We start from the raw sequence: 72,089 nt of genomic DNA on the forward strand, positions 1-72,089 counted from the left end.
CTGGCCGGGTCATACCAAAGACTGTAAAAATGGTATCCAATGCCTCCCTGCTTGGCACTCAGCATCAATGGGTTGGATTGGGGGGTCAAATCAACTAATCAAATGATTCCAGAGTGCGCCATGACTACCGCTCACCGCTCCTTGGCCTGCTGGCTCACCGCTCCAAGAGATGCGTCAAATGCGGGGAACACTCAGGGAGGACACAAATCGCTCGCTACGGCCCAATGGCCGCTCTCAAACCCCCCGGCAGTTTCAGTTGGCAGTCTGTGCCCCCACGCTCGCCTAGTGGGGCCCTCGCCATGTCTGGCCACTCATCAATGTGTCTCTCGTCCGAGGACTGCAGCCCCCCGGAAGAGGTCCCAGAAGGAACCCATCTCTGAGGCCCCTCTGCCTGGACGGGGCCACCTTATCATATATATATTACTAGAATTTCGCGCCCGCTTCCCGGGCACTCTAATCCCAGTTACTTCGCCACGCACTCCGCGGCAGAAGTGCCCTGTTTGCATGAATGAAACTGTATGTAATCACGCCTGTGTGTGTGTGTGTGTGTGTCTGTGTGTGTGTGTGTGTGTGTGTGTGTGGCGTGGCGACAGAGAGAGAGAGAGAGAGAGATGACATGATACTGACTGTGATATGACACGATATGACATTATCATAATATTATACTGACACTTATGACCTTATTGTAAAAGCCTGGCTCCTCTCACCAAATTTGTCCTATTATTTTTGCATTGTAGGAATTGCTTAGACATCAGGTCTCGGAAATTATGACAGGGTGTCACATTCTCTCCAGTAAGCACCCCTGGATGTGGACTACCTGGAATTTGCATGTGCACAGGAAATAGTTTTCATTGATAATGTGTCACAGCATGTTCCGGTGTCCCAGGAGGTTAGAGAGACATTAACACAATTGTGCGCACTGCAGTTCAGACCATGAGAGAGTATCAACAACATCCTCCAACACCAGTCCAACTTGAAATACAGTGGGGAACTGGACGACCAAGGATCTCAATAATGAATGAGCATCCAACTCATCTACTGGAACTTGGACTGCCATAAATCCCATAGTCTGAAGACTTCAGACTATGGGATTCATGGTAAGTCTCCCATTGGCTTAGAGGCAGCCTAGCAATGAGGCAGCCAATCACCTTTTTGAGACATTTTTACCTTGTGCTGGTTTCACTCCCGCTTTGGGGTCGTCCCTATGTTCCCTCAGCCCTATGTTCCCTCAGCCCTATGTTGTCCCATTCCAAAACAGACCCTATGTTCCCTCAGCCCTATGTTGTCCCATTCCAAAACAGACCCTATTCCCTCAGCCCTATGTTCCCTCAATCCGATAAGTGTAATAAATGTAATAGTGTAATAAGTATAATAGTGTAATAAGTATAATAGTGTATAGTGTAATACAGACAGCATTTTTTTCCCAATGAAATTGGCTGACAGCTTGTCTCGTCTCGTCATAATAATAGGTTCATAATAATTACTAAAATGAATTAACTTATAATTATATCGGTCGGCCTCATGGTGGCGCTATAACAGCCCACTTTACGTTTTGGCTTATAACTCTTGAACCATATCTTGTGTACGGTTGCAAGTTGGTCATCCGTCAACTTTTTGCAAGATTCTATAACCTGGACGTGGCAGAGCTTGCTATGACTCACGTAGTCCTGGGTGTCGCCTCTAGACGAGGCAGGTCACGTACATAGACTTTTAGGTTGGGGTAACGTATGTGAGTTGACCCTGGTATACCTATAGGGCATAGGGCATACCCTGGAGCATTTAGGTGGACCAGGACTGTCAGCTCAGTTAGCCCTTGGAGCATATAAGGGCAAGAGGGCACTTACTGTGTCATGGCGCAAAAGGCCCCATTCATAGTCGAATGAAACTGTGTGCCTGAGGCACCCAGGGGTCCCCGGAAGGGCCTCTGCTGTGTTTATATGCTGGTAGAATATAAAGCAGCAGCATCAAATATTTGCAAGAAAAACTAAATAGGTCAAAATGGGCAGATTGTTTTACAGCCCAAAACACGCCTTCATTGAGTTGAGTGACAGCTGACATGACAAGCCTCTGTTACGGCACTCCTTATATTAGGACCCCAGAGAACCAATGGGGTAGAAGACTCCTTATATTAGGACCCCAGAGAACCAATGGGGTAGAACAAACGTTCCGTCCTCACTGCATGTTACACTTTGCTAGTGCAATTAATTCACAGTATAAAATGTAAACCTTCATAAAACTAAATAATTAAATAATTAAACAGACTCTTAGGTTAGGTTTAGGTGTGCTTCCCCGTGGGAGGTTAGGGTGTGGGTTTGAGATGGTTAACATCGGTAGACTGTAAACAACTTGACTGCGTGTACTGTACGTGCATTTGATTTATGAGTTCTCTTGGCACAGTACCATGGGTGTGTACGCATAACAAAACCATGATGCTTCTATGCAACGATTGGTATGAAAAACATCAAGTGTCGGCTATGTGGTTGACACGCACTGTGAGAAGATGAGTTCAGATATGTACCAGTGCCACTGTCTGCTATTTTGTTTAAAGCTGCATTACACCTCAAGCAGACTGAAATTATGAACCCTTTTGGGTGTTATTTTGTCCATAAAGTGATGCTATTCTTGTGTGATCCTCAAAACAGGATTTGATATATTCAGACTAAAATTATTAATATTGCCACCACCACCAATAACCATGATAATACAGCAGCTATCTGCACCCGGGGAAATCACTTTGCCAGCTTGTGAATGTGATGGACATTTCCATTAATATTTTATTTTTGCCACGGACATGCAAAACAAGTGATCAATGATATTACGAGAACACAAATGTATAGCCTATAGTACTAATTGAATCTTGACGTGTCATAGTGTCTACTCTATTCCACTGCGCTACACATTTTAAAATAAGTCATTTATCAAAACTTATTTTTGGGGAAAAGCCGATCTACAAGCTCACAACACATTACAGCATGTTGTGACCTTGTAGATCAGCAATTGTCCTTTCTTCTTAGCAGAGGTGGGACAAAGTCCCTATGTTGCAAGTCCAAGTCGAGTCTCAAGTCTTAGCTCTCAAGTCAAGTCAAGTCTCAAGTCTTTGGCATTCAAGTCCCAAGCAAGTCCAAGTCCTGAACTTTTTGTTTCGAGTCCCAACCAAGTCCTAAGCATTTTGTTTCAAGTCCCAACCAAGTCCTTACCTTTTGTTTCGAGTCCCAAACAAGTCCTAAGCATTTTGTTTCAAGTCCCAACCAAGTCCTTACCTTTTGTTTCGAGTCCCAAACAAGTCCCACCAAGACATAATACTAATTAATGATATGTAAAGATTTACATAAATCATGAGCATTTTCCACAATTCCACAACGATACTGTACTTTTCAATTTCCTCCGTGAGGACAGGGTTTAAAGCACCACTCTGTACAATGGGGTGGTTGTAGTTTGTCTCTCTGCTCTTCTATTGAGCCATTTAGATCATGTCAAAGGTCATGTCTCACCGAGACACAGGATCTGACACAAATTCAATGTTTCCCCTGAGCAAGCAGGCTATTATTATTACAATGGTAAAATGTAATTACTCTCACTGAAACCGTGTTCAAATACAGGGTAGAAGAGGAATGTTACATAATGCCTCGATCCACTTTTTCCACTACCGATACCGATCTAAAATCATCAAAACCGATCCGATTACCGATACCGATCCGATACCGATCCTCCGATATCGATCCGATCCAGCACATATTAAGTCGCTCTATGCTTTCCCAAATCTGTCAGATAGCACACTTTTTTTTTAGTCAACAAACAAGTTCCACATGAGTAGGTTGAGAATAACTGACCATTTATTTTTACCAACTTGAGCCTATACTTCAAAAGTGTTCTAGTGACAAATTTATTTTATTGTATTTTATGCCTTTTTTATCCATACGATTTATTATTATTATGCACATTGATCAGGTTTTTGTGTTAATACATTTATCAATAGCATAGGTAGGCTATACACATTAATTCTGAATATAGGTTTTGAAACTCATTTGCCCCAATACAGCAGCTGTGTTTTTTATGGATCTATCAATGATCATCATTTAAATTTTAAGGACCCAGCAATTTGTATCCCTGGGACCCCAAATTATATATTTTGTATTTGTTTATATTGTAAAATCAATGTCAATTTAGAGTGTACAAATGGAACCTATCATTTGGCTGGGAGTGGGGACCCCTGATCCCCAAACCGTGCACTGTCTACACAGCACACTGTCTGTCCGTGACAATGTAACTAGTGACGCCCGTTTATTTAAGCATTGGTTAGCACTTAAGCAGTTATTAGCATCATAGCATGGTCTGTCACATAAGTATTGACAAACAGCGGTCATATTTGTCAAGCAAAACTGTTGGGGACTGTGGGGAGATATAATTTTAAGAACATGAGCATGTCGTCATGCTCAGCTCAGCTGTCAGCATGTTGCGCTGTTCCGTCTCTCTCGTCTAAGATGTTGACGCTAATCAATGCTAAAGATTAGCTTTGCCACTGTGAAGTGTGACTGTCTGCGGCTGCCAATGCCTCTGTAGGACACTGCTGGAGGAATAATGTCCTGGAGTGGAGTACTGGAATGGACTGGAGTGGAGTGCTTGCAGTGCTTTTCGCTGTAGTCCGATCCGATCCAGATCACGTTTTTTGGCTGATATCGACCAGATATCCGATCCGCGGCATCACTTTATAACAAACCATTTTACATGTCATACAAAAGATAATCAGATGCTGTAAGGTATTAAGTGACTTGAAAATGTTCAAGTCAAGAGGGCTCAAGTCAAGTCAAGTCTCAAGTCCTTGGCGTTCAAGTCAAGTCAAGTCTCAAGTCTTTGGCATTCAAGTCCCAAGCAAGTCCAAGTCTATTTTTGATTTGATCAAGCAAGTCTAAAGTCATCAAAATCGGGACTCGAGTCCAAGTCGAGTCTCGAGTCTCGAGTCCAAGTCCCCACCTCTGCTTCTTAGCCTATAATGACAGGCCCAAAATTGGGATTTCAGGGTAAAAATAGCTATATAGTCACCCAACTTACCCAGAAAGACTGGGAAGTTATCCACTGTATACTGGCAGGTGGCCGTCCAGACAGGCATTATATGTGGCATAATGCATGGTCCAAGTATATTCCATGTTTGGGATTTCAATAAATGGGTCTTCCGTCTTATACAGTAAGTAGGCTACAGTTGCAGTCCGAGAAAGGGACACTTAGCTGCAAAGGTGAATGGGTGCGCAGTATACTTAATATTAGGTTATTGCAGATGGCCTTTCAGAGGACAGTGTTACTTGGGGACATGAGGAGACAGGATGTTCTACAAGCTAAACTAGTTTTGTGTTTGTCAACGTAGCTTAAATAGTTGGTGTCAGTTCATTAAGGTGTGTACTCTAGGTTGATGAGACAACTATGCAATGGAAACATACCTGAGATTCAAAACAGATAATTAAGTACTGTTTAACACTAGCCAGTCTGAAAAAAAATCACTACTACTCAGTCGCTGAACGGTCAGAGGGAATGTGTTCTTGGTGCGATTTGATTGGCCACTCTCTCCCCCACGTCCAGCTGGAGACGTTCAAGCCGGCTGCATCCCATTTCCAACGAATTAAATCATATATGTTTGGCTGGTTAATTAACTTGGAATTTGTTTACTATTTTGAGAAGATAATATGATCTAATATTATCCATGATGAGGGCAGAGGGATGTTATTATTGAATGCTCGGTTTCAATGGAGCGAGAAGCTAGCTAGCCTAGTTAGCTAGCTGTCTGTGTCGTGTGTTGTTAACAATGGGACATTGTCTACTCTGAACTGCTGAGATGTTGTCATTTTTAAACACATGTTTTCACTCCTAAAATGTATAAAACTAATAATACATATTTTGCCCGGTTAGTGCTATATTGCAACATAGCCATGGAAGAGTGTCACGTTGCTGCTTTTTTTCCTTCTTCCACCCTGCAAAGATCACTTGTCTTTTCTCGTGTGTTATCGATGTAATTAATATTATGTGACCCCACGCCATGTACAGACTGCTTGACTAGGCATGTAAACATGACATAATTGTATTAATGTTTAAGTGTAATGATGTTATTGACCGGATTGTCCGTAGTAACAGACCCCCATTCCTCCAGCCGTTAGCTTACATTTGCTAATATTATAAGCTAACCGCATTACTAAAGCCAAACGTATTGCAGTAAATGCGGCATGTCCGCAGTAAATTACTTATACAAGTGAGTCGCGTTATATTTACCTAAATTACAAGCCAAAGTACATTCCAAATAAACAATTATTAGCCACGTTATGTTGTTATATCAGTTTAATTAATAAAAAACATTTGCTATGCTGTGTGTATTTCTTTGTCCCAACTTGCAAGTACATCAACCACGTGACCGGGCTGTTTTCTGCCCCCTCAATATCCCAACCGAAATATTTGATAAGATGGCTCTCCGCATCATAAGTGCATAATACTTGTTTATTTGGAGTGAACATGACAATGACGAGTAAATAAATATTAACACGACTCCCGTCGATACGTTATTTAGCCTGGACATTTCCGAATTTAGCTGAAAACGGGCTTAGTAGCCTACTATTATATTTCATTGATTGTGCCAAAGAAAGAATCGCGTCAGGTCAAACCGGCCATGCACACCATTGCTCACGAAAGCGACACCCTTGCAAGCAGCCTAGTTCACATACATGAAGAAATACGACATTAGAGTTATATATTGTCATTTTTATATAGAGGGGGAAACATTATAGGCTACACGTGTTATCGATATAATCGATGTAATTAATATATTTGATTGATCCAAATAATCGCCTAGTTAGCTAGCTGTATGTGTGTTGCGTGTTCTTTTTTTTCCTCCACCCCTCTTTTCTTTAAATCATAACTCGCTCATTTTTTGCTCATTTAAAAAAATTCAAAATACCATGTAAACTACGGAATTCGGTCTTTCATTTGGTATATAGATCGGTTGTGTAGGCCCTCTCTACGAAACGATATCATGTGAAAAGGAAATGTCGGGGAATCGGGTTATAAAAGACTGTAAAGACACCATTATCAAGCAGCAAAAAGGCGAGTAGGCCTATGGGGGAGAAAGGGGGACGTCGGTCCATTGTGCCGATAATAGCAAGACAGAGTAAGAGATATATGCCTAAAATCATATTTACAAAACGTTTCAAATGGGAAAAAAAACAGAGATGATTTCAATCGAATATTTAGACAAAGTCATGCAAGGGGAACTTTCTCTGGACTCCATGGGCTAAGAAAATAAACTTTTAAATCTCAAAACCGGTCAGAATGACCGCTCCGACGTCGTAGTGTTAAGGAATGTTTCACTGTTCACTGTTTCACTGTGTTGTTGTGGAGCATTTGCTATAACAAAGTAGATAGACTAGACCCCATGCAGTAGTGTCATTGCTGTAACTTGGTATGTGTTCTGTTGCTGCAGGGTGAACTGCTGTATGGGTAGCATTATAGTATAATCGATGCCTTACAGCCCCCCCCCCCCCCCTGTCTGTTTTGGAATGAGGGAACTAGGGATGTTGAAAAAAGTTGAAAATCGACTCGATTATCGACTCATGCCTCCCGCGACTCAAAACGTATGAGTCGAACAATCGTTTTTATTTGTATTTTATGGTGTGTGTGCGTGTGTGTGGTGGGGGGTGGTATCTTAGCAACACTGAATGATCTGTCCCATTGGTCGTGTGCTCGTATCATGAGCCAATGGCTGCAGCTCTGAGCTTCCCAGACCCAGGTTCACATCTCATCTACACTACACATGCCGTAAAGTAAACTGACAGCCACAGGGCTGCTACCATATTAGCAGCAGTGAGCGCTCTTCTCTTCTCGTGAAGAAAGCAGGACAGAGTTGTCAAATAAATCCCGCCGTCATTACTTGCGCAAGCAGAGCGCGCAAGTAATAATTTTGCTTGGTCTCTTCAAAGTGACAGCCAGTTTTTTTTCAACCACATTACATCATCGCATACATATACACACCATGTACTCTGGTCCCAGCTCTCAACGATGACGTAATGTGGTATCTGGTGGGACCAGATTACACAGATGACCATTTATCTTACGTCATCACTGAGAGCTAGTCATACATATACACACCATGCACTCTGGTCCCAGCTCTCAACGATGACGTAATGTGGTAACTGGTGGGACCAGATTACACAGATGACTATTTATCTTACGTCATCACTGAGAGCTAGTCATACATATACACACCATGTACTCTGGTCCCAGCTCTCAACGATGACGTAATGTGGTATCTGGTCCCAGCAAACCAGGCACAGACTTGCATACATAAAAACGATTGAAAAAAACTTGGCTGTCACTTTTTGGAACCAAGTAACCACAGTATACTGCTAATCAAATTACAACTACATACTCTGTATGTAGTTGTAATGTGATTTGTAATTTGTAAATCTGTGCCTGGTCTGCTGGGACCGGATTACACAGATGACCATTTCTCTTACGTCATCACTGAGATCTAGTCATACATATACACACCATGCACTCTGGTCCCAGCTCTCAACGATGACGTAATGTGGTAACTGGTGGGACCAGATTACACAGATGACTATTTATCTTACGTCATCACTGAGAGCTAGTCATACATATACACACCATGTACTCTGGTCCCAGCTCTCAACGATGACGTAATGTGGTATCTGGTCCCAGCAAACCAGGCACAGACTTGCATACATAAAAACGATTGAAAAAAACTTGGCTGTCACTTTTTGGAACCAAGTAACCACAGTATACTGCTAATCAAATTACAACTACATACTCTGTATGTAGTTGTAATGTGATTTGTAATTTGTAAATCTGTGCCTGGTCTGCTGGGACCGGATTACACAGATGACCATTTCTCTTACGTCATCACTGAGATCTAGTCATACATATACACACCATGCACTCTGGTCCCAGCTCTCAACGATGACGTAATGTGTAATCTGGTCCCAGCAAACCAGGCACAGATTTGCATACACATAAAAACGGTTGAAAAAGACGGCTGTCACTTTTTGGCACCAAGTAACCACAGTATACTGCTAATCAAATTACAACTACATACTCTATATAGTATAATGTATACGTATGTCTAGTCATTAGTCATTGCTGGGACGGTGCATACGCATCGGAAAGGCTGGGACGGTGCATAGGGCGCAAAGTAACCACAGTATACCACTAATCAACTTACAAATGACATATACATAGAGGCAGAAACTGAGATTTGACAGTTTGTAGCGGTCGAAAGTACTTGCGCGCTCTGCTTGCACACTAGTAGGCCATATGGCCTACTAGTGTGCAACAAGCAAGTATGCACTCGGCAGAGTGCAGTTCTAGTTCATACTGTATTTATTCTCCGACCCGACATTAAAATACGGAACAACGTGTGTCCCGTATCAGTTCATTAAGGGGCTCGTGACTACTAGCCGATAGCGCCGCTGCTCCTTCAGTTTTCGTTGTTCGTTGTTATAATATTTTTTATTATTGGGATTTGATCATTGATGCAAATTCTAAACATATGGATGCAGCTGCAGAAGTTGTGTTGCTTAAAGGAATGCATAGTTGCGTTCTCCTCAACTGCTGCGCAGCAACAACAAAAATATAAAAATTAGGGAAAAAAAGGAAAAAAGTCGTTCGACACGTCGATTTTAGGCCTCGATTCGTCGATTGGCCACATATGAGTCGTTTGGCATCCCTAGAGGGAACATAGGGCTGAGGGAACATATAGGGCTGAGGGAACATAGGGCTGAGGGAACATATAGGGCTGAGGGAACATAGGGCTGAGGGAACTTGGGTACGGTCCCACATCATCAACTCTGACACAGATTTACAAATTATATTTTATGATAAATGCGCCTGCAAGTATAAATTATTTTTTTTACAAATTGTCATATATTTGTAAAAATGTATTTAAATGCCAACTTACAAGTTACACGTTTTTTTGTGGATAGGACAATACATTTGTGAAAATTATCATAAAAAAGCGTGACGTTTGTCTCAAAATGATTCAACAGGAGAAAGGAATGCCAAATGCAGATTTACAATTCACACACAGAATTGAGGATTTACAAATGGTATTTTAGGATAAACGCACACACAAATCTATATATTTTTTGTAAAAATACGAAATACATTTGTAAATCGTGGACAAATATTTGCAAATCATAGAAAAACATTTGCAAATCTTGTAAACACATTTGTAAATCTTGGAAACACATTTGTAAATCATGGAACATTTGTAAAAACTTTTGAGACAAATTACTCCCCATAGGAATGTGGAGTCCGATGGACCAGTGGAAACTCATGGAGCACAGATGGATTAAAAAATGACTAACTGTAACACGCACTGGTCTAAATGAAAGAAGTTGATTTTTATCCCTTTTCTGTTCATTTATCTGTAAAATAAATACATGGTATCCAGGCCTTGATGTGAACTTTTACTCCTGTATGGTTTTAGGTTGTTTTATTAATGTCCCTTTTTATATCCATTTTACCATTGGGTTTTAGAGTATGGTCTCGGACCATGGTTAGTCTAACTTGGACTCAGGGGAGTGGACGCCTCTGCCTTGCATAGTCACCAGTGAATAGGCAGTTTGCCCTTCACTGGTAACCCCATTTTTGAATTATTTTTTTAATATATGAAGGTATTGTGGGCAGGGATTTTTACAAAAAAGCCCCCCTTTTAAGATACATACACACATACATACATTTCAGAAGTTTTAGCAGTTTTTAGGACCCACTTTTAGGCCAGTGCACCAGAACCAAGCTCTTGCCTTTTTTTAAAACCCTACCCATTTTAACCAAATGCATACATACATACATACATACATACAGACCCTTGCCCCAGAAATGCTATCCTCTGAAGAAGCTGCAAGACCGCGAAACGTCAGGACCTTTTAGCTTTTAGAATAGACCCTTTTTATTTGTTTCTTTGCTTTTAAGTCTTGGTTGCACCTTTTAAACAATACATTTGGTTTTTAATACAATTTCTATGGGGGGCCCAACCCTGGTCACAACTAGGGATGCTCCGATCACGTTTTTGGGGGCCGATCCCGATCACCGATCGATTCCGATCCCGATCTTTTTAAATATTTTTTGTAATTTTTTTGTTTTTTGTTTTAACTTATCTGGCAACCCGCGCCCCACGGTCATTTTCCGCTAACCTGAGCGGGGCTCCCTAGCCTGCTGGAGGGGCTCCCATCATCCCATGCACCCTCGAGAGAAAAAAAAGGAAAATAAATGCAGCCTTGAGCCTACCAAATATGTTGTGGTCTTGTGGAGCTGCTTGATCACCTCCTCCTCCTTTCCCCAAATTGCCAATCCCAATAAATCCAAAAGTAGCCTAGTGTGAATACTTCCACAGCCTAATTACTAAAGGAATCAGTCTTATCCGAAATATGTCAATCTTTGTCAACTCAACACGTGTTGACAACGCATTGTAAACAGAAACAGAAGCTGTACTGTCACACCAAAAGTGGTGACCTATAGAATCCTGTAGCCTACATTAGAAACATCACGCAATCCTCACCCCTACACAGCTGCAGTGACGGATTAACCCCTCTCAAGGCCCTGGCGCTTCACCAAATCTAAAGGCCCTACAGATTCAGCCAATTGATTATTAATTAATTAACATGCATGCGTTTAGCGCATATCCACTACTGCCTGTGCTGCCCGCTGACACACAAGGCACTGCCTTTTCAGTCTCTGCTAAACTATGATTTAAGGACTAGGAGATTACTTTATGGTTATTAATACAGTCATTAACAAGAAACATGCATGGCAATGATGAGATGGGTTAGAAACGATGCTGTTTCATGTATTTTCTTATAGCCTACGCCCTACTGTATTCAACAGCCAAACAGCTGATTGATGGACCACGCATATCATACCTTCCTGAAAAATTAGCTATTGAGGTCCTGTGGGTGCAAACGTCACTGAAAACTTTCATAATAGCAATTAAATTAATTTACTCACGAGTGCTGAAATCGTGAAATGGAGGATGTAAGAACACACTTTTGTTGCATTAGAGCAGGGTAAATATGAAGTTTTGCGCCACGGTCTTGTGTTTATATTCCTTGTACATAGGTTGTATGTTGTCGTAACAACACACGTTGTGTGTCTGAGTGAGGGAGGAAGCGACGCGCGGGAGGCGGACTATTTTCCGACACCCTTCTAGCCGACGGGGCAAAGGTCCGACAATGTCGGACCTTTGCTCCGTCGGCTAGAAGGCTGTCGCCAACAGTCAGACATGACATTAGACAGACAGAAGTTCACCCCAATGGTAGACGCGACAATAGTCCGACACTGCGCGCGTGCACGTGTGTCGGAAAATTGCCTCGTCGACTCAAAGGGTTGTCGGAAAAGGGCCGCCTCCCACATGGGGGTAGGGTTGCGAGTGGGAGAGAGAAAGAGAGGGGGGGGGGGGGTGAGAGAGAGGGGGGGTGGGGGTGTGAGAGAGCCGGCCGTGGGAGGGAGGGACGGGGGTCCTTTTTTAATACTTTTTTTTATTTTCGGTTTACAGTTTATTTAATACTAGTGACACCCATCCATAGAAAAAACTAGTCCTCTCGTAGTCTAGCGGTTTGTGTTCAGGGCAATGAGTTTTTGTTGCATGTCATAGCAGGTTCAAATCTCGGTTAAAGCAAACACGTATTTGTTATCCTTCCTTATATAGTGGGTGGAGATTATTGACGCTTTGATTTACGTTTTTATTTACATTAATCTGACAGCAACGGGGTTTTTTTACGTTTTTATTTACATTAATCTGACAGCAACGGGTTTTTTATTAATATTATAAACTCAAACTAAGTATTCATTTCCTATAGACCACATAAGGTAGACTGTTTAAGTTAAGTATTTACCATTACCCTAGCTACCCTAAACGGTTTCTATATAGTTGTCTGAAAAAGTAAGACGTCAGAGAGAGACATCACATGACAGTGCTGGCCTGCTTCAATGAATCACATAGGCTACTTACAATTTTTTATTTAAAAACAAACAAAATTTTAAAGTACTAGCAACAAAATAAGGTGCAATAAAAAAAAAGGTGCATAAGGTTCAATGAAAAAAACAGGAAAAAAAGGACAAAAAGTAAGTACTAAAAAGTGTTTAAGGTATGTTCGTATGTACAATAACAAATAAGGTGCAATAAAAAAATAAGGTGCATAAGGTTCAATAAAAAAACAGGTAAAAAAGGACAAAAAGTAAGTACTAAAAAGTATTTAAGGTATGTTCGTATGTACAATAACAAATAAGGTGCAACAAAATTACAAAAAAATAAAAAATACATCTTGTGTCATAAAAACGTAATAAAAAATATCAAATAAAAATAAATGACACATTAAAAAAAAAAGCAGGATGTTGTCTTCCTGGAGCAGCATCCCTGCATGAGCTGGATGAGCCGATGAGTCACCTGTAAAGTAACAATAAACACAATTAAAATTTGGAGTCAGTTCTCATTACTCATATGGAAGACACTGAATTCAGACCGTTTAATTTATTTATTTTTCTTTCCTCACCTCATGTAAAAGTCTGGATTACGTGACGCACTGCATTCCAGTATTCCGTTCCGTTGAGACGTCCATTTGCGTAGTCTCGTTTGAGGCGTTTAATGCGTCTCTCAAGTTTTCTCCATTTCAAGCGTCTCAGGGGCCCCGGCTCCCCGCGGCGTGCGGCGCGTGCATGGGCCTCTGTCTGGCTCTGTTCGTCCTTCAAATAGGTGAGGAATACCCAGATGTTAGGATGTCTGCGCTGAAGGGTAAGATTCCACCTGTGGTGAAATGCTGAAGTTGATAAAAAAAGTAGATTAGAACGGGTGACATCTCAGTGATAGCGAGTTTCTGTAATTGTGTTATTTAAAAATGAAATAGAAAACAATTATTACATTCAACGCTGTTGTTTGTGCGGTTGGAGATGTCACGTTCGTAGACATTCCATAACGGAATGGGAAACTGACACCCGTCTCGGATGTAATTGCGGTTCACATACAGGATGAACCTCTGTAGGCTAGGAAATCTCCGGGTGAGACGGGCGGTCGACCTAGAATCAGACAGTCCTGCAAAGGCGTCTGCCACGACGTCTGGTGGTAGGTACCTGTAATGATTAACAGAAAGACATTAATTACAATTTAACTTAATGGAAAACAAGGACAAGGATTTGTTTAGAGCAGTAAATGAAAACAGATCTTTAGCGTAATATTATGTAGCCTAAAAAGTTGATATAAAAACATACCCAATGGCCATTATCTTCCTAATGCATTTCCTCAGGGAGTCGACGTCCCGATATCTCGCCACGAGACCCAAAGCTTGAACCCGTCTCCAGAGCGACTGTGTGAAGTGGAAGTAGCAGGCACTTTGCGCTGTACGTGGAAGCTCTGTTTCCAAAGCCCGGAGCATTGAGACCTCGAAGTCCAAAACGACTCTTCTCGGACGCCAGCGTTGGCCAGTTAATTCCAAAACCTTGCCCTTCACATGGCTGAGAATCGCCCGGTAGACGCCCACCGTTTTGCTGGTTGTTAGACAAAGCACAAATGGTAGAACCCTGTCTTCTCTGTACCTACATGAATAAAAAAGTCACAATTAAATAATGTATGCCTACACTAATTCATCTCTCTGTAAGGTTTTCTTTTTATAAAACACACAAACATCAGGGACACAGACGGATGGTTGTAAGCAACAATTTGGATAACATTTGAACACTAATAATTACCTTCCGTGAATGGTCAGAAACTGGAGGTATGGTGCTGGACAGGATTTAAAAGTGCCATCAACGTAAATCTCTGGGCATCTGGGAAAGTAAAATAGAAATTAATGTCAAATTAACATCAAATAGTGTCATAGCAAAATTAAGATATAGGTTAATATAGTTAATTTAATTACCGGCTCAGTTGTCGGTAGTTTTCGTCAGTTGCAAAAATGACAAACTCCCAGTCAGGGTCGAGTAAAGACAAAAAACGATTGCCGTTCCACGTCGAGGCCCAGGGCCCAGCGATGTTCACATCTGCAACCACGGCAGGAATTTCGGGTAAAAGGCCGCGTCTCATTCGTCTCAAATGCGTTGATACGATGTGGAACTCTGGCAGGGCTACTCGTGGCCGGACCCGTCTCGCTGCCGTGACCGCTTCATCATAAACACGACGTACAGGTTTCGTGGGGTCTGCGCGAACCAAGGCCTCAAGTTCACCACGAAAAACCAAGTCGTTAATGACGTCATCTTCTGCATCGTGGTTGTGCTGGGGCGGTTGTGCCAACACATTTATAACAACATTGGCTGCATTCACGTCAAAAAAGCCAGTCTGGATAAAAACGTTGCAAGTCTTTCGTGCACAGCGCCAAAAGATTTTCTGTCCCCTCTGTTTGTTCCTCTGATACCTGAAGCCGTCAAGAACCAGTATGCGTCCGCCTCTTGCTCCATCTTGCATATACGCCATGGTTGAAAAAAGTTTTTAAAGTAAATCAGATCTACAGGCGGCTATATATGGGGCTGATGAGTGGGTTCAGGGCGTATCCATTCTTTTGTTTTATTTGTCACGCCTGTAAGCTGTTCTATAGGATAGGTGATCGGTGGGGGGGGGGGGTGGGGGGGGGTCAGATAGTAATTTGCAAAGATTGTCCATTTTATATGACAAGTTCAATTCACATTAATAACGTCTTATTATTATAAAGGGGAATTGCAATGTCTATAATTAAATGCAAATGTATTTCTGTCCAAAAATTATAAAAATCTATTGAAAAATCGAGGATTTACTGTATACAGTGTTAATTCCTGGCGCATTTTTGGAGCACCCGCCCACAGCAGGACACACAATATAATACGAAAAATGTTGAGATATAACTTGTGCTATAATCAATCAGCCAAATCTCAACCGTTCCAAATGGTATACTCTAATGACATTTATATTTTCCATTTTTCATGGGTGTATAAGTCATGCCGCAAGAGAATTGTGTTCATGTAACAGTTATGATGTAAGCGCTGCACACACACACACACACACACACACACACACTATGTCGCTATAAATCACGCAGACTCAAGACAGGTCAGACAAAGATAAAGAAGGGAATACTTTATAGGCCTCTATTAGGACTCTATAATGATATACATTAGACTCTATAATGATATACATTAGGCTTCTATTAGTGACGAAAGATGTGTGTGTGAATGAATGACTGAATTAATACATTTTTATTTTCGTGTCTTGTCGTTAAGACCCATCCCTTACGGGATTATAAAACACCAACAACATAAATAAACAATATCACGTTCACTTCCCACACAGAAGTTACACAAAGTATTTGATCAAAACAGAAATAAGCATTATCATAAGATAAAATAAAATACATCACATATAAGTTTTCTTTGTCCGTATGTCCCAAGCTTTCTCTATATATTCTGCTAATGCCAATATCTTTTGTTCGAAAATCCATCTCATTCGCTCTGCATCACTTAACCTCATCAGATCTATATTTTTTACATCTGTTAAATAACTTTTGGGCAATAGAAAATAAAATGGAACTCATTCTCAATATCACAGTGTGTGTGTGTGTGTGTGTGTGTGTGTGTGTGTGTGTGTGTGTGTGTGGGGGTGTGGGTGGGGGTGTGTGTGTGTGTGTGTGGGGGGGTGGGTGGGGGTGTGGGGGGGTGCTCTAAAGAGCGCTAATAGTTTGTTGTGTGTGTGTGTGTGGGGGGGGGGGGGTGTGGGGGGTGCTCTAAAGAGCGCTAATCGTTTGTTGTGGGGGGGGTGTGTGTGTGTGCGTGTGTGTGTGTGTGTGTGTGTGTGTGTGTGTGTGTGGGTGTGTGTGGGTGTGTGCCATGCTCTAAAGAGGCGCGTTGTGGGGTGTAGTCGGAAGCGCTAAGCCCGTACATATAGGAAATAAATACTTAGTTTGAGTTTATAATATTAATAAAGTTTGGCTCTTGCATATATGATTATAGGACATTATAAACAGTCTACCTTATAACCAGTATACAACCAGTCTATAGGAAATTAATACTTAGTTTGAGTTTATAATATTAAGGAAGGATATTAAACAAATACGTGTTTGCTTTAACCGAGATTTGAACCTGCTAAGACATGCAACAAAAACTCATTGCCCTGAACACAAACCGCTAGACTACGAGAGGACTAGTTTTTTCTATGGATGGGTGTCACTAGTATTAAATAAACTGTAAACCGAAAATAAAAAAAAATATTAAAAAAGGACCCCCCCCCCCTCCCTCCCACGGCCGGCTCTCTCACACCCCCACCCCCCCTCTCTCTCACCCCCCCCCCCTCTCTTTCTCTCTCCCACTCGCAACCCTACCCCCATGTGGGAGGCGGCCCTTTTCCGACAACGCTTTGAGTCGACGAGGCAATTTTCCGACACACGTGCACGCGCGCAGTGTCGGACTATTGTCGTGTCTACCATTGGGGTGAACTTCTGTCTGTCTAATGTCATGTCTGACTGTTGGCGACAGCCTTCTAGCCGACGGAGCAAAGGTCCGACATTGTCGGACCTTTGCTCCGTCGGCTAAAAGGCTGTCGGAAAAAAGACCTGGACCCGCGACGCGCAGCCGTCGGGAACCACCCCAAACCGACTGCCCCCCCGCCCTCCCGAAAACCGTGAAATGCACAGGCTCATCTTACTGGCTGTCTGCACCATGCACATTTCTAAGAAAGTTGTATCAGGGCAAACTACTTGTCTAACAATTTGGATTATAGTTAGCACTTAGCTCCCTTTGCTGCTGGTCAATGAGAAAAAAGGTAACGACTGGACTGGAGCTGAGGAGCTCTCTCCCTTTCTCTCCGTCTCCCTCCCTCGCTGGGGTGAAGACGTGCGTGCTCTTTCTCTCTCTCTCTCTTTTCTCTCTCTCTCCCCCCTCCCTCCCTGGGGTGTAGGGGGGGGGGGGGATTCGTTGCGCTGCCAGTGCTACACTTCTCCATTAAGCGGTGCAGAACCGAGAAAGTGACACATTATTTTTGGATGTAAACGGCGCAGCTTTTTGCTTTGGAGATCGGTTTCGCGGATCGGTGGATTTTGCACGGCCGATCCGATCCGATCGATCGGTGATCGGCACCGATCGATCGGCCACCGATTGATCGGAGCATCCCTAGTCACAACTGCATGCGTAGTTGAGTCTAGGGATGCCCCGATACCATTTTTTTCACTACGAGTACGAGTACGAGTACTATCTTTTAAGTACTCGCCGATACGAGTACCGATACGAGTACTTTTTATTTTTGTTGAGTAACCACTTATTTTACCCCCTTTTTTCACCTATTTAATTTAATTTTTATGCCTTGTACTTCTAATGATACTGTAATGTTGAATTACCACAATAATAATAGCCTGAATGTGGAACGCCCTACCAACAGTCATTAAGACATGTGAATCCCTTGACTCCTTCAAAACCACTCTCAAAGGGCACCTACGGATGGCTACAATTCGAAACTGGCCCCTGTAAAATCTGAATCCCCCCCCTTTTCCCCTCACTGTATATGTATCTTTTCCCTTTTTGCTTCCTTGATGAATTCCTGTTCTGTTCTTTAACTATATAGAAGTATCTATTTGTATGTCTCTAAATGTTTTGATGAATTGAACAAGGTGGACCCTGTTGTAAACAAGTGTAATGCTTAATTGGGTCGTCCACTCACATGCAGTTAACAGTCTTTGTATTGAGTGTGTGCTTGAAATGTACTGTAATTCTGCAAACTGTTAATAAATATTTCAATCAATCAATCAATGTTAGTTATTTTTCTTATTAGCAATGAAACATTTTGTTCTATTCAAACCATACATTCAAACACAGTAACACACTAGTATTATCATCGTTTTAAAAGAAAAATGTTGATCTTGTATAGGTGCCTTTCTTTCATTATGCTCGAGGCAAAAAAAAATCACCTATGGTCCCTGACTCCACTGTAATTCTGCAAACTGTTAATAAATATTTCAATCAATCGATCAATTAAATGATTTAAAAAAAAAATCCAAAATGTTACTTATTTTTCTTATTAGCAATGAAACATTTTGTTCTATTCAAACCATACATTCAAACACAGTAACACACTAGTCTTATCATCGTTTTGAAAGAAAAATGTTGATCTTGTATAGGTGCCTTTCTTTCATTATGATCGAGGCAAAAAAAATCACCTATGGTCCCTGACTCCCTGCCATGCTCCCTGCATTTGTGCGGGGGAGGGGTGGGGGTGCTGTTGCAAAGAAAAACACATGCCAGTTTTCTTGACGGCAAAATGAACTGCGGCTTTTATATCTTTATAAGGATTTTAAGGACGTTGTAACTTGTGCTTATAACTACAAGAAGATTCCCCTATCCGCCTATACAGTCATGGATTACTTTGTTGGAACTAGTCTGATGGAAATAACTTTTAATGAACTGCGGCTGCATCGAGACGAGTGGAGAATCACAACAAAGGTTAATTAATGCTCATTTATTAATCTAATAATGCTGCCCGCTGAATATACACAGACACAAATCTACACTTCACGGAGTACTTTTTTTGGACCTGTTGGTCTGATATAAATGAAATAAATACTTTTAATGTGCTCCTGCTACAAGTAGAAACGACAACTATAACTATCAAAATGTTAATGAATTCATCTGATAGTGTCGCCAGATGCCGATGGATCTCCCTTCTACACTTGTCAGTTGTCATTTATGCTTGTAGATCAGCCGTTTTGGGCGCTTTGCTCATTTTGCTGCCGTGTTGGGTCAGACTTGCTCCCGTTGCATTGAGCGAGCGTTCAGCCGTGTCAATTGAATGTTGTAGTACTCGTCTCAAAGTACCGGGTCCGGCTCAGATACTCGAGTACGAGTACTTTAGGCTAGTATCGACCGAGTATCCGATGCTAGTATCGGTATCGGCACATCCCTAGTTGAGTCCACTGTTCACCATTTACACCACTGAGCCCGCAGATCCAGCAGCCACAACATCGACTGGAGGCAGCTTTCCAGCCAGGCTCCAGGCGCATCCAACCCAGGTGGTAAGGGCCCAACCCTGGGCAGCATACCTTACAGCTGCTCACCCCAGATGGGATTGTATTTTAAATTTGTATTTGTTGTTTTTAAGTGCCTCCACACTTAACCCCATTCCCTTTTGTTAGGACCTAGCCACCACCCTCACCATGCTACATCCCTCTGCACACAGATTTCCCCGTAGACCCACATATGCCCAAGTAACTAGACCACCCTTCACCAACAGATATCCCCCTATACCTCTGTCTTCCCATACCCCTACTACACGCCCCCATCACCCTGTACACAACAGCCAGCTCCCCCTTGGTCACCCTCCCGATGAAGCCACCAGGCAGACAGCCAAACTGTATTTTAAAATAATCCAAGCTGTACACCATGGAGAGGTGGCTGACAGGGCGCTCCGGACAGTTTCCTTCCCTGTTGGGATGATGAGACAGGTGAACAAACTCACCACCTTCATCAAGCCCGCCTGCCCCACTGAGACCACCACCACGCAGGTGGCCCACAACACACATAACTGGATGAACACAAACATGCATATATTACAAACACACTACACAGACACCATAGACACACTCACACCAGACATACACCCACATAACCCTATGGCCTATACCATTGCCATAGGGTGGGCACATAAAAAATACACCCAGAGACTGACTAATGCAACCCTAACCCGGGTTAGCAACATACTACAGATACAGCCAACCACACAACACACACAGCCAACCACACAACACACACAGCCAACCACACAACACACACAACACACACAGCCAACCACACGACACACACAGCCAACCACACAACACACACAACACAGACAGCCAACACAACAACACACACAACACAGACAACATACACAGACAACTCAATACACAGCAACATCTCACACATACAAACCGTTACAACATACATACACGAGCAAACACATACACAACAACACACACTGCCCCCCCTCCACCTCACTCGAGACCTCCCAATAGCTCTGCTAGTGCTCGGCCTGGCCTGCTCCCACACCCTAGGACCCCAGCTCAAGTGTTCCCCCCTCCTCTAGGCAGGAACACTTCCCCACCAGCATTACTCCCAACGCCTTCCATCCCACCCCTTCTCACCATCCCTATAACCAGGCGGCCTACCATTTCACCCCTCCTCATAACCCCCACAGACCAGCGACCCGTCATCCCTAGTGCCCCCCGCCCACCACCCAGACCCATTTGCTCTCTGTCCCTGGGGAGACGTCCAGAGGCCTTTGCTCTGGCGCCCCCCCCAGCCACAGAGAGTAAAACCCCTTAGGACCAGCTCCCGGTTGCCCCCCACAATCCCCCTCCCCCCTGTCCCGAAGGACTCAACACTGCCTGTCTCCTCTGCACCCGGACCCCCTAACGGGGTTCGGGAGGTGGAGGTTGCGGGCAGCTCACCCTATCCCCTTCCTTCTGCCTCCTCAACACCCAAGACTACCCACACGACCACTGGAACCTCCCCCGTTTCCAACCCAGAGAGTGTTCGACTTGTGAGGAGTCCACAGCCCCAAGTCCACTCCAACCAACCTCACCAGTCCTTCCCACCACACCCACCACTCCCCAGCATCATTCAATGAGTTAAACTCCATTTCCCTTTCCCCCACAGGAGGCGCCGGTGTGAAGCGCGGGATCGGTACCCTAAGATCCCGGGTAATGATGAGTAGGCCACTACACGGGAACAACCGTGACCAAACAGGCCCCTCTGAACCCTCTCAGAACCACCCGATCCCGCAGCCTCTCACTACTGGCGCCTCACAGCCACACATGTCACCACCCCTCCATCCCCAGCACTTCCCTGCATACCCACATATCACAAGGCCAGGCCAAAGAGAAAGGTGCTGGACTGGAACATTGTGGTCCGAAAGCCGGTGGCCATCTTGGGGGACTCCAATTTAAATAGAATCCCACCATCACACCACACTGATCTACAGATAGACAGCTACCCTGGGGCGACCTTTAACCACCTGACCAAGGTTTTGGAAAAGGCGAAGGTTCACCCCAGGGTAGAAGAAGTCATTCTCTCAGTGGGCATCAACTGCAAGGACAATGACACAGACCAGACCTCTTATAGGCAGCTAAATGGGAGGCACAAGGAGGCACAACGGCTTTTCCTAACCCTAACCCTAAACCTAACCCACCATCCATATTCCCCTCATCAACTTATCCCAGTTCCTAACAGCCAAACAGAAAAAGAACCTCACACTCATGAATCAGTACATCTCAACACATTTCCCATACATCCCACCAGTTGACCCCGACCAGTTTCACACAGAACCCGACAACATACACTGGACACACACCACAGCAGACCTGACATTCTGACCACAGACGAACGGAACAGCATCACAACACTGTGGAACAACACACACATAGTTATTAAACCAGCTGATAAAGGCTCAAAAATAGTAATTTTTGATAATTTCCAATACACATATGAAGCCAACAGACAAACTTCAACACAAGATACTACACTCACATAGCAGCCAGCATACAACCACAGACTCAGATCAAACTCAGACAAATCATTACAACACTTTATCACCAAAACTACATCACCTCCAAACAACGCAATTTCCTCTATGGCCCCGATAACCCCAGACCTAGGATTTTCCCTAGGCCAGTTTAACTTGGACTCAGGGGGGTGGACGCCTCTGCCTTGCATAGTCCCCAGTGAATAGGCATTGCCCTTCACTGGTAACCCTATTTTGGAGTCGTTTTAAATAAATTAAGGTATGGTGGGCTGGGCTTTTTACAAAACCCCCCCCCTTTTAAATACTACACACATACATACATACATATCTACATGCATACATTTCAGAAGTTTTAGCAGTTTTTAAGGACCCACTTTTAGGCCAGTGCACCAGAGCAAACTCTTGCCTTTTTTTAAACCCTACCCATTTTAACCAAATACATAAGGCCAGTGCCACTGGGGGTCTCTTTTTAACTGTTTTAACAAAACTGTTTTATTGTATGATAGCACACATTTTAGGGATGTGTTTCCGCTGTCCACTGGTCCTATAGTGGACCATGGGCCCACTGAGGGAATCTTGGAGTCCCCCGACTGGACACATAAGGCTGAGGATCAGCCGTCCTCACTGTACACACAGAGCATATTTGGGAGTGTCTCGAGTAACCCCTCTGTCATAACCCTAGAGTTTGCCTGTCTTGTTGTCCTACAGGGGGCTCCTGCGATAGGGTGCCCTCAAATAACCTTCTCTCCATGTTTTAATAATACCCCTGTTCCATGGTAAGTCATTATATTACCACTAACCCTCTGCCTTTCTCCATTCCCTCCCTTTATCTCATTATGTATAAGTGCTTTTATCACCATATTATTCTGGGTGCCTGCCATGCAATGGCAGAAACACAGGTTGAAATCCGAAACCAATACTTAATAATCGTATTCAAGACACGAAACTTTGACGTCTATGGCCGGCCGCACGGTTTACCAAAGCCCCACAATATATACATCGAAACTTGCGGCTCGGCCGGGAATGGTGTGCTTGTGCTTTTCTTTCCGATTCGAGTTACCGTGCCGACGTAATTCGCAATAAACGACGCGAAAAATGCCCCATGCAAAGTCAATGGGGAAACGCGGGTAAAAACAGAAAACGACACGTTACTTTGGAGCCACATTGCTCTTGCACACTGTTACGTAGACACACGATTTAAACGTCAAACAGCACAGGAGGCCATCGACTTTGTCCTGGTTGAGACGGAATTCGAATACGTTGCACGGTTTGCCCGCTATCGCAGTTCAAAGTGTGTGTGGTCTGAGCAAAAATCTCGCACGCCCAGAGAGAGACCGGGTCAGAGTGAGCAGCCAGTGTCAAAACTGTAGCGAAATTCTCCGAACAAATCGTCCTCACGGCCAAAATATTAACTTTACACACATGGGTTTCGGTAATTCTGTAGCCACACTCGTCCTCTTTCCCCCAATGTCACAACCACAGCCCAGATTCATACGGTACGTGAACTACAGCCCTGAAAGCGACAGGTGTACCATCATAATGTGTCATAAGACGCCATGTTAACTGCCTGAATGAGTCAGCTATGTTTTCATCACAAACACAATTTCTTAACTCGCTCTTATAACCACGTTTTTTATCGTACCAATACCACGATCGCACACGGCGTACCTCAATGTCTCGGGTCACTCATGGCGAAAACAAAAATCGCATTCGACTTTTACTTTTTGCGCTAGAGCAATTTGTTCGGACCGTATATCTGAACAAATTCTCTCATTGAGTCACTGTGCTGACTTTCAAGTGTTTGCATTCGCATAGACTAGCCCTGCCCCAAGCTCAGGTGAAATTGATACTTTGTTAATGATTCAAGGTCAAGTTGACACGAACGCAAATGCACGCACATGCACACATGTGCACGCACACACACACACATTGAAAGTCAATAGAGAAAATTGGGGAAACACGTAACTCTGTCATTTCTCAACCGTTTCAGACTCGCCGGAACCGGGGCGCCCCCTGAGCGAAACCAAATGAACACACACACACACACGCACGCGCGCGCGCGCACGCACACACACACACACACACACACACAAACCCTCTCTTCCTATTGGCTGGCCTTTACACAGCTCTAACTTTTGCTTGCAGCATGCTACAGTCTTGAAACCTGCTCCATGGACTTGGACCACCAATAGGAGCACGCTGTAAATGTTTAATTGCTTAAGCCCCGCCCATCTGTCTTCCTATTGGCTGGCCTTTACACAGCTCTAACTATTGTTTACAACATGCTACAGCCTCAAACTTTGGTACATGGACGTAGACCATCAAGAGGAACAAGCTGTAATGGCTTAATTGCTTAAGCCCTGCCCCTCTGTATTCCTATTGGCTGGCCTTTACACAGCTATAACTTTTGTTTGCAACATGCTACAGTCTTGAAACTTGCTCCATGGACTTGGACCACCAATAGGAGCACGCTGTAAATGTTTAATTGCTTAAGCCCCGCCCCTCTGTATTCCTATTGGCTGGCCTTTGCACAGCTATAACTTTTGTTTGCAACATGCTACAGTCTTGAAACTTGCTCCATGGACTTGGACCACCAATAGGAGCACGCTGTAAATGTTTAATTGCTTAAGCCCCGCCCCTCTGTATTCCTATTGGCTGGCCTTTGCACAGCTATAACTTTTGTTTTCAACATGCTACAGTCTTGAAACTTGCTCCATGGACTTGGACCACCAATAGGAGCACGCTGTAAATGTTTAATTGCTTAAGCCCCGCCCCTCTGTCTTCCTATTGGCTGGCCTTTACACAGCTCTAACTATTGTTTACAACATGCTACAGCCTCAAACTTTGGTACATGGACGTAGACCATCAAGAGGAACAAGCTGTAATGGCTTAATTGCTTAAGCCCCGCCCCTCTGTATTCCTATTGGCTGGCCTTTACACAGCTATAACTTTTGTTTGCAACATGCTACAGTCTTGACACTTGCTCCATGCACTTAGACCAAGTTGACCACCTCTCACACACACACACGCACACACGAACGCACATGCACGCACATGCACACATACACACATTGAAAGTCAATGGAGAATATCGGGGAAACACGTAACTTTGTCATTTCTCAACCGTTTTCGACGTGGGGCGGCTCGCCGGAACCGGGCCGCCCCCCTGAACGAAACCAAATGGACCCTTACAGCTCAGACATCTTAGCATTAGCATGTTAGCATTAGCATGTTAGCATGTTAGCATGATAGCATTAGCATGTTAGCATTATAGCATGAGCATGTTAGCATGTTAGCATGGTAGCATTAGCATGTTAGCATTAGCATGTTAGCATGATAGCAGGTTAGCGTTAGCATTAAAATGTTAGCATGCTAGCATGTTAGCATGTTAGTATTAGCATGTTAGCATTATAATGTTGGTGGCGACATAATGCGCAATAAACTTAGACAAAATACCCCATTGAAAGTCAATGGGGAGACCTGGCTCACATGTAACCAAATGGACCCTTCTGAGAGGCTAAATGTCATCAAATGGTGGTCCGTGGCTCAAATGCTGCACAGACTTGGCGAGCTTCAGGCACCCAGTAAAATTTCTTGAAATTTTGTTTCTAGTTATTTTATTATGTTCTTATTTATTTTATTATATTGCATTATTTTTATTATTTTATTTCATTATTTAATTATTGCATTATTTCACTTTTTTATTATTTTATTCCTTTATTCCTTGATTCCTTTATTATTTTATTCTCTTATATCATTGGATACAGTACAAGCTAGCTATACAATAGCCCCTTTCTTCCCCCCCCCCCCCCCCCCTTTAACAAATCCCAAACAAGAAAACCCCTCCCTCCATAATGCACCCCCCCCATCCTCACTCCCAGACCAACCATATCATGGCACCACCACCTTACCACCTAGGACACCCCCACAGTTAGCTCCACCCACAGAACACACCACCTTACTTGTATCCTCCTTGGGGTGTTGGCTCTCACCCTTGCCCCAGAAATGCTATCCTCTGAAGAAGCTGCAAGAACAGCGAAACGTCAGGACCCTTTAGCATAGACACATTTTAATTGTTTCTTTGCTTTTAAGTCTTGGTTGCATCTTTTAATCAATACATTTGGTTTTTAATACAATTTCTATGGTAAATGGTAAATGGTGCATTTATATAGCGCCTTTATCCAAGGCGCTTTACATAGATTGTGCATTACATTCACCCATTCACACACCGATGGCAGCCAACTAGCACATCGGGAGCAATTAGGGGTTCAGTGTCTTGCTCAAGGACACTTCGACAGTAACTCTGGGGGAGCCCGGGTTCGAACTGGCAACCTTGCGGTTCCCATCCAGGCACTCTACCCCTGAGCCACCGCCGCCCCTATGGGGGGCCCAACCCTGGTCACAACTGCACGCGTAGTTGAGTCCACTATTCACCATCTCCAGCACTGAGCCCGCAGATCCAGCGCCCACAACATCAACTGCAGGCAGCTTTCCAGCCAGGCTCCAGGCGCGTCCAACCCAGGTGGTAAGGGCCCAACCCTGGGCAGCATATTTTACAGCTGCTCACCCCAGATGGGATTGTATTTTAAATTTGTATTTGTTGTTTTTAAGTGCTTCCATACTTAACCCCAGTCCCTTTTGTTAGAACTAGCCACCACCCTCACCATGCAACATCCCTCTGCACACAGACTTCCCCGTAGACCCACATATGCCCAAATAGCTAGACCACCCTTCACCAACAGATATCCCCCTATACCTCTATCTTCCCATACCCCTACTACACGCCCCCATCACCCTGTACCTAACAGCCAGCCCCCCCTTGGTCACCCTCCCGATGAAGCCACCAGGCAGACAGCCAAACTTTATTTTAAAATAATACAAGCTGTACACCATGGAGAGGTGGCTGACAGGACGCTCCGGACAGGGTCCTTCCCTGTTGGGATGATGAGACAGGTGAACAAACTCACCACCTTCATCAAGCCCGCCTGCCCCACTGAGACCACCACCACGCAGGTGGCCCACAACACACATAACTGGATGAACACAAACATGCACATATTACAAACACACTACACAGACACCATAAACACACTACACAGACACCATAGACACACTAGGGCTGTCAGAACGAATTTCATAATATGAAAGAAATTCGAATATTAAAAAATATATATATATTCAAAAGCTAAAATTGCCATTCGAATGGAGCTTTTATCATTTATTAATTCTATTTAATATTTTTATTTTGTTTTATGTTATTTTATCCGCTCACTAAATGTATTGAGTAACGAATCTACCGCTGTGAAATCTCCCATCTGCACGCACGCACACACGCGCGCCTCGTCACCTCCTCCCTCCTCTGCACGCATGCACACACGCACACAGTCGCACAGCGCGCTGCAACTAAGAAGAATCACTCACATGTTTTATTAGTACCGTCGAGTCTGTCGCATATTGTGGACAGTTTGAAAATGCGGGTCCTACGTGCATTAAACCATTAACGTTGGTCCGGCTGGTTTCATTTTGTCCTACGCGATTACGTGAATCAGCATGGCTGCGCCTGCAGTAGGCTATTACCAAAACAAACACATGGTAGTCTACTTTTGTGTTGCACATGGAAAGCAACTGAAAACGACCATGGATATATTAAAGACAGTTCCCCTGTGCACAGCGGAGATAATGCAAAACTCCAGGTACGAACAACAACACTGACTGTCTGAAGCTGATCATCCACGACTAACTATCTCCAGACTAGTCCTGCAGACCCGCAATGAAGGAAAGACAATCTCGCCTCTCACTATAGTCCACTACAATGCCATTCTAGCCTTAAAACCTACATTTATGTGTTATTCAACAATTACTTTAGCGCAAAATATAGGCTTCTCTATATATCTTCATTGCTATTTACTAATGATGGCCTGTTCATCGTGACAGCATTCTGTTTAAAAAGAAAAAAGAAAAAGTTCATGATTCCTGACTAGCCTACTCACTACTCAGACTATACTGTATCAGAAGTATACAACGTTCACTGTAAAATGCATTTGCACTATAGACAGACAACAATCTTACCGTGCTGAGTGCACTGTGCTCAATAAAACAACAGTTTAAACGCTATTTTGTGCCGAAAACCATTATTACATGGGCTGAAAGTACTGCTTTGACGTTTGGAAGGGGGGCCCCTCTAGTGGACAGAACGTGCATCGTCAATCTGTGTATTATTATAGGCTAAATATGAGCTAAAATAAACAATGTAAATATTCGAATATTTTCGAAAATTACAAATAATGAAGCAATGAAATTCAAATTGGATTATAGAGGTGAACTGACAGCCCTAAGACACACTCACACCAGACATACACCCACATAACCCTATGGCCTATACCATAGCCATAGGGTGGGCACATAAAAGATACACCCAGAGACTGACTACTGCAACCCTAACCCGGGTTAGCAACATACTACAGATACAGACGCCACGCACACAACACACACAGCCAACCACACAACACACACAGCCAACCACACAACACACACAGCCAACCACACAACACACACAACACGCACAGCCAACCACACAACACACACAGCCTACCACACAACACACACAGCCAACCACACGACACACACAGCCAACCACACAACACACACAACACAGACAGCCAACACAACACACACAACATACACAGACACAACTCAATACACAGCAACATTTCACACATACAAACCGTTACAACATACATACACGAGCGAACACATACACAGCAACACACACCGCCCCCCCTCCACCTCACTCGAGACCTCCCAATAGCTCTGCTAGTGCTCGGCCTGGCCTGCTCCCACACCCTAGGACCCCAGCCCAAGTGTTCCCCCCTCCTCTGGGCAGGAACACTTCCCCACCAGCCTTACTCCCAACGCCTTCCATCCCACCCCTTCTCACCATCCCTATAACCAGGCGGCCTACCATCCCAACCCTCCTCATAACCCCCACAGACCAGCGACCCGTCCTCCCTAGTGCCCCCCGCCCACCACCCAGACCCATTTGCTCTCTGTCGCTGGGGAGACGTCCAGGGGCCTTTGCTCTGGCGCCCCCCCAGCCACAGAGAGTAAAACCCCAGAGGACCAGCTCCCGGTTGCCCCCCACAACCCCCCTCCCCCGTCCCGGAGGACTCGACACTGCCTGCCTCCTCTTCACCCGGACCCCCTAGCGGTGTTCGGGAGGTGGAGGTGGCGGGCATCTCACCCTATCCCCTTCCTTCTGCCTCCTCGACACACAAGTCCACCCATACCACCACTGGAACCTCCCCCCGTTTCCAACCCAGAGGGTGCTCCACCTGTGAGGAGTCCACAGCCCCAAGTCCACTCCAACCCACCGCACTAGTCCTTCCCACCACACCCACCACTCCCCAGCACACCACAGCATCATTCCATGATTTAAACTCCATTTCCCTTTCCCCCACAGGAGGCGCCGGTGTGAAGCGCGGGATCGGTACCCTAAGATCCCAGGTAATGATGAGTAGGCCTCTATACGGAAACAACCGTGACCAAACAGGCCCCTCTGAACCCTCTCAGAACCACCCGATCCCGCAGCCTCTCACTACTGGCGCCTCACAGCCACACACGTCACCACCCCCTCCATCCCCAGCACTTCCCTGTATACCCACCTATCACAAGGCCAGGCCTAAGAGAAAGGTGTTGGACTGGAACATCGTGGTCCGAAAGCCGGTGGCCATCTTGGGGGACTCCAATTTAAATAGAATCCCACCATCACACCACACTGACCTCCAAATAGACAGCTACCCTGGGGCGACCTTCAACCACCTGACCAAGATTTTGGAAAAGGCGGAGGTTCACCCCAGGGTAGAAGAAGTCATTCTCTCAGTGGGCATCAACTGCAAGGACAATGATACAGACCAGACCTCCTATAGGCAGCTAAATGGAATGCACAAGGAGGCACAACGGACCTTTCCCAACGCCACCATCCACATTCCCCTCATCAACTTCTCCCAGTTCCTAACAGTCAAACAGAAAAAGAACCTCACACTCATGAACCAGTACATCACAACACATTTCCCATACATCCCACCAGTTGACCCCGACCAGTTTCACACAGAACCCCACAACATACACTGGACACACACCACAGCAGTCACAATATTTAACCATTGGTGCACACATTTAAATTTTCTCTAAACAGGAGCCGAAGCCTGGATTCCTGCCCTACCTCTCCTCTTCCTCTGGTACCTGCCTTGTTCCCCACAGGCTCCCCTCCTCCTCCTCCTCCTCCTCCTCCTCCTCCTTCTCCCTCCCCCCCCTCCCCCTCACCGCCCACCACCATTCTTCCCCCCTCTTCCTCTCAACGTCCAACAGCCATTCAGTCCCTCCGACCAGCACCTGACCCCCACTCCAATGTGTTGAACCTGTCCAGGTCCGTCCGTCTCACGGCCGCAGAGGCCCAGTTGCTGGAGAGGGGTCTCGCCTACATTCCTCGACCCACAGGGACGGATTGGGAGGCACTTCGAAGGGACACACATAGATACCATAGGAGACTTAAATTAATAGACTTTTTCCAAAACACACAGACAGACGGACATACACCCTTTGTCCTGCCCTCCACCTGGGAGCCAAAACTCTCCCAGGTGGACGACAGGATACGAGACCTCATACAGCTAGATAACCATACACTTAATCAGTACCACCCATCACCAGACAGACCTGACCACAGACGAACGGAACAGCATCACAACACTGCGGAACAACACACAAATAGTTATTAAACCAGCTGATAAAGGTTCAAAAATTGTAATTTTAGATAATTTCCAATACACATATGAAGCCAACAGACAACTATCCAACACAAGATACTACACTCACATAGCAGCCAGCATACAACCACAGACTCAGATCAAACTCAGACAAATCATTACAACACTTTATCACCAAAACTACATCACCTCCAAACAACGCGACTCCTCTATGGACACGATAACCCCAGACCTAGGATTTTCTATCTACTACCCAAAATCCATAAGGATCCCCAGACTTGGACTATTACCTTCGAGGTGCCTCCCGGCAGACCCATAGTGTCAGACTGCAGCAGTGAGTCCTACCACATAGCACAATATATAGACCACTTCCTCAACCCCCTCTCCACCATACACGCCAGTTATTTAAGAGACACATATGATTTCCTGGAAAAAATCAAGCCCATAGCCGTGCCACCACACACATACATTTTCACCATAGACATTGACAGCCTTTACACTAACATACATACAGCCACTGGTTTACAGGCAGTTAGAAATCTCTTCCAGACACACCCGGACAACACTAGACCAGACAATGCCATTTTACAACTATTAGAACTTAGTCTCAATTGCAAGGATTTCACATTTAATAACAAACACTATTTACAGATAGAGGGCACAGCTATGGGCAAGAAATTTGCACCCGCTTATGCCAACATTTACATGAGTGAGTGGGAGAGAGAGGCCTTGGCAAAGTGTCCACTACAACCCACCATGTATTTCAGATTTTTAGATGACATCATAGGGCTCTGGCCACACACCTTACAACAGTTTGATACCTTTTTACAGATTTTGAACACACACCATGCTTCCATAACCATCAAACACATAATTCATCCAACAGAGATTAACTTCCTGGACACCACCGTATTTTTTCATACAATAAACCAGACACATAAACGACTACTGACAAAAATATATTTTAAGGACACAGACACACGCACTAATCCACAAAAACAGTTACCACCCAAAGCACACTTTTGCAGGAATCATCAAATCACAAATCATTCGGTTTTTCAGGATTTCATCCAATAGGGAACACTTCAATCAGGCCACACACACACTCTTTACAGTCCTCCGAAGGAAAGGTTATAGTAAAAGATTTTTACGTACCATCAGGAGCAATGCCCTGGCCTCTCTCTCCCCCACCCAGTCACTCTCCACCAACACTCTGCCTCCTACCCCTAACCCTCTCAACCCCAATTCTAACCCTAACCTCAACCCTAGCTTTCTTCCCCAGCCACCTCAGAGCATGCACCCGGATCAGAGGCCCCTCTCTAGCGCAGGGACAGGGACGGACCTGGACGGGGCCCACACATTACCCTTTCCTCTATGTCTTCCCTCCTCCCACTCTTCTTCTCCCACCATCCAGGCTATCGGCTCCTCTACCATTACAACATTACTCCCATTCATAACCACATTTTCACATACACTCCAACCACTTCACCACAAATGTAAACAAAATTTCACCACTACACAACAATCCTACCCCCCATTACAAACACATCAGGTAATTTCGGCCCTCAGAAGGAATAAGAACCTGGGAGACCTCCTTGTGCATTCCAAATTTTCCACTTTACCTCCCAAGCCCCCACAGCCACATACACTCCATTTCAAACCCCGCAAATTCATCAACAACCCCCATAGTCACACTTCCTCCCCCATCACGGATCCCCTGTCTCTGACCACCCCCAATATAGTTTACATCATCACCTGCACACAATGTCATAAACATTATATAGGAGAAACTGGACACACATTAGAAACACGCCTCAAACAACATTTATATCACATCAAACGAGCAGACATACACACACTTTCAATTCCATCCCATCACTAACCTCATCATTTCAGGTCTGGAATGTGGAGTCCGATGGACCAGTGGACAGCGGAAACTCATGGAGCACAGATGGATTCATAAATTACAAACTGTAACACCCACTGGCTTAAATGAAAGAAGTTGAATTTTATCCCTTTCCTGTTCCCTTATCTGCAAAATAAATAAATGGTATCCAGGCCTTGCTGTGAACTTTTACTCTTTTATGGTTTAAGGTTGTTTTATTATTGTCTATTTTTATATCCATTTTACCATTGGGTTTTATAGGACAGTTTCAGACCATGGTTTAGGTATGCGGTCTAGCCTAACTTGGACTCAGGGGGGTGGACGCCTCTGCCTTGCATAGTCCCCAGTGAATAGGCATTGCCCTTCACTGGTAACCCTATTTTGGAGTAGTTTTAAATCAGGTAATGGTGGGCTGGGCTTTTTACAAAAAAGCCCCCCTTTTATACTACACACATACATACATACATATCTACATGCATACATTTCAGAAGTCCCAAGAAGGACCCACTTTTAGGCCAGTGCACCAGAGCAAACTCTTGCCTTTTTTTAAACCCTACCCATTTTAACCAAATACATACATAGGTGAACACGGACAAAGCTGTTCCTTATTTGTTTTAAGCTTCGTTTGTAACCTACATATAGGTTAGAAGAGGTTACATAACAGGATGTCCCTGCACAGCTTGAAAAGGGATCGAGCCGTTCACAAATGGTGGCGGAAACACTTTTTGCAGTATTGTTTCAAAAAAATCACACCTGTGTGAACCAAGTGGTGCAATTCCCCCCCCCCCCCCCCCCCCCCTCTCTCTCTCTCTCTCTCTCTCTCTCTCTCTCATTAGAGACACAGCACTACCCCTCTCTCTGTTTCTGGCGCCCCCTTCTAGTATAAATAAGTAACATACTCAGGCTCATGGACACAGGTACACACACAGGTACACGGACAAAGCTGGATGTAGAAGTGGTTGCACCACTTAATAAAATATATCAGAAGCGAGATACAGTTGATAAACTTAATGCCGGCATGTAACATTTTAAGTCAGCGGTGAAACAACGCTTCAACGCTTACAAAGCGGTTGTTTGTCAGTCAGTACCATGTATTCCCAATCCAATCTAACGGAAGCAGTACTGCGCATGCGGACGGGGGTTGACTGTACTATAGTTTTAATTTAAGCCTGAAAGTTGTTTCACCCCTGACTTAAAATTTGACATGCCGGTGTTAAGTTTATCAACTGTATCTCGGTTCTGATATCTTTACTTTTTTGGAAAATATACTGCGAAAAGGGTTTTTGCCACTGTTTGTGGACAGGCTCGACCCAGCTTGACCTGTGCAGTTATATCATTGTGGGCTTCTCAAAATGCATGTTGTGCTCAAACACAACGATTCATAGTACATTTGTGCACGGTAATGAGCAGGAGAATATCTGTCTAGTTTACGTATAATTATGTCTCGTCTGCATAGTGAATTGATATGATATTCGATTGGGAGGCCCCATTCATGACGTCATCATTTTAATAATTAATATTCATTATTTTAATTTTCTTTTTTTTACAGTATAGGCTATACAATGATGCAATCGCAACTCTCAGCGCTGCTAGTGCAGTGAGTGTCTGCAATATTACTACTACTACTACAAATAATTAAAAAAATATATATATATTTTTTAATTCGGGAGGCCCCTGGAGGCTAACCTGACGCTGCCAGATCCAAAAAGCTTGCTACACAAATTTGTTTCACAGCTTATTTGGATCTGGGATCGCGGAAGCAAATTCAATGACGGGGCTGTTCCTTTTTTTCAAGATACTTGGTAGATGATTGGATGTCTATCACCGTGTGGGCGTGCAAACACAACCAATCATATTGACGTGTCTACGTGACGTTTGTTTGGATGCGACTACAGGATGTAAACATGTAGTCCACTGCATTTCACAGAACAACTTGTTGCTAAAAAAGTTATCATGGATGTCGGAGATTTGTGTCGTTTTTGTAACGCCAATCTGCGCATAAAAGGTACTATTACGAATTCAAAGAATATATTTGTTAGTACTAAGCCTGTAAAAAGTGTTAACGAACGCCTGATAGCGTTAGGTTTAACACTGTTTAAAGACCCCGCCGTATCGTCTCGGATGTGTAAGCCATGTATTACATTGCTTCAAAGAATGGAAGTCGTTTATCCCATTTTCCGGCGCTGGCAAAAAGAGGACAAAGACAGAAGACCTGCAGAAACGGCTACCGCTACAGCAGAAACGGCTACAGCAGAACCACGGACGCCACCTGAGGAAACTGGACCGAGGACAGATAAACGTTACAGAGAGCCTACGCCTTCTAAAACACCACGGCGGATTAAAAAACCTCGCACTCCATCTCACACTTACACCCCTACATCGACTGATTCCCCAACAACCCCTTCTCGTAGGCTGTCTAAACCATCAACTGGGATGCCCGTACGGCGAAGCCTATTAGAGGTAAATTCATATTGTGAAACTATTTCTAATTGTGTCTAACCTAATGCTGCCAACTCGCGCTAATCCAGCTGCGCTGCTGCAATTGTATACATATGCTCATTCTATAGCAGTTCATTAAAAAAATATAACCATCTTAACATTAATGACTGAACATTGCTTTTCAGGCCGTGACCCCCCAAAATAATCATATTTGAACTAGGGACACCCTAGATAAATATTGTGAAAATAGCTGATCTACAAGCTCATAACGTGTGAGCTTGTAGTTTGGCTATTTTCAATGTTTTGCCTCTTTCTTATATCATTTGACAATTTGGCCAATGTTTGACCAGTTTGTATAGTATAGTTTGTTGAATACTTTTGATGCAGTAATGGTAAAACAAAAATAGATATTAAAAAGGTCTTGAAAGTTCTAAATTGTCACTTGCACTGTCGATTGAAAAAATCAGGTTGAGAACCACTGCTCATCTTTTGATCTGATAAGCACACTTGGCTCAGGGCATGAGCTTTGAAAGGGTCTCAAATAACAGCAGGCTGGGGGGGGGGGGGGGGGGGGGGGGGCTGTCCCCCCAATCCTGCCTGTTCTCACTTACTTCACGAATCTCTTCCAAGCAGGCCTGGTAACTCACAGCTTTTAAAATATACTACACTGGTTAATGACTTTTCAAAGGAAATGTGACTAGGCAGGCTGTCATTAGCTAATATTCCCTCTCCATGGACATAATATTTGGCTGATGCTACTATAATGTGACATATTTTATCTTGGTTATCTGGCAGGGTCTAATCTCCCTTTACATCTCACAGCCCATCCTCCCTCCAACTCTACCTACAGAGGGGGGAGGTGTGAAGACAGGCAGATGTTAAATGAGTCACATGGTGTCAGAAACAATACATAGATACATGATACAATACATGAAATAGACCTGTAACACCAAACAGCCATTCTCCCTCCCTAACCGACATTCTAATATACAGTGGGACTTACCACCTACCTCTTGTGTGTATAATTTAAACTAATTGCACACGAATAAATTGCATATTTATTCCAGCATCTTTGCATGCTGCAATATTGTCTTATTTGCACAGTTTATATACTGATACTGGATTTTTATATACTGTTACTGTACTGTATATCTATATCTGTGCATAGTAGCAAATATTTATGTTGGCCTCTGTTCAGCTTTGTTGTCATGGTTTGTATCAGTTTTCTGTCTCAGTGCATTGAGAGTAACAAAAATAATGATTATAATTCCTTTTAAGTGAGCACGTATTAGGCCAATAATCATAAATCAGATCATGATCCATTATCTTTAGAAATGCATAGTCACAGTTATGATTATTTAATAATAACCCCCTTTGTTTTTCTTTCAGGTTACTATCAGGGGTAGAACAACAGTGTGTGACAACTACACAGCAGGGATTGTCGAACACCTCACCTTGGAGAATTGGACAACAGCAGCCAATCTGATTGTCAGACACCAAGAACTGTTTGGAGAACTTAAGAACAATCTCCTACAATTGATAGAGGATGAGAGCAAAAAACTGTGTAGTCCCTCCCAGGGTTGTATGTTGTGGCGGTCATCGGCAGATGATTTGAAGGCATTTTCATTCGCCCAGTTGCTGTCAGATCTCCAGTCTACGTCACCTTTCATATTTTCTATATTTAATCAAATCACCAAACAGTCTCCCCATGTCACCTGTGCTGCTGCTGCAATAGCTCTGAGAGGCAGGGAACCACGCTTGTCAGCCTTTGCATATTATGTGGACAGTGTTCTACTGTATGGAGGGGCAAAGAAGGCAGTTTTTAAAAGGCTCAGCAAACTGGGTATAACCACAACGCACACCAACGCTGTGAAAAAGCTCACCGAATTGGCAAAGACCTGCGGCCAGGAATTTCACCTACTGAAAGTAGCAAGTGAAATCACTACCGACAGAGTGGAGCAAATCAGCTTCACAGACACTGCTGAAGGCGGAGGTGCTATGGCTGCTGAAACAAGCCCACTGAGTGACACAGCGAGTGCAAGGGACCTGGATGAAGCTATCCTCAGCTTTGATCTGTCTGTCTTCTCAGGTTAGAAGGGCTATTCTTTTTGTTGATCATTGTTTATTTTGTCGCTGCATAAGTGTTTATCCTTTAATGTTATGAGTCCATTTATGTGTTAACACATTTTTATTCTGTGTGTGTGTGTGTGTGTGTTATACAGATGAAACCACCCAAAGCACCATGGAGAACACCATCGCTGCGCAGGGAGGTGCTGTTCTGGCCGGCAGTGTCTTGCCGCTAGGACGATCACAACCAACACCACCACCCACATATTCCATCATATTTGACAATCTGGATTTCTTCATCCGCCCACACCACCAGTCTACCAGGCAAGCAAACAAATCCATCCACTGGGTTCACCACATGGCTGTAGAAGACAGAGTGCCCATAACCCATCTCAGCAGGGACAAGCCAACTCAGCCAATTATGGACTATGACATTGGGAACTCCCTTCCTGGTCCTGAGATCCAAGCCCATATGCGACGAGAGTTTGTTTGATTACATGCTGCAGGTGCCCCACAGGCCTTATTAAGTTTTGAAATAAGGAAAATATATAATTTACTTACATATGCATCTGAAGGGAAGGGTTTTGATAAATCTAGTAAGTCTACTTGATGTTTCATGTAGGTATGTGCCAAAGGCCCCACATGGACTGGAAAGTGTTTTTGTAGGTGGGGACAGACTGACAGAGGGGAACAGTCGGAACATCCAGTTGTCCTATGCCGAAGGAGAGAGCAGGGAAGACAGACTGGAAGGCCTTGTCTTCAAGTTTGAGGATTGGCATGCAATCCGGAACCTGTTTGAGGTGGGTGAACTCACTCAATGTTTGACCTCAAACAGTTTATTCACAACAGTATGGACTAGCAGCCAATTACTGTACCACTTCCCCTGAAAACAAAGTTTGGACTAACTTGACTTATCTATGCTATCATGCTAATTATCATGACAATAATATTTCCTCCTAAATGAAATTGTTTGCTTACTGTACTACAACATCATTTGGATTTTAGATCTATCATCTGGTCTTTTACAAGGAGGATTCAGCCAGAGATCATGGGACACTGTTTTCAAATATGAACAGGTTGAGGTAAAAAAGAAATGTTCAAAGTGTTCTGTTCTGTTTTTATATATACATATTCTGATTCTAAGAGCCTTGTTAACTATTTTCCAAATCTTTTGCAGAGATGTTCTTTGTGATGAACTCCAGCCACCATGAATTACGGCTTGGTACTTTATCATTACGACTTACTGTGCTCTTTAGCGCCTGGGGAAATCCAGTCCAGCCAGCATGAATTCAGGCTTGGTACTGCTGGGGGGAGGGGAGGGGGGGCTGACTACTAACGACTGACGACTGATGATTTCTGACTTCATGAGCGATGACCCGGTTTGTGTTTGTATTGTCTGTATATATTTATGTGTGTTTGTGTTCATGTGATTTCAACCTTTCAATCGACTATACAGCCCCATACCGACTTCACTGACAACCTTTAACCCATCTTACCCTCCCAGTCCCCCAGATCCACCTAAACTTGCCTTTTCTATACCCCCAAGTCTAACTCCTTTCCCATCCACTGCTGTCTGTCTGTCTCATGTTTTGTCAACTGTTTGTTTGACTAACATTGTCTCCTTATAGTGTACTTTGTAGCCGCTTTGAATTATTGAAAAGTGGTATACAAGTAATTAACTAATTGTTGTTAATTCTGTTAATATTGTCATTGTTTGTTATCATTATGTAATACTTTACTAATATATGTGGGTCCTGTAACTGTTAAGTAACTCCTGCCACCACGATTTTGTCTGGTGATCCCCTAAATGTCGTCATCATCCTCAGCAATTATTATTCTTTGCCTCCTTCCCCTTTTTTTACTTCTCATATTTTTTTGCAGTTGCAGCAATGCAAAAAAAGGTCCTCATGCTGCGTTCAACGCATATAAAGACATGGTGAAAAAGGACACTGCTGCTCTGTTCCTGGCTGCCACAATGGAGCACTTTGGACTGAACAATGTCACAGGTACACAATTGATTGTCACTGATTATGGTCACATAGTAGTTGTCGACATTATTATATATTATTTCAAAACATTTCAATTATGAATGTGAAAATGTTTGACAAGGATATCTATTCTTTTGTCAGACACATTTCAGATAAAACTCCTATTCGCCAGACACTCTGTAGTAGATTTTATAATTTTTGTGTTTGAAATCTATCGTCAACTTTCCCATTTCACCAGCACTTGGCTGATGCAAATTTCCTGGGCATCTCAATTTCTTTTTTGAATTGTAGTTTAAATGTCATGGCTCTTTTTACTTTTCTATTGCTTCCACAACTACGTTATAGTAATTCTTGTTCATTTAAATATGTCTCAACAGATGTGCCAGAGGACTTCATCCCCAAGGACATCAGGTCTGGCTCACCAGATGTGAAAAGGAGCTGGTTGCATAAAGCCGTGACCCAAATTGTGGACCGGTTTGTCATGTTTAATGACATCTCAGACACTGTGACCGGTATCCGACAATGTGCCAGTGATCGTCCTCTACTGGGGAAGGAGCTCCAATGCCGCATGCCAAGTTGTCCCAAAACCTACAAGTACAGCAAGGCCAGGGAGAACCACGAGCATAAAATTCACGGCTTAACTGTGCCTACAATGAGTGTGCCAGAGCCAGTCATGCCTAGTTCCGTGGACCACAAACGACAGCACACAGAAGCAAGACTCAGCTTTGGCTTCATGCTGTCCAACATGCAGGATGCAGTGAAGGAGGGAGATGGAGAGAGGTTACTGAGGATGTACTCTGTAGCATTGCTATTCTACAAGGCCTATGGTCATACCCAATACTCCTACAGTACACTCCTGCTGACCGTGCAGGTCAACGCCACTCTCTCCCCTCGCCTAGCACACAGTCTGACCTGGAACAGGTTCTGGAATGGGAGCGGAGGGAAGGGCAAGAATATTTCTCTTGATTTGCATCTGGAACACCTTAACAATTTCTTGAAATCGTTCCTTAAGCGCACAGGCCCAAACATGACTGAGAAAGCAGCAGACAGGATCAGCAAGTCCATTGGGGTTCTGAAGGACATGATGGACATCACAGACACTGAGCTGGACGTATCGAAGTCCAGCGGCATCCATCATGCCCGTGACCAGACTGACGACATTCTAGCACTTGTTGAGGTTCTCAGAGAGGCCGAGCTGTTCAAAAACCAACCAGGCAGACAGTTCACAGCCTTCCCCAAGTTCAACAGAAACCTGCTTGCAAAACTGAAGCACAGCGAGGTGTGCAGTTGGATGAGGTCAAAGCTGAAGGAGTGGAAGGGTGTCCCTATTTGAACAATGACAGCATAGACTCAGAGACTTACTTCCGACTACATAAGTGTGGGACACAGACAACACCGCGAACTGAGAATTATTTTTCTCTCCCTCCCGCTCCACCTTTTCAAAACCAACTTTATACCATGGACTGTGACATTGGGAACTCCCTTCCTGGTCCTGAGATCCAAGCCCATATCTGCTGTAGTGGCTAGTCACATCCCTCACCAATTTTCAGACACAATGTCAAAGGCCTCCACCCATGTAAGTATTAAATGACTTACACTACAACTGTCAGTTTTCCAACGTGAACAAGTTGTGGTAAAAAAATAAGAAAAGTGTTCTGTTTTATATATACTGTACATATTCTGAATCAAAGAGCCTTGTTAACTATTTTCCAAATGTTTTGCTCCACCTTTTCAAAACCCACACACTTCACAGGTCCGTCGCTGCACCTCGATGACGTCACCCCCTGGTCCAGAGAGCCTGCCCAAGAACACACAAGAGCCAACTCTCCAACATCCCGAAAACAACGTTTCCCCTCTTGCACGCATAGATAGAATAGAATACTGGTATAGTCCCCACTCCTTTTGGGGTCTTATTTTTGTCACATTATTATATATATGTATGTGTATATATATATATATATATGCACAAAGGTGAAATTCATCCTCTTCTTTTTACACATCCTAGAAGAGTCTTGCTCAAGGAAACGCACATCGACACATTGCCTGGCCTGGAATCCTACGCAGTAGCGACGTCCATCATGGTTCCCCCAAGAATATCTGCTCCAATCCAGCACAACTCTGCATATTCACAGCAGTAACGGCTCTACAGCTGGGTCAACCAAGGGCTCTGGCTTCCCAGGCGGGCTCAGTAACCACTCAGCTATGGGGTATGCAATTCATATTTCAACACTATTCATACTGCCCCGTGTGTTGCCTTGTTTTCACTATGCCGTCTGAACAATATTTTCATCAAAGGTTCAGTTTTAATGTCACCATCCATGTAATCATAACAGTAAAACATGTTTACACTTTATTCACTAATCCCGTATCAACCTCAGTGGATACACATACCCTCAGCTAATAACAGCTTCAGCTTGAATGAAGCCTTTGTCTTCCATTGACAAACATGACCATTTTTTTATGACCCCCCCCATTTCTCTCCCTCTGCAGCCGCAGTAGATGCCACAGCCAGTCATCATTACATGGCTTCCACCCCTACCCAGCAACGACAGGGCCTTCCACAGCAACAACAAGTCTGCACTGTCGCAACGCATTTTTAAGTATGCAAAAACGGCAAAAATAATCTCAGGGTTTTTTGTGTTAAATCCAGTAATGTTATTGAGAAAAATGTTGCTTTTTAAAAGCCATGCAACCCATTTAGACCGGGAAATAATCTGTAATTTTTAGATTTATTTGGCTATTCAAAAATAGCAGATCTACAAGCTCATAGCACGGCAGCGAGTGCCACGCTATAAACTTGTATATCTGCTATTTTTGAATAGCCAAAGTATAAAATATCGATTATAAAGTGGTTACACGGTTCCCGGTTTGAATGGGTTAAGCTATAGCTATGGTGAGTTTGAACTTAGTGAGACTGCAACTGGCTCCTAGCACCACAGGAAGTCATTCCTGCCTGTGTTCACCAAACTCTCCTTTCAGCGTTAAAGCGTTTTACTGAGTCTGAGTCAGTCAATAATATAGCCTTGTAGTCTTTAAACATGCCCACGATACACTTTAGATAACGTATATCTGATTGTGCTATAAAAGTCTGCAATAACTGCTGCCAAGTAGCCAAAAATTGTGCAATAATTCACTGTTTATATTCATCAATGACTGCCGAGTGTGACCGTGGATCAGGCCTCTTCATGGAGCCCACCAGAAGTGTGACCTGGACCCGATGTGGACCAGACCACTCCACGGATCCCACCTGCCTATTTCTCTGTCTTTTTTTCTCTCTGTCTATCTCTCTCTCTCTCTACCCCCCCCCCTCCGACACGGTCGAGGCAGATGGCCGCCCACCCTAGAGTCGGGTTCTGCCTGACGTTTCTTCCTAAAGTGGAGTTTTTCGTTACCATTGTCGCAATATTGCTTGCTCTGGGTGGATCTTTGTTGGTTGTAAAGTGTCTTGAGACAACTTGTGATTTGACACTATAATAAAATTGAATTGAATTGACCAAGGGCATCTTATTTTTCTCATTTGTCACCACACATTGCAGGATGTAAGAAAATATGTATCTCGAATTTGCACTTAACAAAGGGTACTTGAAAAGGATATGAGAATGCATAGTTGGGACCTTATTGAATATAGGCTACGCACGTATTGTTTTTATGATCCTGTTATATATATTGTTGTGATTTTCCCCTACCTAAGTATGCTCAACTATAGCATTTACTGTTTTTATAAATACATTTTTCATTTGCCTCACTTGTTCATGTTTACTTTGTAAAACTACATAACATGTTTCTAAAGTATCAAAGCTGGATCCCATGTGTTAAATTGCAAATTGATCAATGCCTCTAGCCGAATGATTTGAAACAATCAATTTGAGAGTCATCATGCATAGTGAAAAGGGTGACATACAGTACCAGGACAGATGTACATTTTTACTTATTTTGTGATAAACGGTTCTTAATCAAAGTGAAATTTGCATACCTGGAAAATAAACACCAGATTTTTTGAAGTGACAAACTTTTAATAACTTTTATGTTCAAATTACATACAAAACCATTTTAATCATGAGCATTCAGTCAACTGAATATTCCACAGCTCGAGTTGACAACCAATCTGAATCTTATAATAGCCTTTAATGGCCAACTGCTTATTCGTCAGACGATTCTGAGCTGCTGTGCTGTGTTCCCATCTCAAAGTCGTCCTCATCTTCATCAAAATAGCCTGTATAATTGATGTCTGGCTCAGTGAAGCTATCCTCTTGATAAGGCTCTACATCGTCAATGTCACCAAAGACTTCATTGATGATTAGCAGAATTTCTCTTGCATGTTTTTTTCTGAATACAGGAAGGTTTCTAAGAATGTAGGACAAGTCAAATATGTGTGTGCCGTGTTCTACTACTGCATCTATGAGCTCAGCACTGAAACCAGTACATGCTGACTTGCTAGTGTAGACATGTGCTGTGTCTTTTTCTAAACAAACCATATACTCCTCTAACATTTCCCGGATAAGAGATTTGTCCTCTTGTGTTACCACTCGACATTTCCCTTGCATGGCAACATCTTGTTCTATTACCTCATGTTTGGGGATAGGCTCGTAACACTCTTCACCTGCACATGAACATACAGAGTGGCAATAGCTGCAGCAGACATGCCCTGGCTCTACACTTGTTGGCTGGTTTTCAAAATGACTGTACAGTGCTTTTCTAAAGCAGCTCTTAGTGCCAGTGTGTATCAGTTCTTTCACTTCTGGACCAGCCCTTTCAGGTTTTTTGATAGCATACAAAATTGCATGTGACTGCAACCCATTTCTGCCAGCCCTTCCAACTTTTTGAACAATGTCTTCAACATCCTCTGGCAAACCATACATTAGAACATGAGAAACATTAGGGAAATTCAAGCCCATCCCAAGAGCTGTTGTTGCAACAACCACTCTGCAGCTCCCCTCTCCACTAAAGGAGGCCAAAACTCTGTCTTTGTACTTTGACAGTGTATTGCTGTGGAAGATTCCTATAAGGTGGTTCTCAGCCTTCTGATCCTGGTCTTTGTTAACCCAAGCATCTTCTCCCAATTCTGCTTTAAGATAGGTGAACACTCTCCCAAGTGACTTCAGTGCTCTGCAATAGATTATAATGGGAGACATTGATAGACCCTTATCTTTGACCTCCTTTACCACCCAGTCCATACAGTTCAAGTTATCGGCAGGAACCCGAATCAGTCCCAGTCTGATGTTTCTCCTGTTTGGGCTAACAGTCACGAGAGTTGCCTCCTCCATATCCAGCATCCTGGTCACACGGCCTCTGTTCTTGTTATCAGCCGATGCTGTCAACGCTAACACAGGTAAACCTGAAAGACAAGTGCACATGTATCAGCAAACAAGAATTAATGAAGAACTGTATGCTACACTTTCTATAGCGTTGTAAAGGGGAAATAATTAGGTTATTTATGTTATCGGTAGCTTCAGCTAAAGACTGACGTTTCCATATATCATAATGTATTTTCTTTAAATGACAAATAACTATACTTGGACAGCACCAACTTCTATGATCTGCTCCTGTAGTGTATACACCCCTCCCCCTAATCAGGCTATAGAGGGGGTTTATCCTCCCCAAGTTGCCAGCACAACACAGCCCTCCCCCTAACCTTAAAAAAAGGGGGATTAACCTAACCAGGTTGCCAGCCCAATGCACACACAAAAGAAACAGCCCCCCCAACATTCCCCCCTCAGTTAGCAGCACAATGCAGCCCCCCTTCCAAACACAATCAATGCCCCTTTTCTGGATTGATATTAATTAATCATGTAGCATTACTGTGTTTCAAAACTCACCTTCTTTGACTAGGGATCTTAGTTCATTCAGCCTGGAAAAGGCTTCTCTGAAGGCTGGCTTCCCGTTTGCTCCCAGCCCCCTGGTTGAAAGAAAAAGACATCCTAAATTGAGTCTAGGTAGCAGCAATAGTAACGTGCATAGTTGCATTACAGCAATACAGTAACAGTAAGATCTGTTTAACATTTGGTCTGTTTGTGTGTGTTAGCTTATTGTTTACAATATAATATTTGACATAAATGTTACAACACTTCGTCTTGGAACTACTGTAGCCGTATTTAGAAACACGCTGCTCTGTTACTGTTTTGTTTTACAGTTTAATGTGTAGTGTAACAATTACACTATACAGCCATTTAACGGTGTTTAGCTTACCATTTGTATGCGACGTGAACTTCATCGACGACAATGCCAAGTAGGTTTTCACGATACACTTGTGATGAAAGCATATCACGCCATTTATCGCTAAGTAACCAAGATTCCGGGCTGCCAAAGACCAGCTGACATCGGCCGTCGAGGATGTCGGCGTGTGCTGCATTATCTACGAGTTGCGCAGCATAGAGTCCAAGATTCGTAGCCTCTTTGATTTGATCTGCTACGAGGGCAGTCAAAGGAGAAACGACGATCAATATAGGCTTCGGCGTCCCCAGTTCTTTCACTACCAGTGGAGCTAGTTGGTAAATTAAACTCTTGCCGAAGCCAGTCGGGAGGAGCGCAAAAACATCTTTTCCACGCAAAAAAGCCTTCAGTGCCATACTTTGCTCTTCTTTCAACGAAGAAATATTGTCCAGTTGAGAAATAACTGATGTTATTGCAGCTTCTATCGTCATATCGCTCATGGTAGCGGCCATGTTGACTAGTGAATAAGTGAAACAACTACAACAACACAGCAGCTTCTATATACCGTCACATCCGCTTTTGCACATATCCCGCCTTTAGCTCACGCTGATTGGTTCGGTACGAAGCTGATCTGTCTCAGGCTCAACTCTGTCGGAAGTCCCAGATGAGTGTTGTGTTGGGGAATATGTTTCCTCAATACCGCCCTCATCTGGCAGCGTCAGGTTACCTGGAGGCTAGAGGCCCGTTTCAATTGTAACGATTGAAATATATATATGGCAGAAAAAGTGCCCCTCTGGGCTAGGGGTGCAACGGTTTTCAACCGAAAACCGAACCGTTCGGTTCCACATACACGGTTCAATGCGCTCTAATGAACCGCGCTATTTCGGTTTGCATTAATTCATTTATTACAGCTGCGAAGAATGTATTTCTCGGTCACACACTGGCCTACTTAGAAGTCTAGCACTCTATCGGTCACACACCGTCCTACTAAGAAGTCTAGCACTCTTTCGGTCACAGAAGTGTAGCACTCTGTCGGCCCACCCCCTACACACACACACACACACACACACACACACACACAGAGAGAGAGACGGCATGATGAGGAGAATCCAGCACTCGTCTTTAAACGTCGTTCTTGGAATAATTATTGATCGTCATTCGTCATACACAGAGACACACACAGCGGAGTAACCTCGCGCCAACAGGCTTCTAAGCACGGTCGTTTGTAAGTTTGTTCAGATCTGATTCTGCATCTGCACTCGCTGTTTGAGTGCTAATTAAGAGGGAGAGTGAGAGCATAAACAACCCGCAGCAGGACATTCATTCCGTCAGAAAAGTACCAACAAAATACTCCCATGTCCAATCCATGACTGTAGATAGAAGCCCTTCTTCTAATAATATAAGCATAATATCCTTAAATCCTCATGTAGACTTATTGTAAACTTTTGTAGGCTATTTTTCTGAGACACGACGCATTCACTGTGAATGACTCCCCTCCCAGGAGGCACTCTCCTCTCCTCTTTCCTGCATGTGCTTAATGCCCCGTGTGAGCGCATAGGTGCATTTATTTCCCCTTGAAAATAATGATGAGGCACATTAAAATAGCAATATAAGGTATTTTTCCCCCTTTAAAATAATGAAAAGGCAGAAATGCCTAATAAAATAATATATGCTAAAAAAAGAGAAGAAAAGAAAATGCTATAAATAAACTTTTTTGAGTGGTGCAAGCAAGGGTGCAAGCCACTGCCTGGCTGGGTATGAGCATGAAAACAGCGTGGTTGTTTTTCACCACCTGTGCACAACCTAACACACACGCACATTATTAACTGTATATATGATGATTTCGTGTGTGCCAGTACAGTGACACTAGTACAGTACAGTACAGTAGAGGGTACAGTAGGGCGCGTTCCTGGGGATCACTTCACAAGGGGGTATTTTTTTTTACTGTACCGAAACCGAACCGAAACCGTGGCCCCCATACCGAGGTTCGAACCGAACCGTGGTCTAACTGAACCGTTGCACCCCTACTCTGGGCACAGGTCTCCACCAGGGCAGGCCAGGTTGTGGCCTCCTGGTGGCGCTATAATAAGCCTATGTGAAAAGGGTGCCATTTCTTCTTACGTCTTTGATGGCAATTGGATGATTTGAGGCATTTTGTTCCAAAAATGTATTTTGCAAAAATCCACCTGTCGGTGGTGCTATAACAAGCCAATGTGAAAAGGGTGGGATATATTCCTCAGCCTAGTAGGAACTGTGAAAGATTTCACGCATTTTGTTCCAAAAATGTGTTTTGCAAAAATCCACCTGTCGGTGGTGCTATAACAAGCCAATGTGAAAAGGGTGGGATATATTCCTCAGCCTAGTAGGAACTGTGAAAGATTTCACGTAAATTGCACGCTGCGTTCATGATTTGAGGCTTTTTGTTCAAAATGGGCCAATCTTGCAAACTTTGAAAGCCAATGTTGGCCAATTAGGATGGAATATGAAATATCGGACAGATCTGTATTGAACACATGACTATAGAGATAGTGTGTAACGATTTGCAGGATTTTTGGACAGAATCTGGAGGAGTAATATCAAGAAAATTGTTTTTCTAAGATCGGAATCCTGGTGGCGCTATAACAGGCCGTTCTGGAAAATTTGGGGCAGAGGTACATCGTTGTCATCCAGGGAGTGTGTGTGCAAAATTTGGCATCGACCAGGGGCCCGAAACTTGGATTAGAGATTAAGCCGGGATTTATCAGATATCCTGATTTAATATATCCTGGATCAGCGATTAACCGGTTTCATGAATGCTGGTTAATCTTGCCAGATTAATTTAACCAGTTAACCTGGATATGTTGAGGCTTGATTCGGTTTCATGAAAGTGATGCTACATTAGTTACCATGGAAACTAATGCTTTGGACTTAGCCTGCTCCGGACCAGGCTAACAGCCAGGTTTAACCTAATCCTGATGTCTGATCACAAACCAATGATGTTTTTCACACTTATTCAATTATTATGGGTTTATGTTGCCTTATTTTTATCGGTCTGCATTAAAAGGACTAATTTAAGCACTATATAAAATCAAATAACCAAAATATATAGGCTGCACAACATCATGACAGCTTGTGAACTTGTAGATCAGCTGCTTTTGGTGAATGTTCCCCAGAATAGGTTTGCTGTCGTGCAAGTGCATTATATTATATATTTTTTTGTTTGTAAAAGTGAAAACATTACTCAATGTTTTACAACATATTACCATTGTAACGTTTCACCCACTATTGAACCCATGACCTACATACAGTTCACCAGTATGGCCCCTGTGTGGACACTGGACAACAACCCCCTTCCCTAGTTATGGCCAAATATCACAATGCGACAATATCATTATGCTTACAATATTAAGAATTCTACGTTTCTTTAAGTTAATAGTAGTGGTAAAATGTAAACTATATTTTTGGGGTAGTTAATCATTCAGTCTATCCACTATTGAGAGTATGTTCTCTCTTTAATTACAGCAGCAGTATTTATTTTAGAAGTTTAAGTCCTTGTAACAGTAAGTCTTGAATAGATTAGTAAAGATACTGAGATATACAGAAGGGGGCAGTAATGCAACTATTAAGGATGCAAACTGCCATAATACCCCATGAAGAAGAAGGATCAGTAAATATGTGTTCCACAGAATGGGTCTAGAGACAAAAAGCCAGGCTGTCTATTCAGCCAGGCTTTATGATCCTGGCTTGCTAAATCCACCCATTCTAAGCCTCACTTGGCTTTCGTGGAACGGAATAAACCAGGCTGTAAAGACCAGGATTTTAAAAGCCTGGTTTTGGCCTAAATCCTGGATTAGTTAATCCAAGTTTCATGGAACAGGCCCCAGGTTAACGGTACTAGAGATTAGCTGTACACAGACAGACGGACACACACACACACACACAGACGGACACACGGAAAGAGTGCAAAACATACTCTCTCCCCATGCCCTCGGCCTGGTGGTTGAGGAGCTAAATTATGTTTCCAAAATCTGAAAGCTATTTATATAAAACACGTCTTAATAGGGGGCCCCTGGCAGACTCATTGATGTCCTCCTGTTGTCCTATGTTAAGAAAAATGTGTTGTCCTATGTTTAGCCTACAGCTAAGCACGGCCCTCCTCGGAGCTAAAGTGTAGCAGGCAGCACAGATATTGAGGTTCCAAACGGAGCATGAGTGGGATGTCTGTATTCCTCTAAAATCAATGTTAAAAAAGGACAAATCAACATTTAAAAGGCCACGTTTTTTTCCAACGCCGGCCGATCGCATCACCATGGAACTAGTCTCACTCTTGCCTTTCCTGAATCATGGCAGCATTGTAATAAGGTGATTTACCTACATTTAACAGTTGCAAAAGTCATGACTATCGTCACTGTTTAGCTTGACACTCACACACGCACGCACGCACGCACACACACACACACACACACACACACACACACACACACACACACACACACACACTGACTTGTGGCCATGTGTTTACAGTAAACACATGGCCACAAGTCATTACACATGGCCACAAGTCATTACGTGCGTGTTAGTAAACAGTTTACTAACCTGTATTAAGCCCAACATCAACACCACGCTGTTTGTCCAAAACACATATCTTCTCTCCCACCGATGTCATGTGTTCATTTATCTCCAGCCGTGCAGACTCCGTTTGATTCGTTTCACCTCCTTCATGTGACATGATCACCGAGCTCTCTGACTACTGGAACATAGAATGTGCACAATGTAACTTGTGTGTAAAGCTCTCGGTCTCTTGCCTTACTACGAGGATCCCAAACAAAGAGGTTCCTGAACTTCCTGCTGAAAATAAACAACACACATTCACTTACGGGTCAACGTGTCACACGCATGCGCAGCAAAGGATGCAGGCGCTGCTGTCTTTTGCCATCTGGTGGGGTAGGTGTGTAACTGTTAGCCTGAATAGGATGAATGGATTGCGTTTCACTATTTTAGTAATAACATGAATGTTAAACAACAAACACATATCTGTTGGGAAGAAGCCTTTTAAGTCAAAGTCACAAGTTGTCTATATCTGATTATGTCCATTTTAATAACACGGTCGGGAAGACATAGCCTATATGTCTCATGTGAACGTTAGTTATATTCATCAACATATTATTATTATTATTATTAGTGGCTATCCAATGTGCAGCCCCTGGCGTCTCACTTCAGTCTCTGACGGACGGGTGTCACGGGACGCACGCACGCACGCCCCATGCTGTTTTCTGTAGCCTATATTGTTTTGCATACTTAACTGTATTTTTGGAATGAACATGCAAAGCAGCGATGTGCGCAGCCGGGAACCCCATATTAAACAATGATGATGATTTAGCTGGATTTAGGCCTATATTATTCATGTGTAGGCCTACTCTAATCAATCCACAAGGCCTCAGTTAGATTGATTGCACGTATAGGCATATTGTGCGTTCCTCATAAACACTATGTCTGGAGCGCAGGAATCACCTTAGATTGTTGTTCAAAATGTCAAAATGCGTTGGCAGGCCGCAGGAAGGAACAACCCAAACAAGCTGGTCCGATAAATCTCAACATTAGTGGATTCATTCAACCCATTCAATAGACACATACACAGAACCACTTACTTCAAGAAATACTCTGTTACAAGTAAGTCCGGTAATAAACATTTATTGATTGAAATAAAAAAGGGCCTTATATCAAACCCATAGCCTACTTTGGGCACACAAACAGTATAGACAAACGTATAAGCCTATAGGCTTTTTCAGAAAAATAAATTATATGTTTACAAATAAAATAATAAATAAATTTAAAATGAAATTTTAATTAAACACAGGTATGGGTGCAGCGCTGGACTGCGTCCCAATATTGCTCCAGGGTCCTGGGTCCATGGCAACTGCCGAACGAGCCTCCGCAGCCTGTTGGAGAAAATCATTAGATAATTAATTGTAGTCACTGTAATAGTAATGTTCTATAGTGAACACATTCTGTTGTGCACAGAAAGTTCTATATGCTCATAACAAGCCCACGCCAGTCCATCGCATTTCAGCCTCAGATTGTCACTCCCCCAACAAGCCTTTTACTATTTAATTATGCATCAAGAAACTATCAAACCTTCTATCCAGCTCTCGCCATTTCCTTGGCGGATGAACAGCCAAATGGAAGGGTGGTGCCTGTCCACCCGCACGTTCCATCTGTGACGCCAACCTGAAATAATCAGAGATCTATGAGAACTAGGATACATGCAGCAGTGCAGCAGAACATAGCACATGGCGGCCCATTGACATTGACACTTGCTCAGTGAATCAAATAGGCCTGCAACAGTCTTTGGAATGAGAAATTATTATTATTATTTTATTTTTTTGCGGCTTATGCCTTTTATTGGTTTTTGAAGGGACAGACAGTAGGCTGACAGGAAACGGGAGAGAGATGGGGAAGACATGCAGTAAAGGCCGTGTCGGGCTCGGGAGTTGAACCCGCGGCACACTGCGACTGGATTACCAGTCAGGTGTCCAGACGGTTACGCCACCGCCTGGGCCGAATGAGAAATTATTAATATTATATGAATATTAATATGAATATTAATAATAAATAGTTACCCTCCACCGCGTTGTTGCTGCGGTTGTCGCAGCGGACACGCGGCTTTGCCGCGTGCCCGAGAAATGTCCCTTATTTGAAAATCTAATAGTTGGCAACCCTAGACAAGCTCACAATACCTTTTTAGAAGTAAGAGTGCGGGATCCAGGCCCCAAATTGGCCCTGATAACCAGTTATTCCACACAGAGCAGACTAGCAGTGTTGTACCGCGGCACTTTACTGTGCCGTTTGATCTGTCCAGGTGTGCCCCGAAAGTAACACTAGCCCGAAAGCAATAGCTAGGCGTCCTATTGTTGCGTCGTTGTTGTTGTCACATGTCTAATTAGACGTGCGATAACAACATGACGACGGAACAATAGACTCTAACGATCATCGGCCATATAAATGTTAATCGTCTGGCAACTTTACTGTATGAATAGGGCACATACATGGCATTCACATTGTACAGCTACTACAAGATGGAACCAGCAGAAAAAAAGAGATGCATCCAGCTACATTTCGCTCCCTCCAGAAAGACACCACCAGTACCCGACAGCAGCACAGACAGCGCCGCCGTGTCACCTGCATCTGATGACGGCACAGCAAGCGGTCCCTCGCCGCCGGGGGGAACAACAACGGCGACTACTACCAACGCAACGCCTACAAAGAAAGTCCCTGCCTATGGCAAGCCGTTTTAACATTTAATTGCTATCTGTATTCCAGATATCTGTAATTCAGTTCTTCCTAGTCAAAACTAACGTTTCAGATATCCACAATGACATTCATCCTATCCAAAACTGTAATTTAAGATATCCACAAGGACATTTTTCCTATCCAAAATTACCATTTGCACTTTTTCCATTCATGTGTATTGGGCTTTTAGTTTTGGATATCCGTAACTGCATTCTGGATATCTATAATCAACATTCTGGATATCTATAATTAAATTCTTACTAGGACAAACTACCATTCCAGATATCTACAATGCAATTATTACTAGGATAAACTACCATTTCAGATATCTACAATGCATTATTACTAGGAGAAACTACCATTACAGATATCTAAAATTCCAAAAACAATAGACATCCATAATTATATTTTGTATATCCAAAAATACATTGTGACTAGTACAAATGTAATTATGGGTATCTGCAATTCATATTATGACTAGTACAAATGTAGTTTTGGATATCTGTAATTAGTATTATGACTAGAAACAATGCAATTACAGATATACATGAATATTCGATGGATAGCTGGTGACAGGTAAATAAGATGCCATTTAAACATAAAAAGGCTCTGTTGACTATCTACAATTCTATTTTAGATATCGCAAATAGCATTTCTCCTAGTACAAATTGTCATAATTGTAATTAAAGATATCCATAATAACATTCTTACTAGTAGAAATAGTATTTCAATATATCTAGAATTTAATTTATCTTAATCAAAATTCTATTTAAGGTATCTTTAAATAATTGAAATAATATAAGTGGCTGTTTTAACATTTAATAGCTAGACTGGATGTGTATACTAGATATCTATATATCTACATCTATAGACTGTTGCGTCCTACTTGTCAAGGAAACGTGGCTCAAGCCATCCATCCCAGACACGGCTATCGAGCTGGAAGGGCGGACTTTACACCGGCATGACAGAACTAGTGACTCCGGTAAAAACAGAGGAGGGGGCCTATGTGTTTACTTAAACACAACTGGGTTACAGATGCAAAGACGGTAAATAGTCATTGCTCTCCAGACTTGGAATATGTAACTGTTAAATGCAGGCCCATATACCTAGCCAGAGAACACTCTGTTGTTATGATTACAGCTGTGTATATTGCCCCCGATGCTAATGCTAGCGTGTCGCTTGGACTTTTACATGACACCATTAGTAAACAACAGAGCATGTATCCTGAAGCCGTCCACCTCATAGCAGGAGACTTCAACCAGGTAAACCTAAAAAAAGGTGCTCCCTAACTTCTATCAGCACGTTAAGTGTGCAACCAGGGGAGCAAATACATTGGATAAGGTCTATTCCAACATCAAACTAGGCTACAGAGCCAAGCCACTGTCGTATCTGGAATCAATAATTCTATGCAATAGCCCACTCAACCTGTTGTATTTGGTGGGAACTGGCTTAATATGCAAGGCAGCTGTCTCAGAGGCCTGGCTTTGTTATTTAGAGTCAAGGTGTTGTTGGCCTGTTTACATGTTTGAAGCCAGATCCTGGGTCACACCTAAAGAATTTAACATGCGAAAAGAACAATTGATCAAGGCCTACAGTGATTTACCTTCCTGGGAGGGGCCAATGCCAGTCTGGAACTATGTGTATTTGTGACTCTGTTTTAAGGCCATTGGTTTTCATGGTAAAGGGGGTCATTCTCTCGGACGGCATTCGCCGTCGGAGGTGAGCTTATGCTACGCTCCACTGCTGTGCTGTACTCTGAATAAACTACTCATGGAACATCGAATCCTGTCTGCCGTTGCACATTTACTCTCCTGGATGGTATAAAATATACAACACCACTACCACACCTGGGCCAGTCAGACCACATGTCCGTGTATTTGATACATCCCCCTGAGGAAGAGAGCTCCTATCACAAATAGAACTGTGAAAACCTGGCCTGAGGGCGCTTCCCAACAGCTGCATGACTGCTTTGAGTCAACTGACTGGGAGGTCTTTGAACACCAGGACCTGGAGCAGCACACAGCAGCAGTCCTGGGCTACATCAAACACTGCACGGACACTGTCACTGTGGACAAGGTTGTCAGGGTCTATCCCAACACTAAGCCCTGGATGACCAGAAAGTGCCAGTGCCTGCTCAGGGAGAGGGATTTAGCCTTCAGGTCGGGGGATCGGACACTTTACAGCATCGCCCGTGCCAATCTAAAACGGGGCATCAGAGAGGCCAAAGCTGCCCACAGGAGGAAGATTGAGGACTGCTTCCGGAGCAACGACACCAGGCAGGTCTGGCAGGGGGTCCAGCAAATGACCAACTACAGACCGAGCAACACAGCAGTCACATTCTGACGTTGGAAGAGCATGACGTGAGGCGCACGCTGAAGGCTGTGAATCCCAGGAAAGCCATGGGACCTGATGGTGTTTCGGGACAGGTGTTGAGGGACTGTGCGAGCGAGCTGGCGGGGGTCTTCACAAATATCTTTAACCTGTCTCTCTCTCAGGCTGCTGTTCCATCCTGCCTGAAGTCCGCCACAATCATCCCTATCCCAAAGAAGAACCCCATCAGCTGCCTGAACGACTACCGCCCTGTCGCACTCACACCCGTCATCATGAAATGCTTTGAAAAACTGTTTTGTGGACTACAGCTCGGCGTTCAATACCAACTTGCCCGACAGACTGGTGACCAAACTGTCAGACCTGGGTATGTCTCCTTCCATCTGCCTATGGATTAAAGACTTCCTGTCTGACCGCTCCTAGAATGTGAGGGTAGGACGCCACCTCTCCTCAAGCCTCAGCCTCAGTACTGGTTCCCCCCAGGGCTGTGTGCTGAGTCCCCTCCTCTACACCCTCTACACCCATGACTTCTCCCCCACCCACGTCAGCAACTCCATCATAAAGTTCGCGGACGACACCACCGTGGTGGGGCTCATCTCAGGCGAGAGGAAGGCGCTCCAGAGGGTCGTCAACACAGCCCAAAAAATCATCGGCTGCCCCCTCCCCCCTCTCGACGACCTATACAACAACCGCTGCCTCAGGAAGGCACAGACCATCCTCAAAGACACTTCCCACCCTGGTCACACGCACTTTGACTTTATTTTTTCTAAATTTATCCCACGATTTTGTAACCCAGTTTTTTTCTTTTCACCCAGTGCCAATTATCTAAGTAATCCTGGGCACTACACTTCCTCTGCCAACCTGGGGGGGCAGCGGACTGACCTCATGCCTCCTTCTATGCATGAGGAGTCCAATCTGCTTCTTTTCACCTGACAGAGGGGAATTTCCCCAGCCGGACGTAGCGCGTGGAAGGGACACGTTATTCCGACCAGTTCCTTTCCCCTCCATCAGGCGCCCCGGCTGGCCAGGGGGAGGTAGTTTTAGAGACCAGGATTACGGCATGTTTTTGTGAGGGTATCTACCCTAGGGGACACGGGGAGAACATGCAAACTCCACACAGAAAGGCCCTATCGCCAACCCCCGCCTCGGGTATGGGCACTGATGACGCGGAGGAGGGAACACGCCGCCAGTGCCCACAGCGTCCCCAGCGGGAATCGAACCCAGGACCTTCTAGCTGTGAGGCGACAGCACTACCCACTGTGCCACCGTGCCCCTCACACGCACTTTGACTTAATGCCTTCTGGCAGGCGCTACTGTCACGCCCACACCAGTGTGAGCGCACCTGCACCAGGTTCCACGCTGAGTAGCCAAGGTTACTTATTGTCTGCAGCTACCCATTGTTCTCTGCCTGCAGATCAACCCAGTTTACCCTAGGTTAGCAACGCCGTTATTCTTGAACCTGTTATCCAGCCTGTTATTATATCTGACCTTAGCCTGTCCCTGGTTTTCCCTTGCCTGACGCCTTGTACCTTTGCCTGTTCCCAGAACCACTGCATGTTTATGGACCCGGACCGAACTCTGATTCACGACTTGCCTAATCCCTATCGGAACTGACGCCCTACGGACAGCCTTCCAGGAATCCAGACCCACGCTATACCACGCCTCTGCCTTTTCCCTTTGAACTTTAATAAAACCCGTTAAAGGTTTGCTGCCTGCTTCTGAGTCCTATCCTTTCTGGTGCCTGACAGCTACAGACTATTAAGAACCCGCACAAATAGACTGAAGAACAGCCTGTACCCCAGAGCCATAGCTGCACTGAATGTAGCCAGGCAAAATTGACTATGTGCAATATGGGGATGTGCAATATGGTATTGGAGTTGTGCAATAATGTATCTTTAGTTATAGGATGTGTCGTGCTCACCTTGTGTTTTTATTCTTGCCATGTCTTTTTTTGTTTTTTGTTGTAGATCTTTGTCTATGCACTTTAAGGACTGCTTGCTTGAATTTCGTTGTACTTGTACAATGACAAATAAAGTTATATCTATCTATCTACTAGGATAAACTACCTTTTCAGATATCCATAATTTAAAAAAAAACATTCTGTAGCCTGGGCAGCGCCAGGTTTTCGCCACAGGGGGGTTTTATCTCTGGCAATCTTTTTACCAGACACATTGCCAGGAAAGGCACTTGTAAATCAAGGGTGGATTGACGTTTGAACTATCAAACTCACAAGGACTTGCTATCACCTCCAAAACACGCACCCATCCGTTGCACGCACAAACTGATCGCTGTGTGTGTGTGTGTGTGTGCATGTGTGTGTGTGTGTGTGTGTGTGTGTGCGTCTTCGTGTATGCGCCACGGGTGTGCCTGCTTAGGCGACCGTGACAACACTTCAAAGGGATTTCTGAGTTTAAAAGCAAAGATAGGGTGACAAATTATTTACATGAAACCTACCAGATGGTCCTATGTTAATTATTTTAAGGAACCGGTTTTAGCCAGACCTCTGCAGAACAAAGAGGGTCAGTTTCGGCCCGCCAAAATAGAGAAAGAGACTGCCTCCTTTGATATATATGGTGTGTTAAAAGTCCCTTCTCTCTCTTATTCACTTCGAAGCGACGCAGCCCAGTCGCATCCTGACGAGCAGGACGCTCCACGACGAGGAGCGAACCAGCAGAGGCCTACGCGGACTTAAGAGATCCACGCGACTAGTATTCTAGGCCTCTGGCTCCTACTATATTTTAGTTATCTAAAACAGCCGTGTTAATCCTAGCTACAGCGCGACCAGACCACGGAAACAACTTGATTTACCTGGCTCGTGCACTGAGGATTCACCGTAGACGGAGCATTTTTCTACTAAAGGTTGGTCGGTTTATAGACACTATTTTCGCTTAATCTAGCAACGATATGGCTTCCTTAGTAAACCAACTAAACTATAGTCTTAAAATAAAATCAGCTCCCTCTCCCGGTAGGCCTTATCATAAGCAAAGAAGATAGATCAAGCGACCTCTCTTCGTTTTCTTCTTTCTCTCCATCACTTTCTTAAATGGATAATTTACCAATCCATCCTCTATAATTGACTTTCCTTATTTTCTACTGCATTGTTGTTTTAAAAGAATACTGCTTAATTCCTAGTGAAATGCCCGTGAATAGATAATTTAAAAGGAAAGTACGCTATGACTATTTAAACTTGCGTTTGAGTCATAGTGTAGCCTCCTCCTAATTCACCACGGACATTTCATCCTTAGGAAGCGCATTTTAATCAATTGGACTCATGCTCCAATGTGATTTTAATGACGCGCATATTCAAAGCAAATACGTTTTGTTTTAAGCAATACCCCATTTGACTTGTAGTATTCGTGCTAAACAAGACTAACCGCGAGAACGCGTTTATCTGTCTAGCACAAATCATACAATTTTGTCTCGAAACGGACCGTGTGACTCATGTTCAGACGAGCGGTTTCGAAAACAAAGGGTTTGCTTGCTGTGTGGTTTTAAACATTTGTGACAGTATATCGATATCAATAAAAATACACAATTGATTATATTATCCACTTGTTTATTTGCAGTTATTTCAATGTGCGTTTCTGTGTCATGAGGCATGTATACAATGGAATTCTAGCTATTTATTAGCAAGCAATCAAGAACTCACGTCTTACAAGACAAGACGTTTTAATGTGATGCGCTGAAATAATCATATAATATTCACGAGTCATTTTAATATGATTTTGGAATGTTATATTGCTGATTGATCATATCGGGTTAATCTACTAAATTTCACTGACTACAATTCCATACATCCATAATTACATTTTGTATATCCAAACATACATTGTGACTATAGTACAAATCGAGCTATGGATATGTACAACTGCAATTTTCCTAGGACAAATACAGTTCAATATATCTGAATTTATGTTATGGATATCCATAATACTAATTATTCCTATCCATTAATAAGTTTAATATAGCAAGCCATTTTAACTTTTAATCGAACTACCCTCCTATCTGTAATATGTTTTAGATATCCAAAACCATGTTTCTCCTAGTCCGAACTGCATTCTTGCTAGTAGAAATTGTAATTCAGGATATCTTGAATTCAGTTCTTCCTAGTCAAAATTAACATTACTCCTATCAACAACTGTCATTCTTCCTAGGAGAAACTAAGTTCTTCCTAGGCGAAATTAAGTTATTCCTAGGAGAAATTAAGTTCTTCCTAGGCGAAATTAAGTTATTCCTAGGAGAAATTAAGTTCTTCCTATCAACAACTGACTTTACTCCTAGGAGAAATTACGTAGTTTCAGATGGCCAAAACTGACAGCCAATCAGAGCACAGCTTGATCTGAGTAGGCGGGGATTATCACGTCATTCTTCCTAGGAGAAATTACGTCACTTTTCCCATGTGTGTTGGGATATTAGTTTGAGAGCTCCGTTACTGCTAGCCAATCAGATCATCGGATTAGGCGGGGATTTCACGCTGCAGCTGTACCTATTATCACCAGAGATGGAGGCATGGCCGAAAGCAACCAGTGGCAACAAGTGGGAGACGGATTGATATGGTAAATTGTATGAAATTGCATGAAACATACCAGTCGTTACAGGCAGTAGCCTATTATCCTACGTGGCTTCCACCATGAAATAAAATAATACTTTACGTTCTCCATTGATTTCATGTCATGAAAGGTGCTATGCAAATAAAGTTTATTATAAACTTTGCTAAATAGGGTACATTAGATTCATACCTCTCTGACCTCAATGTTCACAAATAAGAAAGATAAAGTAGGCTACAAAAATACCGTTGCTAATGCTATTAGAATAGTAGGCCTATAGTTGTTTTGTTATAGGCTATAGCCTAATTATAAATGTGATTCTCAGGCTTTCAGTTTGATACATGATTTGGTTCAGCTCTTAATACATCGTTATTACACAAGAACAATCAAACAACCATCAAGTAGAAAAAGGAAAAAAGCACACTTAAAGCTACAAATACATTGGATAGGCTCGATCCCTTTTCAAGCTGTGCAGGGACATCCTGTTATGTAACCTCTTCTAACCTATATGTAGGTTACAAACAAAGCTTAAAACAAATATAAGGAACAGCTTTGTCCGTGTTCACCTATGTATGTATTTGGTTAAAATGGGTAGGGTTTAAAAAAAGGCAAGAGTTTGCTCTGGTGCACTGGCCTAAAAGTGGGTCCTTAAAAACTGCTAAAACTTCTGAAATGTATGCATGTAGATATGTATGTATGTATGTGTGTAGTATTTAAAAGGGGGGCTTTTTTGTAAAAAGCCCAGCCCACCATTACCTGATTTAAAACTACTCCAAAATAGGGTTACCAGTGAAGGGCAATGCCTATTCACTGGGGACTATGCAAGGCAGAGGCGTCCACCCCCCTGAGTCCAAGTTAGGCTAGACCGCATACCTAAACCATGGTCTGAAAATGTCCTATAAAACCCAATGGTAAAATGGATATAAAAATAGACAATAATAAAACAACCTTAAACCATAAAAGAGTAAAAGTTCACAGCAAGGCCTGGATACCATTTATTTATTTTGCAGATAAGGGAACAGGAAAGGGATAAAATTCAACTTCTTTCATTTAAGCCAGTGGGTGTTACAGTTTGTAATTTATGAATCCATCTGTGCTCCATGAGTGCCCACTTAGCCCATACATAACCTATATAGGACCCATACATGGGTGACCAGTGCTAACCCATGCCCACTTAGCCCATATAAACCCATAAGGGGCCCAGGTGTTGGTGACCAGTTCTAACCCATGCCCACTTATCCCATGAATAACCCACAAGGGACCCAGGTGTGGATGCCCAGTTCTTACCCATGCACACTTAGCCCATGCATAACCTATATAGGACCCAGACATGGGTGACCAGTTCTAACCCATGCCCACTTAGCCCATACGTAACCCATATGGGACACAGACATGCGTGCCCAGTTCTAACCCATGCCCGCTTAGCCCATATATATCCCACAAGGGACCCATACATGTTGACCAGTTCTAACCCATGCCCACTTGGCCCATTTGTAACCCATATCGAACCCACAATATTTGCCCAGTTCAAGCCCATGCCCACTTAGCCCACATAGAACCTACCTGGAACCGTTCTGTCTGGACATAACAAGAAGTTCCAAAACCTGTTTCTTTTTCATGGTGCATAAGGTAAAATTTAGTTTTTAAAATGTACATTTCTACATGAGACCACATTCTACAAAATGTCTTAAGTCCTGCCAGTTTTTTGAAAACCCTATCAGTGGTGCTTGAATGTTTTCATGTCCCTCTGGACCCCAAGCTGAAAATATTTTGTTTCAGCGACCGACCAGAAGCAAATATTTGAGTTAAAATCGTTTGCTGTGAAAGAATATATATTCAAAGACTTACATTTTCTTCCAAAAATAGCAAATCTATAAGCTTGCATATCTGCTATTTTTCATTAGCTAAAGTATGTAGAGAAAAGTCCTTGCGCACACCTACAAGGACAGAGCTGGCAAAAAAATGCAAATAATGAGAGGAAAGATGTCCCGCACACTGTATTCATTTATAGAGCCGCAGTTTATTTCAGCTTTAGACTGAAACGTTGTCACTCAGCTTTCCTCTCATTAGCTAAAGTATAAAATAATTGTTAATGTGGTTAACACTAAAGTGACGAATCTTAATGGATTAACCCATTTTGGTCTGAGGCCGATTAAAAAAAATCCTTGTAAATCCTGACCCAAGTTTTCTGAAAAACTTCAAATATTTATATAGCGGCATCATTTTTTTTGATTTTTTGAATACTGTACATAGTGTAGAGAAACACAAAAGGGGTTCCTGACCAGAAGGGTAGCGTTACAAAAAGGGGTTCCCGCCTAGAATGAGTTAATGATGTAATTTTGCAAAACATTTGATGTACACTAGTAAAAGCATGCCACAGCATACAGCTGCTATGTAACTGGTGGAATAGGGAGTGCGACAGATCTGTAAATAGGCCACCGTTAGCGTTTCACATAGTTTTTTAATATTGTCATCATAAACCCAACTTGTTACTTTTGACAAGTTTCCCACCAGTAGCTTTTAAGCTTTTACAAGGTGTAATACAACACGTGTGTAAGTAAGTAGGCAATGAGAGGCTATATGATAGGCGTATGATAGCCCTATGCTATTCAAAGGTTCGGCATAATATTGCTTTAACTTTAATGTCTCTTTCCCCTAGCTGTTTTTGTGATCTTTCTTTTTAAGACACATGCGTCAGAAGCAGAGACTCCATCTGATGTACAGACTGATGTTGAAACGACCGAGGAGGTAACAATGGCTGTTTTAGGGCAGTGGTTCTAATAATATTTTGTGGCAATATAGGGCCGTGGGGGTCATCGCACCCCACTTTGAGAACCCCTGCATTAGAATATGGACCACCATAATTATCTGAGAGTGTACAGTTATGGTGGTCAAACAAAATGGATTTGGTTCTCGGAGTTGCAGCAACATTAGGGTCCATTCGGATCGCAACTATCCATAATTTATGTAGAGACCCCTGGAATCCCCTCAAGGACCCCTGGGGATCCCCAGACCCCACTTTAAAAACCACTGTGTTGGGGTGCTTGCCAAGTACATTGGCACACAACCTGGAATTTCCCTTCTATTATTAGACGCATAAGTCCCACCTCGATCTGAGCAAGGAAGTGAGGATTAAATGTGAGTCCGCATGAATCAAGTAGGTTGGACTGACAGGCTGCCACATTCCAATTCCGCACACTCCTGCTCGCTCACTCCTCCACATGTCATGTGATGTGATGCTGTATTTCTCCTGAGCTGTTTGACATTGTGGCCCACACCATGCTACTGCTTAAAGTTAGTTTTTTATGTTTGCTAAAATGTACGTTTTCTTTATTGAATGTACTGTAGGCCATCGCAAAGACATGTGACCTACACCTCCCTGTGGAATGAACAGCGTTGGACTGACTACTGTGTCCCAGAGAGACTACTGTGTCCGCCACTTTAGTATGACCAGCAGCCCCAGTGTGTGTCCTGGAGGTTCTCATGCAAGTATGTAAACTATGGAATTAGATTTATTTCATTTAAAAAAAACATAAACATACTGAGAATTTGACATCTTGAAATGTAAAATTATGTGTAGGAACCCTGGGTCACAGTGGAATTGCTGCCCAACTGAAACCCTGATCAGCTGCTGGAACCCTGAATGTGAGCACCTGAATGTGGGACACAGAGCCGCCCTACTGGAACCAGTTGTAAGTTGAAATATATTCACTTCAAAATGTAGTTTCGAATCACAATCACATGCATAGTCGATAGAATCTGGCCCTTTGATTGCATGCACATAATGGTTGCTCCACTGTAAATTTATCTTGAACTTTCCTCTTGTCATTCTAACTTGAAATGGTGTTTGGCAAAACATTTGATGTTTGATGTACACAAGTAGAAGCATGCCACAGTATTACAGCTGTAGCTGCTGAAAAGGGATCACAATTCTGAACAGAGGCCACCGAAAACAAATTTGCCACCATGTATTTCACATAGAAAACAAATTTGCCACCATAGCTCAAGACATTTAAAATTACAGTTTTTTGGTTTGTTTTTAATCTTCTGTTCAGAAAATAATCCTCAATATGCAGCAAAAATATCTTTACAGACCATAGCTATTATTGATGTATAATTAATTGTAGAAAAGAGTCATCCTGGTGAGCAGCAACAACCCTCCCCTGGCCTATTCCATGGGTTGGACCCACCCACCTCACGTGCTGTCACTCCCTCTCAATCACTAATCACACCTGCTCTCACTCACTCCTCAATCAGTGGCCAGCTACATATACTGCCTGAGTGCCTGTCCATGCAGTCATTGTTTGGAAGCAGCAGCAGCAACCAGCTGAGAGCCCTCTGCTCTGGAGTCTCAGCAGGCCACGGTTATGCGTCACTGAAGTGAGTCCAGTTAAATTCATGAATGCATGTTGTACTTTATTGGGTTGTGATGACTAGATAATGACTATATGTTTGTAGCTACATGTTTGCCCTGAAGCTCATAGTATAGGTGTGTTTGTAGCTACTTGCTTGCCTTGAAGCTCATTGAAGCTCATAGTTTAGATATGTTTGTGTAATGCAAATGCACATGTGTCAACGTCAGGGAAATACATTTATCACAGGCTTAAGAGAATATTCACTTGGTGTATTGTTAATATGGTTGACTTGTATAATAATTATGTGTTTCTATCTTTCATAGTTCAAAACCATAACCATGATGCCTCACCATCTCCTTGCTCACTATAAATGCGTATCTGTGCAACGGAACAATAAAAGGCTTTAATGGAACTCTTTGCATGCATTCTTGCCGATGCACCATGGTGATGCTAAATACCCTGTGAACCTAGAACTCTTATCTACTTAATATTAATCATGTAATTTATTGTAGCACTTGGCCGTGTGATTAGATTGTAGTACAACTTTCATGATAAATTCTTAAGCGTTATTCAGTCTGATTTATTGGTGGTGAGGTGACCCCGCACCTACAACATGACATCACAGAGCCGCAGTGAAGAGCCCTTCTTGCTGTTTTTACTCACCACCGCTCTGCGTTATTACAGCTCCGGTGGTCACCTCACCAAATCCAGACTATGAATAGGCCTTTAATAAGATGGTTGTGGTGGCCAATCCATTAGTCCCTAATCACACTCTATTATATATATATTTTTTAAATATACACATGTCTCATGATGTTTCATAATGTAAGAATCAAGCTAGCATTACTAAGTCAGCTTCTTGTTATTTATTTTTAGGGACACTAAAGAAGAACACAGTGGCAGTCACACAGGACATTCAGCAGAAGGAGGGAGAGGGAGCACTTGAGAACACATAGGACAATGGGGCACAGCCCCAATAGAAAAAACACCATCTGACACAGTCTTGGTAACACACACACACGCACACACGCACGCAAACAACTACCTCCTCATAAGAACCCTCTTATTTTAGTTCAAGTTGAGAGTTCAAGTTTAATCTGTCTCTTTCTCCAGTTGGCTTTTTTGTGTTCAATTTTAAATGATTGTCAAGTCGTGATTGTGTCAGGTTCCTCTTACTTTTTGTGTTCAGAATATTTAAGTTCCTCATGTAGTTTGCCAATTTATACACTATTCTAAAATTATTGTTTACAATAGTTATGGGGAGTTTCATTTCAAACATGTTTGGGCTCAATTTAACGCCTACACAGGCTTCTGTGAACACCCCATACAGTTTAAATTGCTTTCACTCACTCATCCCATGGCCTAGGGGGTTGTACAGGTGTCATGGTGGATGCTTGGGCACTCTCCAGTGCTTTTCGATCTTCTGTTGTGCATATCAGGGTTTTAAAGCTGCAGCCAGTCCACTCCTTGATGTTGTCCACTCGGGACTTAATCTGCCTGTCTGCCTCTTCTCTACTTTCCCTCTACTGTCCCCTGTACTATTGTCTTTGACAGGGAGGGTATGTCTTGTGACATGACCATGAGAGTAGAGGCTCCTGTTCTCCAGCATGGGTGGTAGCTAAACTGTCTTAACATAATCATTTGACTGGTCTTCTTATACGATATATGTAGCATTCTTCTGTCACACTTGCTTTAAAATGACTGTATCCTGTGCTCGGTGTCCGCTGTAAGTGTCCAGCTTTCAGAGCCAGTGGAATAGGGTGGAGATTACAAGTGACTTGTAATCTCAGCTTCACTGAGAAGCTGATTTATTATTTGTTATGTTTCCAAATACTGTATAGTCTAGTCATAGCTGATGTTGCTATCCCAATTATTGCTTTTATCTTTTGTGGAGCTGCCATCTTCACTCACAAAGGACCCAAGCCCTTTACTTCCTTCAGGCAAGTGGCCTGTTCCTTGGTGATATATGTACTGTATGGCTGTGGCTGGTGACCAGGTCATTACTTTTCTCTTCATCTCCATGCCATAAGTTTGATGTCATTGGAGATGGTAGGGTCTTCCTCTGATGGATATGGTGGTGTGATATTCTATGAGTGCTTCCGCCATGATGTTGTTTATAAGAACTGCACTGCTTGGGTATAGTGCTTGGATTACCTGTTGTGGTACAGGTTGTGCTGGTGCTAAAGGTGCTTCTCAATCAGTATTCTGACTTTGAATATCTCCTTTTTCAAGATCCTTCTCGGTTAGTAGAGTCATGCTTGTCTTCTATTATTGTGGCTGTATGTTGTTGTGTCCTCCTCAGTTTATTTTGTTTTTCTAGGCTGCTTTATTGTTGCCCTGTCTTCTCCCTGCATCTATGCTTCCACACATGGATTATGTGATCCACTTTACTGCCTCCCGGTAGATCTAGGATGTTATCAGTGGCCCATGGTTTGTTTTTCTTCCAGTCCTGCCCTAGTACTTCAGTTGGGGTTTCTATAAGTGCTTCCTCCATATTGTCTGTCAATGTATCTATGTCTTGCAGTAGGTTAAGTGTTGTTTTCAATTAATCTAACATGATTAAAATGGATTTTAACGTTACCATAGGTTTACATAGGAAGGAGGCGTGTCTGATAATATGAATATCAAATATTTAAATACTGAATCAAGCAACTTAACTGGGTGCTCACAAGTTAGTGAACGTGCCTGGGGACCCAGAGCCCCTGGTTGTCCCTGGCACGATGCTAGGCCAGCGATGTGTCAAAGTGTGTCCCTGAGAAAAATTCGTAACCCCTAATTGCTGCCTGAGCGCCAGCTCCCAGAGATAATGGCTGCTCCTTACTCCTAGTTGTTAAAGGATGGGTACAGTGACAAAAAACACCACAATGTTAGAATGACCCCAAACATGTTTGAGAGTTAAATATCCTTTAATTTAACCCTATCTTCACTTGATGGTTCAAGTTCTTGAAAATGATCAACATTGCCCAATAAGCTTGCAATAGTGTTTTATTTATTTATTTTGAGGGGTGCTAGCCCGTCCTATGCCCAGGTTTGTGTGTTCCACATAACTATTATTTGATTGGCGTAGCAATGTGTGTACCCCATTGCGACAATTTGATTGGCTGAACAATGTGTACGATGATTTGATTGGCTGAGCACGGAATGTGATGTATGATATGATCGCCCATCACTTCACACAAGTGTTTTTACACAATTTGTGAATAATTTGTTTTTCATATGTTTCATTTATGACAGTTATGTTAAAACATTAACAGAAAATTGGTCTGAAAGAACAAAGCTTGTTTTTATATTGCAACCAATAGATTCCATGTGACCATGTTTTCAATAAACTTTGTCAAAAGATATATTCTCTGATATAGCTTTTTCACTCTGGTAAAATTTAAATTGGCTAAACCTTAGGCACTTTTTACATCTTGTGTCAATGTGTTTGCAGTTGTTAAACAGGGTTCATGTCAATATACTGCTAAATTCTTCCATTTAAATCCCTTCAGGACCAACTTGAAACCCATTTTGGCAAAGTTCCCGGGTGTTACCCACTTGTGCTGCTGGAAGTGGGATCTACATCGGTCTCAAAGTGCCCAGTTGGACTCCACTAAAGGCCCATTCAGATCCCACTTCAAGCCTATATAGGTAAACACAGGTGAGGCCTACATGGGTTTGAGATACAATTGCCAATTTGGACCCCACCTAAAACCCACAGCTGGGCCCTGAGTGTATACTGGGTGAAAACCCACTTGGAGCCCTTAATGGGCAGATACAAGTCTGGCCTACATGGGTCGCATTTAATTCGCCCAGCTGGAACCCACATTCAGATCCCGGTTCAAACCCATATAGGCAAACACAGGTGACGCACACATGGTTCTGACATCAAATGGCCCATTTGGACACCACCTAAGACCCAGCTAGAAACCCACGTAAGCCCATATGGGCTAACACAGGTGGGTGCTTTGTGAAAAGTGGGTGCACGGCCCACTTGGAGCCCTTAATGGGCGGACACAAGTCTGGCCTACATGGGTCGCATATAATTTGCCCAGCTGGAACCCACTTAACCCTCTAGCACCCAGAGTTGCTTTTTAACAACACATTTAATTTAATTAATTACTAAATTATTATTATTTTTTTCTGTTCTTTTTTCACCTAAACGTCATCAGTGATGTTCATTGCAATGCCATTTCAATGCCATTGGTCATGATATTTGCATATAAACACCCCCCACAGAGGCTGAAATTCTCACAAATAAAAAATGTCTGGACTCTGTGCGATTTTGAACATTTTTTAACCTAAGACTTTTGACCTTTACCCTAATTAAAAGTAGGTAAAATAATTGTAATATGTTTTTTTGTGATCATTAGAATGTCTAGAACATGTTTTATTCATTATTGTGAAAGATATCCCCCAAATGTAAATTATTAATTTATTATATTATTATATAATTATTATATAATTATTATAACATTTTCATCAAACTTTATTTTTTAATTTTTTTTAACATATTTTTTTGTGTCAGTCCTAGTAGTACAACGTAGTAGTAAGGTTGAAATCATTTTTTTGCAAGTAGAAATTAATGCGGGTGTTAGAGGGTTAAGGCCCATTCAGTTCCCGGTTCAAACCCATATAGGCAAACACAGGTGGCGCACACATGGTTCTGACATCAAATGGCCCATTTGGATACCACCTAAGACCCAGTTAGAAACCCACGTAAGCCCATATGGGCTAACACAGGTGGGTGCTTTGTGAAAAGTGGGTGCACGGCCCACTTGGAGCCCTTAATGGGCGGACACAAGTGTGGCCTACATGGGTCAAATATAATTCACCCAGCTGGTACCCACTTAAGGCCCAGTCAGATCCCAGTTCAAACCCATATAGGCAAACACAGGTGGCGCACACATGGTTCTGACATCAAATGGCCCATTTGGATACCACCTAAGACCCAGTTAGAAACCCACGTAAGCCCATATGGGCTAACACAGGTGGGTGCTTTGTGAAAAGTGGGTGCACGGCCCACTTGGAGCCCTTAATGGGCGGACACAAGTGTGGCCTACATGGGTCAAATATAATTCACCCAGCTGGTACCCACTTAAGGCCCAGTCAGATCCCAGTTCAAACCCATATAGGCAAACACAGGTGGCGCACACATGGTTCTGACATCAAATGGCCCATTTGGATACGACCTAAGACCCAGTTAGAAACCCACGTAAGCCCATATGGGCTAACACAGGTGGGTGCTGTGCAAAAAGTGGGTGCACGGCCCAGGTAAAACCCATAGCCCATAGCCCATATCAAAACCCAAGTGGGGCCCATATGGACATGTTAGCTGGGATGTATAACAGAGGACACAGACAATAGTAATAATAGCAAAGGTTAACATAGAGCTCAAATTAACCTTTAAAAGGCACATGAAGTCTATATGTCCTCATTCAGGCCAGGCGGGAGTGTGAATCCAGAATGTTTCTCTCTGGTTCAGTCTCTTGATGCGATCACCCCCCCCCCCCCCTGGGAGAGGTTTGATATATTCAATTCCTATGATTCAGTGTCTTCATGACACTGAAACTGGGATTAGTTATATTAGTGATTTTGTTTACATAGAAGCCAGCATGTCCTTCATCCAAAACAGGCACTTCCTGTCTGGTGTTTGTTACTTCACAATAAGAGTTATCAATAATAAAATATATATATACATAATAAAGATCATATTCCAACACCCCCACTTGATCGCATATTGGATATATTTTATTTTTCATACATTTCTCTTATATACACATTATATTCTCCCCTCTCTAATTCTTTCCACAATATAATACAAAATGCATATGTCTCTTCAAACAAATCAAAACACTTCTGTAACACACTCAAGTTAAACCTTTGACATCCGTCATCATGTTGTCATTACTGGTTTCAATAATCAACTTAGATACACATGTTACTCTTCTTCAAATGCATATTTTCTTTCCAAATACTTAATAATAAATAGCAGATTAAATAAATCACAAAATCAGATCACTCTAACACAAATGAACATTTCTTTCTCTTTGGTTTCTTTTGTGTTCTCATTTTCTTCTGCATAGCTGGGTTTTGAGTACTAGTGTGATTTTCAGTCCAATAATCATGCACCATCCCGTTTCTGTCCCCCACTGCTTTCTTGCTTGCTTCCCCCACTGTTTTCTTGCCCTCTGGCTGTCTGACTCTTAACCTGTAGCTGTAGAAATAGTCCATGTTCTTCGGGACCTTTTCTGCACTGACAGTTACATAGTCACTCAAATAGGCTGGCTTCATCCTCACTCTGGAAGGGTAACGTGTCTGCTGTTTAGCCTAATTTTTAGCCTGGCCCTCATCTGACTGGTTTGCCTGAGGTGTAGCTACTACAGCCTCGTGCACATGCTGCTGAACCTGCACAGTCTGGTTTGCCTGAGGTGTAGCTACTACAGCCTTGTGCACTTGCTGCTGAACCTGCCCTCGTGGTAGGAGTGGAGTATTTATCTTAGACCTACCCCTCCATCTCGGCACATATAAATCATCATCATCATCATCATTAACAGTCTGGCGCTCTACAATGGGTGGGATCACACACTTCAACCTGTGCGTCTGCACTTTCTGACTAAAGCCTTTTTCACAAACTGTACATGTAAAGGGTTTTTCCCCTGTATGAGTCCTCATGTGTAATTTTAGACTACCCTTTTGACTACATTCTTTGCCACACACTGTACACATAAAGGGCTTTTCCCCTGTATGAGTCCTCATGTGTACTTTTAAATCCCCATTATGACTACAGCCCTTGCCACAAACTGTACACGTAAAGGGCTTTTCCCCTGTATGGGTCCTCATGTGTGATTTTAGTTTAGCTTTTGTGGGACAACCTTTTCCGCAGACTGTACATATAGAGGGCTTTTCCCCTGTATGAGTCATCATATGTGATTTTAGATTACTCATTGTACTACATTCTTTGCCACACACTGTACACAAAGGGTTTTTCCCCTGTATGAGTCCTCATGTGTACTTTTAAATCCCCATTATGACTACAGCCCTTGCCACAAACTGTACACGTAAAGGGCTTTTCCCCTGTATGGGTCCTCATGTGTGATTTTAGTTTAGCTTTTGTAGGACAGCCTTTTCCGCAAACTGTACACATAAAGGGCTTTTCCCCTGTATGAGTCATCATATGTGATTTTAGATTACTCATTGTACTACATTCTTTGCCACACACTAATAATAATAATAATAATACATTTTATTTATAACGCACTTTATATTTGAAGCAAATCTCAAAGTGCTACAGATTAAAAAAGTAAAATAAAAATAAGAATAAAACAGTTAAAAACAGGGCAGCTTACGAGTCCGACTGGGCAAATGCCTTACTAAAAAGGAAAGTCTTTAGTCCCTTTTTAAAAACGTCCACGGACTGTGGTGCTCTCAGGTGGTCGGGGAGGGCGTTCCACAGCCGAGGGGCAGCTGAGCAGAAGGCCCGGTCACACACTGTACACATAATGGGTTTTTCCCCTGTATGAGTCCTCATGTGTACTTTTAAATCCCCATTATGACTACAGCCCTTGCCACAAACTACACGTAAAGGGCTTTTCCCCTGTATGGGTCCTCATGTGTGATTTTAGTTTAGCTTTTGTAGGACAGCCTTTTCCGCAGACTGTACACATAAAGGGCTTTTCCCCTGTATGAGTCATATGTGATTTTAGATTACTCATTGTACTACATTCTTTGCCACACACTGTACACATAAATGGCTTTCCCCCTGTATGAGTCCTCATGTGTGCTTTTAGATTAGCCTTTAGACTAAAGCCCTTGTCACACACTGTACAAA

General features: G+C 43.2%; 2 protein-coding genes and 1 long non-coding RNA gene across 4 annotated transcripts; 2 read left to right on the forward strand and 1 right to left on the reverse strand.

Annotated features, from left to right (window-relative positions):
* Positions 1–35,061: 35,061 nt before the first annotated feature.
* Positions 35,062–38,135, forward strand: LOC308335855 (uncharacterized protein; the record flags this gene model as incomplete). Its single annotated transcript, XM_080793073.1, has 3 exons — positions 35,062–35,596; positions 36,965–37,664; positions 37,798–38,135. Exons 1-3 carry the CDS (start codon positions 35,090–35,092, stop codon positions 38,133–38,135), a joined length of 1,545 nt encoding a protein of 514 aa, XP_080649199.1. The 5' UTR covers positions 35,062–35,089.
* Positions 38,136–38,293: 158 nt separating this feature from the next.
* On the forward strand, positions 38,294–43,123 carry LOC308335607 (uncharacterized protein). 2 transcript variants are annotated; one of them, XM_080792704.1, is made up of 8 exons: positions 38,294–38,442; positions 38,648–38,724; positions 38,820–38,864; positions 39,524–39,648; positions 40,008–41,206; positions 41,384–41,514; positions 41,636–41,837; positions 42,121–43,123. In XM_080792704.1, the coding sequence occupies exons 4-5, from the start codon at positions 39,576–39,578 to the stop codon at positions 40,961–40,963; spliced, it is 1,029 nt and encodes a 342-aa protein (XP_080648830.1). In that variant the 5' UTR covers positions 38,294–38,442; positions 38,648–38,724; positions 38,820–38,864; positions 39,524–39,575; the 3' UTR covers positions 40,964–41,206; positions 41,384–41,514; positions 41,636–41,837; positions 42,121–43,123. The 2 variants fall into 2 exon arrangements, with proteins under 2 accessions (XP_080648830.1, XP_080648831.1); XM_080792705.1 differs by having other exon boundaries at positions 41,639–41,837.
* A 605-nt stretch (positions 43,124–43,728) lies between these two features.
* On the reverse strand, positions 43,729–46,272 carry LOC308335187. Its single transcript, XR_013965995.1, has 3 exons — positions 45,817–46,272; positions 45,447–45,526; positions 43,729–44,965 (listed from the first exon to the last, which is right to left on the reverse strand). It is a non-coding gene; the product is annotated as an uncharacterized lncRNA (long non-coding RNA).
* Between the last annotated feature and the right edge of the window lie 25,817 nt (positions 46,273–72,089).

Source organism: Protomyctophum bolini (genome assembly GCF_963924005.1).
Source record: "Protomyctophum bolini genome assembly, chromosome: 20".
Classification (NCBI taxonomy): Eukaryota; Metazoa; Chordata; class Actinopteri; order Myctophiformes; family Myctophidae; genus Protomyctophum; species Protomyctophum bolini.

Coding starts and splice junctions, on each gene's coding strand:
- LOC308335607 (XM_080792704.1), top strand. CDS start 39,576: ATGGTGAAAAAGGACACTGCTGCTCTGTTCCTGGCTGCCACAATGGAG. Junction 39,649..40,007: donor TGGACTGAACAATGTCACAG/GTACACAATTGA, acceptor ATGTCTCAACAG/ATGTGCCAGAGGACTTCATC.